The 70689-nt window shown below is 49.3% G+C and overlaps 1 protein-coding gene and 1 long non-coding RNA gene across 6 annotated transcripts; both read right to left on the bottom strand.

Moving 5' to 3' along the window:
- Positions 1–18450: 18450 nt before the first annotated feature.
- Positions 18451–46898, bottom strand: CXCL12 (C-X-C motif chemokine ligand 12). 5 transcript variants are annotated; one of them, XM_004283373.3, is made up of 4 exons: positions 46739–46898; positions 42356–42473; positions 40098–40184; positions 18451–18775 (listed from the first exon to the last, which is right to left on the bottom strand). In XM_004283373.3, the coding sequence occupies exons 1-4, from the start codon at positions 46797–46799 to the stop codon at positions 18691–18693; spliced, it is 351 nt and encodes a 116-aa protein (XP_004283421.1). In that variant the 5' UTR covers positions 46800–46898; the 3' UTR covers positions 18451–18690. The 5 variants fall into 5 exon arrangements, with proteins under 5 accessions (XP_004283421.1, XP_004283420.1, XP_033268077.1 ...); XM_004283372.3 differs by lacking the exon at positions 18451–18775 and adding an exon at positions 31650–37518; XM_033412186.2 differs by lacking the exon at positions 18451–18775 and adding an exon at positions 31650–34874.
- LOC125961126 (uncharacterized) lies at positions 41185–42349 on the bottom strand. Its single transcript, XR_007471464.1, has 2 exons — positions 41655–42349; positions 41185–41619 (listed from the first exon to the last, which is right to left on the bottom strand). It is a non-coding gene; the product is annotated as an uncharacterized LOC125961126 (long non-coding RNA).
- Positions 46899–70689: the final 23791 nt, after the last annotated feature.

Here is a 70689-nt window from a genome sequence, read left to right as displayed (position 1 = left end):
AAGCAAAGTGACTCAGTTACACATATATCGGTTATAGATATATCTCTCTATATATAGATATATCTATATATACATTCTTTTTCATATTTTTTCTGTTATGGTTTATCACAGGATACTGAATATAGTTCCCTGTGCTATACAGTAGGACCTTGTTGTTTATCCATTCTATATATAATAGTTTGCATCTATTAACCCCAAACTCTTTGTCTGCGAGTCTGCTTCTGTTTTGTAGATGTGTTCATTTGTGTCATATTTTAGATTCCATATATAAGTGATATCATATGGTATTCGTCTTTCTCTTTCTGACTTACTTTGCTTAGTATAATAATCTCTAGGTTCATCCATGTTGCTGCAAATGGCATTATTTCATTCTTTTTTATGGCTGAGTAGTATTCCATTGTATATATATATATATATATATATATATATATATATATATATATATACCACATTTTCTTTATCCATTCATCTGTCGATGGACATTTAGGTTGTTTCCATGTCTTGGCTATTGTAAATAGTACTGCTATGAACATAGGGGTGCATGTATCTTTTCAAATTATAGTTTTATCTGAGTATATGCCCAGGAGTGGGATTGCTGTGATCCATTGATTCTTGACACAGCAGGGACCTCAAACGAGACTCTTAAAACCAGACTCTTGAGTAAATCCCAGGTTTTGAGAAATCAGGACCTCTACAAGAAGTGAGAGGAACTATGAGAGGAAGGGGTCTTCTAGGGGCAGAGATTTGGTCCAGCAACAGTCAGGAAGTAGAAATGTGATGGCATGGTGTGGGGGGGCAGACATGATTGGATCACAGAGAGATTTCTCTCTTAGCTGGAGTCTGAAATTTATGCAAGTGAATAAGTAGAAAATAAGGTCTGAAATATAAGCCAGGGTCCTTTTTTGGAGGTCTGAGAAATTGGTACTTCTATCTAGTGAGAACGAAAACCATAATCATTTTCAGAGCAAAGTGGAGGAATCACTGGGATTTATTTTAATATCAATACTTATTGAGCTACCGAGGCTACAAGAAATAGGCACCCTTTTACTGCCTTACAGAGTCACTCGATCATAGGAAAGTGACCACGCGCACCTCTATAGGAGCATCGGCTTGTCTACACCTTGGGAAGACCTAGTTGCTGACAGAGAGTTCACCGTCCTTGAGCCAGACTCCTGGTGTGTGCACTTTGCCTCTTTCCTCTCTCACATCCCATGTCTTTGCTCCACCTTCCTTTATTTATTTTATATTTTTAATGACTCACAGGCACAGATTGCTAAGTACCCATGGAGCCTGATGCTCCTGAAGTGTTCTCAAGCTCCAGAGAAGTGAGCAAGTCACAGAGACCCACCCCCACAGCCCTTGGAGCAGTCTGGAGTGCAGTGTGCACGGGGCCCTAAAGCCACTCACTTCCCTTCTAGGAATGACCCTAAAGAACCCGCTCCCCACCCAGGACACACGATGATTTGTGCATGGTGCTCTTCATAGCAGCAGTGTTTATAGGAAGAGAAGCATTAGATAAATTACGGCCCATTGTATGATGAAATGGTGAGCATGCTCTCAGATGCATTTTTTTCTAAGAAACTTGAATAATGTGGGGAAAATGGGGAATTCCCTGGTGGTCCATTGGTTAGGACTCCTCGCTTCCAGTGCAGGGGGCACAGGTCCGATCCCTGGTGGGGGAACTAAGATCCCACACGCCATGGTGCAGCCAGAAAAACAAAATGTGGGGAAAATGTTTCTGTTAAAATAATAAGTGAAAATCAAATCTCTGCATATTTATATATATATATATAACTATATAAATAATAAGTGAAAATCAAATCTCTGCATATTTATATATATATAACTATAAATAATAAGTGAAAATCAAATATATTTTATATTTATCTATCTATCTATCTTTCTATATAAAACTTTATATAAATGATGCCCCCCAGCTTTGTTAACTATGTATGTAAATGTATGCATCTATAAAAGACCAGAAGAAGATATGTTTAGATGTTAACATGTATTTGTCCAAGTGTGGAAATTTAGAGAGCTTTTATTTTCCTCTTTATACTTATCTATATTTTCAAGAGTTCCTACAGTTGAACTCATATTAATTCCATAACTAAACACAAAAGGTGTTACTTAAAAAGAAGAATAAAGTACTATACTTAACAGCTGTTTCTCGAATACTTATTACATGCCTGGTACTGGTCTGTTCTAAGTGAAGAAATAGAGAAGGAGAAAGGGGGAAAAAAGGAAAACAAAGCCCAACTTTCTTCCAAAAGGAAAAAAACACCCCCTCACGTCCTGCACTGTGTGGGTGGATCACAGGCTGGAGAGAAAGACATGCTTCCTGCTGCAGAAGCTGAGCTCAGGTGCTTGAGACCAGGTCGGCCCACACCCCGGGAGCATTTCAAAGTGAGGGGCTGGGACTTCCCTGGTGGCGCAGTGGTTAAAAATCCGCCTGCCAATGCAGGGGACACGGGTTCGAGCCCTGGTCTGGGAAGATCCCACGTGCTGGGGAGAAACTAAGCCTGTTCGCCACAACCACTGAGCCTGCACTCTAGAGACTGCAAGCCACAACTACTGAGCCCACGTGCCACAACTACAGAAGCCCATGGGCCTAGAGCCTATGCTCTGCAATAAGAGAAACCACCGCAATGAGAAGCCCACGCACCGCAACAAAGTATAGGCCCCGCTCACTGCAACTAGAGAAAGCCCGCGTGCAGCAACGAAGACCCAACGCAGCCAAAAATAAATAAATGAATCAATGAATCAATAAACTGAGAGGCCGTTCTGGTCTGCAGGGTCCTGGCAGGCACCCAGCTGGGAGGCAGACCTCTGATTCCAGGCCCAGCCCTGCCCCTGCATCTGGGTGTCAGGGAGCCTTTCCCTAATCCTCCAAGTCCCCTCTGTCCCTTCAAGTTGCCACAAATGAAGACCCCAAGACACTCTGTCTTGCAGCTGTGAGATTCTCCTAGATAACACAGGCTTGCATCCTTCCTTGACGCATGCATGCCTTTCTCCCAGATCCAGCTGTCCAATACAGATGTCCTCACAGCCCAGTTTACAGTCCAGGTCTAGACGTCATGGAGGCAAGAAGGCCAAAGTTCAGGAAAGGTGGATTTGCTTTCTTCTTGCTCAGCTATAAACGGTGCTGTTCTGAATAATAAACTGGGGATAATTACTTTCAAACCCCCTTAGATCCCCAGGATCACCACCTGCTTGATTTCCCAGGGGTGTAAGGCGATCCCCTAAGGCTCCAATCACTTCCACATGCCTGCTGAGCAGGGCCTTCTCCTTTCTGGCTTTGTTTTGTCTTCTTCCTCTCTGTCTCTTTACAGATGCTTTTGTAGAGACTACATTCTGTGCCTTTTGCAATGATGCATATTGGGAGCAAAGCGTCTGTCCCATCTGTGTGGTCTCTGAAAGTGCACATAGAACCAGCCACAGTGTCCACATTCCACAGGCTCCACCCCACACCGAAGCCCAGCATCACGTTTCAGGCACAGGGCAAAGGAGCCACTCTCCTCTGTCCCTTTGCCCGGCCCTTGGATTACCTAGAAGACGAAAATCAGCACTGCCACCTGCTTCCCTAATGAGGCCACGAGAAGGATCAATTGCACTTTCCCAGGTAAAAGAGCTCTGAGATTTTCGAGGTCTTGTGCAGGGGTAGCCATAGTTATTATTAGCTGGGAGATGGTCGTGACTCATAGGATACAACTAGAGACTGATTCCCTGCGAAATCCCGTGGCCCGGACCACAGCTGTGGTGAAATCGGGCTGCAGTGAGGCCAGCGTGACCACGGAGTAGAGGGACGGAGCTGGGAGGAGAGGAGGATGGACGTGGAGGGAACACTGAGGGGAGGGACGCAGGTGGCTGCGTGCAGGTACACCAGCCCGAGCTCCCAGCCTGGGACACACAGAGCCTGCCAGCACTGGACAAGCTCAGGGGGCCCCATCCTGTAGGAGTGTGTGTTTGTAAACTCTCAGTTTGGAGGTTTCCCATTTAAATTCCAGTTGAGAGTGGAACACAAACTTTAAGAACGTAACTGTGGTTGTGAGAGGGCTGGTGGGTGTGAATTTCAGTGGGTCACGCCTGGTCTGTGTCCTTGAAAAGATCATGTAATCTCCCAGTGCCTCAGTTTCCTCATTTGCAGTGTAACAAGAGAAGCAGCCTCACTGGGTTCTAGTCTGCTCACACACATTAATACATGGGAGCCCCCTCACCGAGGGGTCTGGCACAGAATAAATGTTAGCTATTATTACAGGGATGCCTATAATTTAAATTTAGATCAGTCCACGGTCTACAGCTACAGTCTGAGAGCCTTCAACTCTCACGTTCCTAAAATGAGTGCCTCTGCCTGCACATCACAGGTGGGCACAGAGCAGGTGATCAAAAATCAACCAGGAAGTGCTAGAGACATCTCGTTGGCACTGTGCCCGACCACTATACATGCAGGGAGGAGTCAGAGACCCGCACACTCAGCAAGCCCCAGGCCAGCAGGGGCTTCGAACAACGCCTGTGGGGAAGCAAGACAAAAGGCGGGCAGAGGAGGTAGGCCCAGAAGTCACCGGCTCGGTGTTCAGGGGACTCCAGCCACCCGCCACAGATTTGCAACTGGAAGTGCAACCTCCCAGCTCCGCCCCTGCCCCTGTGTGACTGCCCAGGCTGTTGACTTTCTCTGGACCCCACTTCTCAGGCTCTGAGAGAACAAAACAACCTGAGACGAGGACCAGCTTTCTGAGCACTGTTGGTCTAACCGACCAAGCACTGTCACCTTAGGAGGGGGGCCTGGGCTCGCTTCCTGCGCTCAAGCCTTTGGAAAGGACGAGACACATTCACAGTCAAGCCTCCTGCCACATAACCAAGCCCAAAGCAGAGGACAGCAGATGCGGAGGGCCAGGCACAAATGATGGAGAAACCTTCCCAGTCAGCTCTGGTGGACAAATCTGGAATGGTTTTCTGCATTCAAGCTGAGCCTTTATCATGGATCTGATATAAAAACTGCAAGTTAAAAGGGGGAGGGTGAGAGGCACTCCAGCAACGAGGGAAGGAAGAGTCTGGAACATAATCAGGGAATATTTATTAGTTCCTCTGCATGTATGAACACCGAATTATGCTAGGTATATGCAAAGATGAGTAAGAAAGGAGTTCCTACTAGGCGGGCGGAGACACTTGGGAGAACAATGGGATGAAGGATGCGATAGATGTGCGGGGAGCCCCACCCGTGGAGATTTAGGGCTGGGGAACCAACGGCTCTGGTCTGCTCAGAACTGTCCCAGTTTTAGCATCCACAGTCTCACGTTGTAGAAAACCCCTCAATCCCCTTCGAACCAGGGCAATTACTTCCCTACTTGGGGCTTGGTGATTTGGGCTGAACTGTGTCCCCCAAAATTCATATGTTGAAGTCCTAACCCCCTATACCTCAGAATGTGCTGAATTTAGAAATAAGGCCTTTAAAGAGGTAAAAGAAGGTTACTAGGGTGGGCCCTAATTCAACATGACCAGTGTCCTTATAAGGAACAGAGGCTGGGACAGAGACATGTACGTACAGAGGAAAGACCTTGTGAAGACCCAGGGAGAAGGTGGTCATCTGCAAGCCAGGGAGAGGGACCTGGAACAAACCTTTCCCTCATGGCCCTCAGAAGGAATCAACCCTGCCCACACCTTGACCTCGGTCTTTCCAGCCTCCAGAACTGTGAGAGAATAAATATCTGTTGTAGCAGCCACCCAGACCGTGGTATTTTATTATGGCAGCCCCGGCAGACAAATACACTGGGTAAGAGGTAGCCTTGAAACAAGATGGGGGTCATTCATTCAAGGGGTCCAGCATGTGAGAAGACACACAAGTGGCAGTGACATTGTGGTTTAGTAAAACACTAAAATAGGTGGTCAGTCCAGAGACACAGCCAGGACTCCAATAGTTAAAGCCACATGTGCCAAACTGAGGAGCTTGGGAATTGTCCTCAAGGACGAGGGGATGCTGGGAGGTGAAGTGGGGCCTGAGACATCTGATCAGGTTGGAGTTTTAGCCAGTTTCTCTTCTGGGTAGAGTAGGAAGCAAGTGGGCTCGGAGAGACCCAGCGGAGACACCCAGCACAGCTGATGGAGCAGCTCAGAATCCCGCTGTTCACTTTCACCTTCGTCTCTTACTGACACGTGTCTTCAGCACGTTCCTCCTGGCCTACAGCCCTCAGTTTCCCCAGAAGTAAACAATACCCAAAACGCAGGCCCCCAGGAGAGCTAATGCAATCATTTTCAGGCCAGAACTCTTCCAGGTGGTACCAAATCTCACTCGGGTGTGGAGTCCTGGAGAGCAGGTCCCCCCGCTTTTGCTTCTGTGGCTTCTGCTGAAACATTAGTCAGTGAGCAGGTCTGCGGGCTCAAGTCAGAGCCAGGCGACTGCCAGAGACAAGGCTAATCGCAGTGCACTGAAGACCAGGCTCGGCCACATGTGCTGAAAGTCCACTCGGAAATGTCTGTCTGGGCCTCAACAAGTCCCTAAAAACCAGTCGACCACACACGGGTGGGTGACTGGACCACTGGGCACTGGAGGGCTAATTTAATGTTTTAAATGTAAAGCTTTTAATGTTTTAATGTTTCAGTATTTCAAATCTGCAAACTTGGCAGATTTACGAAAATATTTATTAAAGTCTCTAGCGATTTACATTTGATGAATTGGCAGGGCCTAAGAGAGCTGTAGGAGTCTGGGCTGTGAGGCCTCCATATTCTGCTGATACTGCCAGCCCCTCCCTCTCTGAGTCAGGCAGTCCAGGGGGATCCATGTGCTGATTGCCTTTGCCTGTCCTCCATCAGAGAATTCCTTTACGTCCCGGTGCCCTCCAGGATCCCTACAGCAGCACAAGTGAAACATCCCTTAAAACATCAATAAGCTGATAAAATCATCACATCCAGTAAGATTGCCAAAGTCTCAGTAAAGAATCAAAAGAAACAAGTTGTTGATAAATCTGTTTATTTATATGGTCACTGAATTAGTCATTTTGCCAATTGATTTGTGACTTAATTGGCTTTCATTGAATTGGAAGCGCAGCTGGGGACAGCCCAGAAAAAGAGACAATGAAATCTGCAACACTCCAGTGGGGAACCGGGCCTTGAGCAAGGAGAGAGAGGGAGGCAGCGGGAATGGATGTGGCCTATGGCCGCTGAGCCTGCGCGTCCGGAGCCTGCGCTCCGCAACGGGAGAGGCCACAACAGTGAGAGGCCCGCGAATCGCAAAAAAAAAAAAAAAAAAAGTGAAGAACGGTTTTCCCTTTTTTTTCTCATTTGATCCTCACACAGTCTTGTGAAGCAAGGCAAGTCTTTAATTCCATTTGCAGAAGACTAAACAAGCCTAGAGATGTGGCTTACCAAGGTTAAAATTAAGACTTTACAAAACTTAAAGCTCAAACCCAATGTTTTAGAGCCTAAGATCCATGTTCTTGTCTGTTTCACAGGTGAGCTCTCAGTAAAGGATAGACAGACCCAGAGGATGGACCGCTATGTTCTCAGTGCTTTGCACGCGGTAGAAATGTATCTTTAATAAATGAATACTGATGATGACAACGAGGATGATAATAATTAAAATAGCTAATATATATTGAGTTTGCAGGAATTATTTAATTTTCAACCATATGTGATAGTTCGTATTATTAAACCCATTCTGCAACAGCATGATGGAACCAACAGACCTTGTAATGAAGCATGAAGAAGAAAACGCTGGACCAAGCAATGCTTTCCCCCAGGAAAACTGCAGAGAGTAGCTTGATTGTGTAACAGGAAACCGCGTCTGTAATCCAACCCCCGGGTCCTCAGTTTATACTCAGGTTCCTGGGCCACGTGCTTCAAATATTTGGAGAAATTCTAAATAGTCCAACTGTGCCTGTTAACTATTCGTCCTTAGAGGGGATGCTGTGGGGAAGGGACCACTATCCTCACCAGTTTCCAAGTCCCAGGGCTTTGCCTGTCCCGGTGCCTCGCCCATCACTTCTGCCCCATCCTCCACTCCTCCTGCACTTGTACGATTGTGCAGGACCTCTTTCCTGGAGACAAGTATCTGCTTTCTCATTTCAGCCTGCCCAACACACCACAACCAGGGCAATCTGCTTTAAGAGGATCTCAGATCACAGTACTCTCTTGCTCAAAACTGCTGCGGGAGCCCCCAGTACCTGGGAGCAGAGGGCCTCAAACAAGAGCCTGCCTCAGAGCTCGCTGGGCCCCCTCCCCAGAGTTTCTCATTGAGTAGGTCTGGGGTGGGACTGAGAATTTGTATTTCTTGTAAGTTCCCAGGTGGTGCTCGTGCTGCCCGTGCTGCTGGTCCAGGGATCACATTTTGAGAAGCACAGCTTTAAATAAAAGCCAAAGCCTCAACCTGGCATCCCAGCCCGTTTTCATCATCAGGTGGCAGTCCTCGTGTCCTGCATCTACTTCCATGAAATGTCTTAGGCACATTCAGCTGTTAACAGGGCTGCCATGTGTGTTCCTGCCTCCGCATATCCACTCATCCTGTGTCCCTGACAGACATGCCTGTGCCTCTCCACCTTCCCCACCATTCCCCCAGCTTCTCTGCACATCTGTATCTTACGCAGATCCTTCCCCCCTCTGCTCCCAGCCACCTGCTTCAGGAAGCCTTTCCTTACTTCCCTGAGCAGGACAGGTTCATCCCTTCTTTGCTCTTAGAATAATTTATCAGCTCCTTTCTTCTAGTACTTATCAATTTCAACCTCAATTTCTGGTCCTATACATCTGTGTTTTATGTGCCCTGCTAGAATGTGGGCTCACACAGAGGCAGGGTATAGCTGAGCTCGTTCAGGTCTCCTCTCTGCTGCTTACTAGCTGTGTGAACCACCACTCACCTCAGCCTCTCCAGATCTTAGTTTCCTCATCTGTAAGAGGAGAGGAACAATAACACGTGATGGTTTTTAGCATGTCTGAAAGTGCTTTCATACTCCTTCCCTTAAATATGGCCTGACCTCAGTGATGCTCGCAGCTGATAGAATGCAGTGGAAGTGATGCTACGTGATTCCAAAGTGAGGTCACAAGAAGCTGGCCAGCTTCTGCCTGGTTCTCTTGGGCTGTTCCCTCTCAGCACCCAGTCACTCTCCATGAAGGACCAATGCAGACGTTCCAGCTGACGGTCCCAGTGGAGGTTCCGTGACAGCCTCAGCAGCCAGACCTGTGAGCGAGGGAGCCTCAGGTGACTTCGGCCCTCACTGCCACCTGAGACACGTCCATGGAGCGCTTCCAGCTGAGCTGAGTCCACCCAGAACCACAAGGATGGATAACGAAATGATTGTTCCTGCCGCATGCCACTAGATCTGAGGGTGATTGGTTCAGCAACAACGATAACTACTCTACACGCTTATTTGAAAAGTTAAATGAGACAATGAAAGAGTTTGAGTACAACCTTATACAGTAAGCACACTGAGAGGAGGCGTCTTGTGTTGCATGCCCTCGGCCATCCCCTCAACCTGACCCACATTAAAATTTTAGGTTCTGCCTATATGCCCTCTTCCAAGTTGTCTACTCTGTCACACGGATTAGACCCATGGTACGCAAGCCACGGGCTTCTCCCAAAGTTCAGAGCAAGGCAGCAGTTCTCTCGACGGTTGGTCCTACCCAAGACCTAGGACAAATGTGACCTTGACCATCCCCTCTTGTCTCCAGTAAGGAAATGCGTTCAGAGGCTGTGTGATGATGCCAGGGCTCTTGGCACAGACACGATCTTCAATCTGTACTTCGTCTGGCTCCTTAGATAATTATTGGGAACCTTTACCCTGTGTCTTATCCTAGTTCTCAAAGGGCCATTGTGGATTTTATAGTGGGCAGGCTGTAAGACATGGACCCACATTCCTCGACACGCTTCCTGTTGAGAGGTGGTCTACACGCCCTCCCCCTGAATCTGGGCTTAACTGACAGAGCATGGAGCAGTGACACTCTGTGCTGGGGCTCGGCTAGGAAGGGCCCAGATGCTTCAGCCTTCTGATTAGGTGTCTCGGGATTGTCCCTCTTGAGCCCCTAGGTGGTAGGGTTCTCTAGAGAAACAGAACTAATAGAAACAGAACAAATAAACAGAACTAATAACATGTTTTAAGGAATTATCTCACCTGATTGTGGAGCCTGGCAAATCCAAAATTGGCAGGTGGGTGGATAGGCAGGCTGAAGACCCAGGGAAGAGTTGATGTTACAGTCTTGAGTTCCAGGGAAGTCTGGAGGCGGAATTCCCTCTTTGGGAGAGGTTAGTCTTTTTCTCTTAAGGCCTTCACCTGATTGGATGAGGCCCACCCACATTACGGAGGATCATCTGCTGTATTCAAAGTCTACTGATTTAAATGTTAATCTCACCTAAGAAAAAACAAAACCAAAACCACAATAAAACAAAACAAAAAAAATGCTTCACAGTGACATACAGACAGTGTTTAACCAAATATCTAGGTACTATGGCCGTGTCAAGTTGACACATAAAATTAACCATTACAGGCCCTTTCACTTGGAATCCAAGAAAGGCTACATGGAAAGGCAAGGCCTTCGTGCTGTGGTTGGCAAGTCACAGTGGAGCCTAACCTGCCGGCTGTCTAGCCCAGGTGCCAGACATTGAGAGAAGGCACCTCCGGATGACTTCAGTTCAGCCCTCAGCTGTGAGCATCACTCCTGGCCATTCAGTTCTTTCCAGCTGAGGCCCCCAAGTGCATGGAGGGGAGACCAGTCACCCCCTTCTTCCCTGTTCAAACTCATGAGCCACAGACTCCATGAGCACAGTGAAGTGGTGGGGAAGTGTCTTTATGTCACTGTGTTTGGGATGGTTTGGTAGACAGTAATACACAACTGAACTACTCACATCTTTAGGAGAAATATTCCTACATAGTCCTCAAATATTGCTGAGGGAGGATTTTGTTGGCATGGCTGAAAGCCTATAGCTCCCCAAACAGTACTCATTACACCAAATACTAAGACTTCTCACCTCTTCCTGTCTCATCTTTCTTTGTTTTCCTTCCCCAGAAACATAGCCTTCTCTGAACCAGCTCAAGAAATCTCAATTTTAAAGGGTTAACTCCCGAGTTCCCCTCATTCCATCTTCTCGTGTTCCACTGAACCCTCAACAAAAGAAGTCTATAAGATGGACCCGTTAAAAGCTTTAAAAGGAATCCAGTTATATATAGGCTCTGGAATTTATATTTGATAAATTACTTAGCTGAGGCTACATCGGGGGTTACTCTATTAATAAAAAGAAAAAAAACATCATAATTACTGGAGTTAGTGAGTGATTCTTTCCATCTACAGGGGCTCTCTTGTGAATTTCATATTTTCCCTTGAGCTGGCTGCAAGCCACTTGTGATGAAGGACACTGAGAACATACACAAATAATAAGATTGCTTTGGAGGGAAATGCATTTCTTTAGGGAGGGAAGAGAAAGGAACAGACTATTTGTTTCCCAGACTCCACCGCCCAGCCCAGACCGGTGTAAAGAGCCATGCTCACTTTTGTTGAGGGGAGGGAACAAGGGGATGGAAAATCTGGCTCTCCACATCCCGCCTGCAGAAGGACTCTAGGCTCATCCTTTCTCTTTAAACTTTTCTGAGCAAGAATGTTTGGAAAAATGTCATTAGAACCTTGGTGTATCTCTAAGATATGAAAATGGGATTGCAGTGGGCAGCGTGGGGCATCCTTTCCACATGGGGTGTAAATGGGTCACAATCCAGCTGAGAGAGGCAAGGATGACTGTCAAACGGATTAGACGAAGGGAAATCCTTGATTCCACCTTTTCCCCTGAGGGAGCGGGGAGTCTCAGAGCCCTGCTTTCTAGTCCAAACTCAGCTCCTGGTGCCATTTCTTAAAAGGCACCTAAAAAACTTGAACAGTACGGAAGAGATCCATGGCAATAGTGAAGGAATTAAAAGACACGTCCCAAAGGAAAGAAGGGGACATAATGCAAGTTAGTCCTCAACAAGACCTGTCGCCCAGGTCTCTCTCATCACCTGCAGACTAGGGGAAGAAGGGTTGAGGTGCCGAAAGGGCATTTGAGACGTTGATCCACTATAGAAGTTCTGATCAAGACTTCGACCGCGTGTAGATGGGAGGAATTTCAACTGCCTTGGATGAAAGAACCAAGATCCAAAGTTAACCTACCAACCCAGAAATATGTACACAATTTAGCAAGCCCTACTGCAGAGAAAAAGACAGGTGAGAACTTGAAAGCCTTGGACATGCAGCAGTCGTGCATCTTAGGGCTGCCTTGAAGGTTACTGAGATCTTGGGGCGTGTAGATCAGCGGCAGCCTTCCGAATGCACGCACACTTCTCCTCTGCACTGCTCAGGGACCAGCCCTTTCACCCCACATTTTGGAGACTGTCGCTCTGAAAAGGCAGAGCCCCAGGGCAGAGGACAGGGCAGCCGTGGGTGCATGGGCAGTTAAGAGTGCCTCCACGGGGTGCCAGCTACATGTGAACCTGGACGTGGCAGCTGCCCAGATCTAGCTTCCCAACCTGACCTGCCACATCTCATTTCTTAGTTAAACTAGCGTAGCTTCAGGGCATAACTTTTCTTGCATTTAACTTTCTGTACTTTCTTCCAAGGTGGGGCTTGGAAGCATCAAGCTAACATAGATTCCTCTGAATTTCCTGTACATTGTTAAGTTGTCCCTGGGGCTCTTTGGGGGAAGAATCCCATGACTTTTTTTAGGGGGTGGGGGGGACTCTGAAAGGATAAAAAATTACATGTCCTATACTTTTAAAAATTAATCAATCTGTTCTTACATTCAGATTCATACCAACCACTCATCCCGCCCAAAAAGTGGCTTCTTAATACAGGGTCACCTGGAACTTGACAGAACACAGGACGTGCTTTCGAATTTCAATAAACTGGGGAAAGAGAGAACTTGGATTTCAGGGACTTGAAGGAAATGACAGGAATCTGCCACAAACTCTTAATTAGTGTACTGCATGTTGAAGCTCACGATTATTTTTAATGACCTCGAGTAATGAATCCAAAGTTTAAAAACACCAAAATTACTTAACTGGCAATAAAGTCAGAGTGCGTATTGGAAGAGCAATTATTTATTTCTGCTCTGGAATGCTTTGGAAAGGGTTTGGACATACTGACCTCCCTGGGTGCAAGCTGGTCAGATGGAGTTCCCTGGTGACGATGTCTCTTTAAGGGGTGTTCATAGTGAGCTCTGAGGAATAGCTCCCCTTTTAGTCTGGTTGCTAGGAGGAGGCAGCAGGAACAGCTGGGAGGTCTCCTGCAGTTTGACCACTAGAGGGTGGATATTCCTTTCTGCCCCAAGGTCCGGGAGGGAGAGACACCATGGTGCTGCCAGGACATACTTCCCCAAGAGGCTACATCAGCACAAGAGGGCTAGGTACTGACTACACAGGAAAGTCACATGGAAGTACCTCCAAAAGGAGATGTCATGTGTTATATGATCTTGGCCCTCCACAATGGGTGGGGTTTGAATATGTTGAGAAATGACCCTTTAGGCAGGGGAAAGAACAAAGGTGAGCATGTGGAGAAGGAGCTCAGAGGAGCCAAACTGGAAGACCTCCAGGGGCATCCTCCTGGAAAGGGGGCGGGGCGCAGACTGGGAAGGTCTGGAACGTCAGAGGGAAGGACTTACTATTATGTTCTCCAGCGTTGGGGAGCGCTAAGTGAGAACCCAAGAAAGCAACGTAGTGATCAGCTGTGGAGTCACCGCAGGCTCCCTACTTCAACCTGGTGAGCTGTGCCACCTCTAAGCTCAGTTTTCCTCTTATTTATTTATTTATGTATTTATTTATTTTTTTTAATTGAAATACAGTTGACCTACAAGAATATGTTAGTTTCAGGTGTACTACATGATGATTTGACATTTGCATACATTATGAAATGATCACCAACATAAGGCTAGTTACCATCTATCCCCATACAAAGTTACAATATTATTAACCATATTTCTTATGCTGTGTATTACATCCCTGTGACTTATTTATTATATAACTGGGTGTTTGTACCTCTTAATCCCCTTCACCTATTTTATCCGCTGCCCCATTCCCCTCCCCTCTGGCAAGGACCCCTTTGTTCTCTGTATCTATGAGTCTGTTTTTGTTTTGATTTGTTTGTTTGTTTTGTTTTTTAGAATATAAGTGAAATTCCATGGTATTTGTCTTTCTCTGTCTGATTTATTTCACTTAGCATAATATCCTCTAGGTCCGTCCATATTGCCACAAATTGCAATATTTTATTTCTATGGATGAATAATATTCCAAGGTGTATATACACATACGTATATATATATATGTGTGTGTGTGTGTGTATGTGTATATACACACCACATCTTCTCTATCCATTTTTCTATTGATGGACAATTAGGTTGCTTCCACATCTTGGCAATTGTAAAGCTACCATGAACACTGGAGATCGTTTCTCTTTTCAGATTAGTGTTTTTGTTTTCTTTGGGTAAATACACAGAAGTGAAATTGTTGGATCATATGGCAGTTCTATTTTCAGGTTTTTGAGGAACCTCCATACTGTTTTCCATAGTGTCTGTACCAATTGACAATCCCACTAATATTGCACGAGGGTTTCAGTTTTCCTCTTGTACAGGGATGGGGGGAGAAATAGGGGTACCTGCATAACGTGGTGACTTTGATGAGCGGGTTGATACCATGTATGTGAGATGCTTAGCACAGGGCCAGGCACACAGTAGGACATATGTGTATGTGTCAAATATTAAACCTTGGCTTGAGAAAGATTTAGCTCATCAAATGCATTGGAATGGAGGAAAACTGAAGAGGGGGACAAATGAAGATGCTACCGCATAGTGCTGTTTGAAGAAGACGAGTTGGGGCAGCAGAGAGGGGACAGGGAGGGTGGCAGGGGTGGGGCTCACTGGGCTTCACAAGGGAGTGATTTCCATTTAGGTGGATGGTGGTGTCTGTTATCAATTTATTCACTCAGTGAACAGCCATTGATCACCTGCTTCATGCAAAGGACCTAGTAATGTGTGGGGAGGTGGAGGAATACTGCAGAAATACAATTGCTTTCCAAGCAATCCTTCTACTTCTCATTTTTGATGCATTCCTTCTATTTCTGTATATTACTTGATGATCAGAGGCCAGATTTTAGTAAGTTTGAGGGGTCGATGGGGCATCAGGCTGGAGGTGGTAATAGAAAATGTGAGACTGAATTTTGGAAGTGAAATGAGGACAGAGTGGAGATTTGGGAACGATTTACATGGAACAATTGGGCTAGATAAGCTCTGGGTGGGAGACTGCGTAGGAAGCAGGGAGAAGAGGGCTGGACAGACCCGGCAGGGATGGTGCTAAGCTGCCTTATCTCTCTTCTCCACAAAGAGCACACGCTAGAAAACGGAATTTCTGGAGAGACCCGTTCCTGGAAAGAGAGTGCTTCTGACTCGGGTGTTTGCAAGCAGGGGCTCCACAGAAATTCTAACCTATGAAACTTCATATGTTGATCCCTTCAAAGTACCTCTAGCTTTTCAAAGTTCCATTTTGTTTAGTTGGTTTTACTCCAGAGAAATTACGTAATCACTCAGCTCTTCCTTTGCTTCTTCCTCGGTGTCTCACCCTCTCCTTCATTTTCCTCGTCTTATTTTCTTCCGCTTTTCACCCTTTTTCTCATGTATCCCTAGTCCCTCCCTCCCTCCCCTCTCCTCTTCTCCCCTCGCTTCCCTCCCCCATGGAGATTGAGTCAGGAAGGAGGAAAGTGTCCACACTTCCCAGTTTGTTTTCCTGCACTGGAGCTGTGGCTTCAAACCAACAGAGAAACTCTTTGGGAGAAAGAGACCCCCGAGGATTCCGCCCTTATCAAAGGCACATCAGCGTCCGGGCAGTGGACTTCCTGTTTACACAGCTCTCCCCCTCTGGGAAGGCTCAGCTGAGCCTGGCCAGCTGTGGCCTGGGCAAGCCGCCTAGCTCCAAAGCCCAGCATCCCACTAGTCGGTGTTGGGCTCAGGCTTGCTGGAAACCCACAGCATCCACACCTGTCCTCCACCACACCTGAGTGTGCTCCCCACACCTGAGTGTCTTCGGTTTCTGAATACCCACTTCTCCTGCATCCCCAGTCTCTCTCCATCAGGTGCACTGGGGGCCTGCACTCTTCAGAAGCCAGGCTGGGACACTTCCTACCTCTATTTCCCTGTTGTGTAACTGGTCCACAGGGGGCATGGCTGCTTCGGCTTCTCTGGGCTCTCTGGCCTGGAGCCAAGACCCCCCTGTCTCTAAACTGTAAGGCACTTGGGGAATCATCACCCATCCTCACCTATTTATTAACCCCCTACTATGTTCTCTTCACTGTCCTAGGGGCCTGCTGACACAGGTGGAAATGAACAGGCTCTCTGCCCTTACACGCTTACGTTCACAGACAGACAATGAGGGAGAAAATGTCAAATGATAAATGGGTTGGGGGAAGTTAGGGTGCAGGCAGGACTGAAGAGGAGAGGCTGTCTGCCTGAGGACCAGAAGAGGGCTCCCTGGGGGGGCTTCTTTAAGGTGGGGGTGAAGAGGGGGCAGTGTGGGAAGATGTAGGGGACAGTGCTCTAGGCAAGGGAACCCTAAGTACAAACGTCCTGGTCCTGAGGAGGGAGCAAGAGGGGCTTGGTCAAGGGACAGAGAAATGGTGGGGAGATTGGATCTCAGGAAACAGGTGATGGGGTGTTTTTTGATGAGCACTGGAAGGTAACCAGAGGCAGAGCTTCCTGAGCCTGTGGGTGGGCTCTAGAGAGATGCTTGAATTTTATTATAAAGGCGCAGAAAAAAAGCATTGAAGAATTTTACTCAGGGAGAAGGGTATGAACAAATTTATATTTTAAAGATCAGTCTGGCAGCTGGGAGCTGTTGGATGCCCAGTAGAGGGTCTGGTGACAGAGAGAACCCCACTGGTGGACACATGTCCTGCAGCTGGGCCTGGGGTTGCATAGTGGACACCAGGAGCTGAGCCCCGAGCCACGCGGACCCTACACCCATGATCTCCGTGATCCTCCCACAGACCTGGGCCATAGATGTGCAGAGGGAGAGTGGCCAGGGAAGGACAGAAACAAGAGTGTGACACAGTCCATGGAGACCAGCTGTCCTTCGAGTGCCATCCCGAGAGGCTCCCGTGCGAGCCTTTGCTCCCAGCCCATAGGGGTGGGACAAGGAAGTGGCTTCGGTCTTTCAGGCCTGGAGACGTAGAACTTCAAGGTGACCATTCCTACCTTCAGCTCCGATGAACCCCTGATGGACAGGTCAAACACATAATGCTTTTTCCACTGAGCCCCTCTGACCACGGAGGAGTGGTTGGATGGACAGAGACGACAGGGTGCCTTTATAGGGGAACTGTCCCATGTCCTGTGGGAGCACTGAGCTTGAATCTCATTCAGGAAAAGACTGTTCCCGAACAGCAAACGTTTAAGATGACAGCCCCCAAACTACACTGAGCCAGACACAGAGCCCTCGCGTGACCGACAGCAAGATGCTTGTCCCAACTGACCACCAGGCTGGCGGCTGGAGTCCTGGGAAGCTTACTGGAGGGAAGCTTTCTTCCTCAGACGTCAGGTGGTAACACTCTGTGCATGAAGTGACCTTTGAATGACTATAGATCCTCAGACTGCGGATCTTCTGCCAACTGTGGCAAAGCCCTTGAGAGGAGGGCTTGCCACCCCAAGGCAGAGCAAATTGGGCCTCAGGTATTTAGGGACCCTCAGCTGAGGATGGACAGAATAGGGGCTGAAGACCTTGGAGCAGCCCAGGCCAGACTGGGACCAAAAATGCCTCTTGCCACACATGCCATGTGAAAAACTAGAAGTGTGTGTATCATCACCCATCTTACTGTACTCACGATTGCTCAAGGTATGGAATAGCATTTATAATAATTATAGGAGAATTATCTCCGTGTTTTGAGGACTTGCTGGGTGCTCATTTTGCTAAAGATTGAAAATATATTATCTCATTTAATTCTCTCCACAGCTGATATTCTGCCAATGACAAGGTTGGGGTTCAGAGAAGTTAGGTTACTTCTCTGAGGTCACACAGGCTGGAGCCCAGGTCTGCCTAACTCCAAAGCCTGGCCTTGTAGCCTCTGAGCTTGATGTAGACCTTGAAATGAATGCAGAGTAAAGTTATAACCTTCTCACTCCAGAGGGTGAATTGAGTCGTTCTTGGCAACCGTTTGCATCATCATAATTCGCTGAGTTAAAATCTTCCCCTGGGTATTTTATGCACAGATGCAGGGATCTGGGTCAGTTCTGTGTCCCCTTGGGGGTTGAAACCTAGGCCCAGAGTGGGCCAGGTCAGGGAGCAGCTCTCCGCCCATGCAGCATACTGACTGCTGCCTTTCCTCGCTTCTCCTCTTTGCTGTTTACTTCTTCTACTGTAAAAGTAACATGGGCTTGTTATAAGAAATGCAAACATCATGGAAAAACATAATCTGAAAATGTGAAAGTAAATGTAGCAATCAGGGTCCCAGCAGAGATGAGATGGCACACTCCCGTTAACATCATTTCAGGAGAGTTTAATAAAGGAATTCCTTACAAAAGTGCAGGCAGGACACAGAGTCACCTCCCCTGGAGAGGAAGGAGGGGAGGGAGAAGTCACCAGATACAAAGTCAGGGAGCAGGCCTGGACAGAGGGACAGAGTTCCCACCTTCCATCAGCAGAAGCGGGCCGGGGGGGGGTGGGGGAGGTGGGATGACTTGGCTCAAGGTTCCAGGGAATAAACATCCCGTCGTCCTCAGCTCCTGCTGGTGATGCCGGCAGTGGTGTTGGCCAGGTTGGTTCCCAGGGCAGAGGTCAGGCCCAAGAGTGTGGGACTGGGTCTGGAAGGTGACAGAAGATATTCCACACAGTGCCCCAGAATCCCATCCTATAAAGTAACCTCTATTGGCAGCTATGTCTCTAAATACCATCTTAGGAACTGAGTGCTTGACACACTCACTAAACCTGGACCGTTCCTCCCAACCAAAGCCCCCGCAGCCCACTGCCCTCAAGTTCTGCAGGGCACTGAGTGAGTAGCATGAGGTCTGCCATATACACTCAGAGAATCCCACTAATCAAACGAGAGGGAAAGAAATTAATGCAGAGGAAGAGGGAGCAGCAACACAGAGGCTGAGTCCTCAGTGACAAGCTGAGAAGAGGAAGAGGAGGGTACACATGGCTGAAGGCAGCAGATGGGCAGGACACCTGCCCCAACACGGCTGCAGGGCTGGCCCTGCCTCTGCCTCCGGACACCCCTCCCACTTCCACGTGCCACTCTCTTCCCGAAAGCCCTGAAAGCTTCCTGTGCAGCCCGGTGAGGTATAGGCAAAAGCAGGTATAATGAGGCATGAGGGCCCAGAGGCTGTGTGAAGCTATTAGAGTGTTTGATTTCGTTCTCAAACAATCCCTGGGGCTTTGTCTTTTCCCCAAGGCAAAGCATCCCAGGTCCAGAGCACAGGCTCGCTGTCATCCTGTGGTCCTGGACCTGCAGCGTCACGTCCCCTGGGATCCGTTAGAAATGCACCTGCTTAGGGGCCACCCAGGCCTGCCGAGTCAGAAGCTCTGGGGGTACTGCCAAGAAATGTGTCCTAAGAAGCCCTCTGATCACCTCTCAAACTTGAGCACCTGTGGTCTACAGCAGTGATTTCCCACCATGAGTTTCCCTAAGAGCAAAGAAAGTACTGCCACCTGGTTCCCAACCCCAGACTCTGATTTTGTTGCTCACAGTCTGGGAATTGTGGTCCTAACGTGCAGCTCGGGCTGAGCGCCTGGACTGGGCCTTCCTCCAGGAGGACTCTGTTGCCTCTGGACTTTCTCTTCCTATCTCTTTGCTTTCCCGTATTTCTTTTTACTAAATCTTCTTCTTGGATTTGCCTTCTCTTTTTTTCATCTACTCACTGAAAACAAGTTGGGGTGATAATCGTCTTTCCAAACATGCACTGCCAAAAAAAAAGTGCCTGAACAAGATAGATCCTTGTGAGCAAATCCTCTGGGGGTTTTGCACAGTATGTTAAAAATAATGTATTCGATTTTTGCTAATGCTTCAGCCTGTAGTCTCGGGGACTTACAGTGTTCCATATGAAACTTGCCAAATGATTTTTTTTAAATAAAATGAATACGACAGTTTATATTAATGTATTAACATACATTACAAATGTAACCACATGAAAGTTTTTAGAGAAATATTAACTTACCCCATTATTCAAATTATGTCAATTTGACCAATGCAAAACCCTCAGGGCATGTAAGCAACAGCAACAAAAAAGGTACTGCTTTGTAAATAGTTAACAGGAGACAGTTTTGCTGCCTTTCTTCTTGGGATAGTAGATCAGGCTTTGGCTAAAGACAAGGTAAACAAACTTGGACTTGGCTGTGTGACAGGAGAAAACTTCCAGAGAGACAAGACCGAGGAATGCCAGCTGCCCGCAGAGGCTGTCCTACCAGGGACAGCTGGGGTGCGGTGTGGAAGAGAGTGCCTGGTGGGGCTGGCAACCAGGGGGAGGACAGACCACAGACACAGACATGTGAACAAGGGAGTGAAGATGATGTGGAGATCTGTGCGTTGTGAGGGAAACAGGGTGGAGCAGAAATGCTTATCGCGGAGGCATCTTGGTGGAGGGGAGGGTCCAGATGAAGGATCAATAGAGCCATGGGGTGGAAGGTCTGGGAAGAGGCTTGGGCAAAGGAAAGATGCATTTGAGGACCCTGGTGAGATGGTGTGATTGAGGATGGGGAAGGGAAGTGGGGCTGCAGAGGGGAGCTGTGGGAATTTCTTGGAGGGTTTCAAATGAAGGATGTTAAGATCCACGCAGAGCATTTTCATTTAGTGCCTACAATGAAGTCACACTTTCTTGAGCCCACAGGGAACCCCAAAGCAAGGTGAGGCTGATCTTTCTTCTCCAGAACCTAACACGTTGCTACCTTTGAGATACTTTTCATTCTTCTGTGAGGAAAGACACTGAATCCAAAATCCTAAAAGGCTCAAGACCATTCCAAAGGCTCTCCTCACATTGTTTAAAATTAAATGTTTAATATTATTTTGTAAATTATGTTTTCCTTCCATCCATTTCCATTTTTGCTTGGTTTTTCCCTCCAGGCTCTTCTTAAATCACTGCATCTCTTTCCTCCCCATGGATGACGCCCACCGGCCATGTCCAGCGAATCAGGTAACCTCTTTTGTTTCTCTTTCTGGATGCTGGGAAGCGCAAAGGTCCGAAAACATGTCTTCCCTTGTCCTAAGCATTGGGGGCACACCCAAAGAGTCACATATCAGGCTGGAGTTACTCCCAAAGGTTGGCAGCAGCTCCCTGACTCATTCATTTCAGGTTTGGCTGGGTCCCTGAGACGGGATTTCTCATGTGTCTTTAATTCCAGTCACAATTCCAGGCCCTAACCCGCCAAAGATGCCTTCTTCTGTCTTTTGTTTCACTGTGATAGTGAATCGTGCGAGCATGTGAGCAAAAACAATGGGGAAGTTGCATTTGGTTGCTGGAAACTTCACAAGTTTGTTCCACTTTGATCTGATTCCTGTAAAACAGCCCACGGTGTGTGTTGGGAGAAGAGATGCAAGTCATTTCCAAGCTGCCTTGGACGTTCTGTACGTGTTTCTAAGCAACCTCTGGGTGGAGACCAGTTTGAGCGGTGAGTGGCTTAGGTTGAGGGGACGAGGTGGAAGACTCTGTCTGCCTGTCTTATTTTACTTGGAAACCATTTTTAATTTAAAAAAATTTTTGCATAAGAGGCCATCTGGCTGCTCTGAGAAAGGATCTGTAACACTGGCATGAGGTGGTGCTGGGGTCCCCTGGCAGGACAGCTGGTGAAATGAAATTGCTGAAGCTGGAACAGTTGGGAGTGAAGGATGAAAGCTGGGAATTTGAACTCCCAAGAATACATATGTTCAACGCTGTAAAGATCTGTGGTTTGTGAACCCTCAGCAAAATTAAGCAATGGTAAAATCCAGATAGAAGAATTTCAGTTCAAGATAAAGGAGCAAAAATGATTTTCAAACCACATCCTCATTAGCAGCCTTATAATCAGATGCGCCACGTGTGTTGAAGTGTCACAGGGATGGGCAACTCTTTCTGGGTCCAGCCCAGAGCACAGTTGTCCCAATGCTTCCAGAGCTGCAGGTCAGGGAGCTGCAGCCGGTGGCAATTACATAACCTCAGTTGTTTGTTTAAATATTTTCTTCAGCGAGTAATTAAAATTTCTTGCAATGAGCGAGTGGTGGACCCAAGATGGAGACTTAGGAGCTGGAAATTTCCATGAAATTGGGCAGAGCTGGTGACTCTTGATGATGGACCCAGGGGAACAGGGCCCAAAGCCCTGGGTGAGTGGGAAATCTTGGGGAAGGGCTGAGCTAGGAGCTGGGGTCCCTGTGGATGGGGTGAGACTACAGACAGAGAGCAGCGTGGGGATGAGGAAGGGAAAGGAAGCAACAGGCTGAGCCCAGGGTGGGTGGACTGTGGGCCTGTGTACCCTAAGGCCGAGGACAGAGCCTAACCACATGAATCTGAAAAAATTCCTGAATCCTGGCTTCATGAGAACATCCTGCCCTGGGTACTTCAAACAGCCCAGGCCACCCCAGGAGGAGCCCACTGGGAGACAGCCCTAGGGAAAAAGCTGAAGGGGGGGGTGGGGTGGGCTTTAACCCTTTATCCCAGTCTGGTATCCAGCAAAGGAGCACCCTCAACACAGACAGCTGAGGGGATGAACGTCACCAAGAGCCCCTGGTGCTTCATAAAGATATGGGTTTGATTACAAATGGAGGACGTGGGAGGCAGCCCTGAAAAATGAAAGAGTCTCATGCTGGCAGCTTTGAGGGGCAAAGACAGGGAGGGGAACCCCAGCCCAGCACCGCACTCCCTGGAACCCAACATATCAAGCTGCAGAACCCCCATCGCTAGCCTTCAAGCCCACACCATGCAGAGGTGGGGTGGCTCTGGGCCGTGTCTGCCACTGATCCTGCGTGGCCCTGAGCAACTCACTCCCTTTGTCCCAGCTTGAATGAGGTCGCAGACCTAGAGCAGCCAGCCCTGTGTGGCACACAATCAGCATGTGGGGAACGTTAGCGGGCATCATTTTGTCCTTGTTATTCCTGTTATTCTTTATCAGCCTCTACCTTGGCTCCCTCCATGCCGCCTGCTCAGGGCAAGGTCTAACCCCCACCCCTTTTCCAACCCAAGAATGCATTCCTTCCACCCACACTCCTGAGTCCATGGCTGCGCGTGGCTGGGGGTATGTCAGTCAACAGGGTCACGTCCAGGAGACACTTCTGCATATGTTGCATGTGCAGACCCCATGAGAGTCGCGATCACGTCACCCCTCTATCCCTGGGCAGCCCCCAGCTAAGTGGATGGTGAAAGAGTGCCCACTGCCTTTTAGGCTCAAAGTGACTCCCTCCTGTCATCATAACCCCTCCCCACCCCAGCACCTCCCTTTCATCCCTTCACGGCTGATGGTTACTTCTGAGACACACAGGAAGGAGGACTAACTGGTGATACAGATGGTGCAATAAAACATGTGGAGACTCAAAGTTCTGTTACTTTTATACACATGGCTTGGGAAAGTGCTTAACTTGACTTTTCTGATGTGCAAAGTAGGAACACCATCTCCCTTGCAGTGAGCACCCATTAGTGTGTGTTGTGTGCCGGGCACAAGGAAGATGCAATGAATGCAACGTTGGTACCTTCCCTGCACTCAGGCGCCTGCCCTGCCCACCTCCAGGGCAATCCAGGGTTGTCCCTTCTCCCCTCTCTGTGAGCTTCAGATGAGGAACCACAGACAAGGAGACCAGGGCTCAGGGAGGTACAGAGGCTTCCCTGGGTCCCCAGTGTGGTCTGGGACAGGTGGGCATTGACTGTGGGTCCAGTGACTCTTCAAAAGCTCTGGGGATTGTGATGTCTCCTCTTCCTGGGCCAGCCGCCCTATCTTGTACCTGGCCTCTGGGGAGAATGAGGGGCCCAAGGCTGGGCCAGGGATTCAGATAGCCCAGAAAGCAGCTCTGGTTTGGGTGAGCAGAGGAGATGAGGGCCAGGGGAGGAAGTGGGACAGGGACCTGAGGCTTGTTCAGGCTTTCCTGAAGAGAAGGGAGGAGAAAGAGGGGAACGAGGGCTGGGAGGAGCAGGCATGAGCTTAGCAGAGTCCACAAACTCATTCATCCTTTGATAAGGCGGCCATATAATTTGTCATTCAAACTAGGACATTCTGAGAGAGAAAGGGCACTATTAGTGATTTTGTTGGGACAATAGGCAGACACTGGGACTGTTTGGGCACATCGGGGGCCAGGATCACTCCAGTTTTAAGGACCCTGAAAGGGCATTTTAACAGCATCACCGATACTCTTTATTGCCCGGGGGACTACTCCCTCTGGCTTCGCTCTTTGGGAACCTTGAGGTTCAGGCCCTACCCTCTCTGGAACCCAGGCTCCAGGCCCTTGCTCCTTGGGCTTCCTGAGTACAGACCAGGTTTGGGGAGGTCAGTTGGGGTCCCCTTTGGAACTGGACTCCCTGGAAAGGCATAATGGTGGGGATCTGGCTCCTGCTCCCCTGCCACTTGAGAACATGGGCCAGAAAAGTACACGGTGGGTTAGGTCTGATTTTGCTATTCTAGAGAAGCCTACAGATCTTTAGGAAAGAAAAAAAAGTAAGTAGCCATTTGATGCATACTGTTATTATTACTGCATCCTCATTTTAGAAACATAAGAATTTTTTTAACTCATTGAATCAAGGAAATCTAGTGCTATCCTCTAACTTCTTTCCTTCTACTCAGGGAGGGTGAGACACATTCATCACTGGGTTGTATGTACACAAGACCAGTACACTTTTGACCACTGTCTACAATAAAAATTGCATTTGACGTTATGAAACATACACACACACATACCCACACAAGTGTGAATTGTTCTTGCCTTTAGTAAGTGTGACATATTCCCATATTTTCCAATTTATTCTCTTCTTTTCTGTTCAATGCTATTTCATTTTTAAAAACTGCTGCTTCTGACAGGCTATACTGACATCACAGCCAGAGTCTGCCTAGCATTTCTTCTACATGGATTCTCATTTGGGGTCTGGAAATACGCTTGGGCCATATAGGGCAGAAGGGATCTGAAACCCGGCAGCCCTTGCGCCCCGCCTCTGCCTGGGGCCCCGCTTTGCAAACAGCAAGGACGGGTTGTCTGGTGCACTGGAGCCAAAATGCCCTCTCCACGTCCCAGCTCTGAGGCATGAAGGCTCCATGGCCGCCCCAGACCTGTGTCCATCACACGGCAGAGGGCTGGTCTCTCGTGGGATTGTTGGGAGGACAAGAAGACCATGCCTAGAAAGTACTGCTATGGGCCTGGCAGGTACAGGCGGCACCAGAAATGTCAGCAGATGGAAAGCACCTGACCAAGGGGTTTGTTTTCCCCGCTGGGAACTCTGTCCTGCCCACATAGGAAACGCGCGGTGAATGCATTAGCCTCTGGTTCCCATTGGCCTCCTGAGCAGGGGGCAGGCCTTGGCTGGGCAGGTGATCTATCAGGGGAGGAACTGGAAAGAGCTGGTCCCTCACAGGCCTCGTGCCTAGGTGCCAAGGACCTGGCTTGGTGCTGGGGGCTCCCACAGTGGCCGGAAGGACAGTCCCCTCCCCCACAGCTCAGGAATGCTCAGAATGGTTGTTTCCTCACGGCCTACAAGCCTGTGTGACCTGGGCTGATGTTCCCGTGTTCAGGAAAATGCCCGGGAAGAGGCCAGGACAAGGTGAGAGCCAGTGGCTGCAGCTGGGGCCTTCTAGGCTGACAGGTCACCCCTTCCCCTGAGCAACTTCTCCAGCTGCAGTTCAGTGCTTTGTTGCTGCTTAGGAAAGCTGAGCACAGCCCCTGCTGCCGCCCACCTTCCTGAGCTCTCAGCCCCTGGCCTTACCTCCTCCTGGGTCTGGCTGCCAGCATCCGCCTTCAGGCCAAGCCAGCAGCATCCAGGTACCTGGAGCCCTCCACTTGGGAAGGGCAGTGGGAAAGACACGGGCACCCCTAGAAGTGATGCAGGGAATCCTGATGGTTATGGAGGTTGGAACCCCTCCAGCCTGTCACTTCCCACTCGTGTCCATTTGTGGTCACACAGCCTCAGTTTCCTGTATCTGACCCCTGTAGATTGTTCTTTTCTGCTCAGTATTTCGGGAATCGTGCTCCTCTAGGGTTCTTGCTGGGTCCTAAGGTCTGGCCAGCCATCCACTGCCTGTGATGAAACGCCAGCAGCAGAGATCTCGTCCCTGGGGACCTGTACTGGCTGTGGCCGTCCTCCCCCTGAGCCCCCGGCCAACTGGACCCTAGCCCAGCACTCACCGCCCCTGTGGTCTGCACAGGGAGTGTGTGCAGATCCTCACAGGGGGGAGGAACGCTCAGAAGGAGGGGCCTCTGGGGAAAGGGATGATTCTTTAATCTGGACTCACAGGAAATGAACCACTATAGTTCTTCATGTGATGGGGACTTCAGGGGGAAGGGTCAGGCACAGGGGATTCTAGAGAAGGGTCATGTGTGTGACCACTGACATACGGACAGTAGAGGAAGATGAATTGGATGCAAGTAATGACTTACCAGTGTGACCTTGGGTGCATGAATGAACGCACAACCTTGCGAGCATTGCTATCTTTATTTTACAGATAAGCAAAGAAAACATCCAATATGTTAGCATCCTGTTGATTTATCAGGCAGTCATTCAAAAAATATTTCTTTAGTACCTTCTATGTACCAGCCGCAAAGAAGAAAAATTAGTGAGTGAAACAGACCAAGCCCCTCTCTTCCTGCGTGGTATTAAACCTCTCCTGTGGGGAAGCAGTCCACAAGCAAGTAAACAGGGCAGGTGGTGCTGTGGACAGGAAAAAGCAGGATAAGGTGCCAGGGTACATGCAGGTGAGGAGCTGCTGTACAGGATCGGGGGTCTGCAAAGGCTTTTCTGACAAGGTGATGGCGATCAGAGACGGAAGGAAGGGAGGGGGTAAACCATGCGGTTTCTAGGCAGGGACCACCAAGTGCAAAGGTCCTCTGCCAGGGGCAGTCCTGGCCTGTTCCAGGGAGAGGAGGCCAGCGTGGCCAGAGTAGAGAGAGGTGACATCAGAGAGGTGACAGGGGCCCACAGGTGTAAGCCTCTGTTGGCCACTGGAGGGTCTGAGTAGGGGTGACATCACCATGCCCGGCCACCCTTCCTGCTGTTGAGAGGACACTGCAGGACATGACGGTGGGCCAGCTTAGGGGCTAGTGTAAGGATTCAAAGAGGAGATGACTGTGGCTTGGATCAGATGGTAGCATGGTGATTGGGCTCTGGATATATTTTGAAGGCAACTAATTGGGTTTGGTAATAGTTTAGCTGAGGACTGTAAGATAATACAGTAAATCAAAGATAACTAAAAGGTTTTGGCCTGAGCAACTGGAAGAAATAGAGCTGTTATTTGCAGAAATCGGGATGAGGAGGTTGGGGGAAAATTGGGAATTAGCAGTTTCATTGTGCATATGGTAAATTTCAGAGGAGGTGCTGAGTTTACAAGGTGATAGTCCAGGACAGAGATCACTGGTTTCCTTAACCTTCACATGGAGTTCAAGGCCAAGAGAGTGAGTGAGTTCACCTGGTGCTTAAGAAGAGCATCTGAGGACTGAGTCCCGGAGTGTTCCTGTCTGGATGACGTCTGGAGGATGAGAAGGAAGCAGCAAAGAGAGACGAGAAGGCGTGAAGCCAAAGAAACAGTCAGAAGTGGTCTCCTGTGAGCCAACCAGAAAACGTGTTTCTAGGAGGGTGTTCCACGATGTCCAATGATGCCAAGAGACTGAAGAAGCTGAGGACTGATAACTGACCATTCGATTTCCCAACGGGGCTCAATGACGCCCTCGACAAAGAGCAGCCCTAGTGGAGTGAGTGGTAGCATGGGTTCAGGAAGGATAAGAGAGAGGGGGGGAGAGGAGGTGGACATAGGAAATACAGGCAACTTTTCTGAGGACTTTTGTGTGATAAGAAACAGAAATACTGTAGAAGTTGTAGGGGGACCTAGGGGTAGAAGATACAGTATAGAGGCTGTTTTTATTTTTGCTTTGTTTTGCTTTCCAAGGGCGCTATCATAGCATGTCGGCATGACGGAGACAGTGAAAGATTGATGGTGTAGGAGACGGGGGAAGTTAGGAGAAATGTTCTTTTGCAGGTGAGAAGCACTTGGCACCACTCCCAGGTGACAGCAGTGACAGTGGGTACAGGATGGACAGACAGTGGACGAGAGGGGAAGCTCACGGAAATTCCCTTCTTACCTCTTCCTTTCATTCTGACATAGAAGCCAGACCATCAGCTGGGAGTGTGGAGGGAGAGGGCGATGAAGACTTAAAGAGAGAGGAAAGTGTGGAATCAGCACCCAGGAGAAGTAGGAGAAATGGAACAGGGAAGTGTGGTAGCATCCGGGCGGCACTAAGGACCCACTTGTGGTGAGTGTCAGGAATTTAAACAGACCGGATGGCGGGGATGTACTTTTTTCTCTGAGCTCCAGTCAGCTACAGAGGTGCAGGCAGGCGGCCTGCGGACTGAGTTAGATTGAACTGGGGATGGGTCATACAGCAATCCGCAGCTACTCGCTTTCACTACGAATCCAAGGCTCCTCCCACCCACAAGCACCCCTTGCCACTCTGCTCTCCCCCCTCCATCTAGGGCTTCACTCTGCTATGTTTCTGTTTGGTTTCACGGGCCGAGAGGTAGCTGTAATTCATTTGCTCTAAAATGAGTGTTAACTTCTGGAAACTTAGCAGAACAACCTCCTTGGAATTTGAGATTAGCTCCAGTGCCAGGTAGGAACAGCAGGGCTTGGTTGTGGCTTGCCCGGGAAGCTGCTGCTAGGGTCTGTTGATGCCTCACAACTCGAGGACATCAGCTCACATATCAAATGTTTGTTAAACACCCACTATGACAAGCGCTCTTCACCGCAGAGCTCCCCCATCCCCAACAGGACGTTACAGAGCCTGCAGCCCGGCAGGGGATGCCCTGGGGATGGATGCACTTGAGAATCCATTGTCCCAGTTTGTTCTCATTGGACACATAGGCTGTGGGTGGACTGCAGCCTCCCCTCCACACATCTGGGGTTAGGCTAGCGCTCTCCACAGGCTGACGGCTCAGCCATCTCACCACAATTTATGCTGGGCAGGTTGGGTTGGTGCTTTTCAGGGAAGGAAGAGCATCTTGGTCCTAAACAGAATCTGTGTACTTTTTTATGTGGGTAGGGGCTTAGGGGATGCTTCTGGGTCATTTATCGGTCTTAACAAGGTAGCAAGCACAGGCCTGAGGGGTCTTTCCTTGGAGTTCAAGTTGAAGCCAGGGACAAACCCCAGAAAAGACCCCTGGGGAGGCTGGGGAGGAGGGAGGGAGGTCTCCAAAATGATTCCTTGTGCAAGTGCGAGGCCATGTCCAGAGCTCATTGCTCCCCACCTGCCTTGCCCCCATGCCTGTCTAATTGCCTCCAATGATGGTTATTTGGGTGTAATTAGCAGAAATCCTCATCCTAGCTCTTGAGAAGGATTCATCTGGAACACACAGAAGCCGAGGACAGGGAGTGTGGCTGGACCTCCCTGTCTACTTCTCACCTGCCTCTAGGGCCTCCTGCTCTCTCACCCCCCTTCTCTCCCTGAGTCTGTTTCATCCAGTTGTAGCTCCCTCTACGTCTCTCTCTCTCCAGCTACCCACACTACAGAGAACGAGGCTCTCAGTTGTAGGCCCAGAGAAACCCGGAGAACCCGATGAAGTGTGAATCACAACTCTGCACTCCTGGGGCAGAAAACTGGACCGGGCAGCCAGGGTCAGGTGTCTAAACCATGCAGTCAGCTGTACCGAGGGCACCCCTTTATCACGTTTCCCAGCTGTCAGGACCCCATCCGCGTGGGGGGCCCAGCCCTTCTCAGCCGCCGTGTGCAGTTTGTGCCTTACGCAAGGGTGAAGCAGGGGAGTGAGGGGCTGAAATCCAGCTCTCTCTGCCGTCATGCTGGGCTTCCCGTGGGAGCCGCGCCCCTGGCAGAATAAGCTCCCATTTCTAACTCACAGCAGGACACCATGTGGGCTCACAAGGGCAGGCCTCATGGGTGAGTGGATACTCCCCTCCCTGGAAATAATCTACTTCTCTCAGGTCTCAGCTTCAGCAGCACTTCTTTTAAGGAGCCCTCGATGGTGCTCTAAGCTTCCCTGACCCCTGGATGCACCCTGACCTACATTACCAAGCTTTACGAAAATGCTCACTTAATTGCAAGACAGTCCCCCAGACTACAGGCTCCCTGAAATCGGGGGGCACGCCAGCTTGCTCACCACGGTATCCACACTGCCCACCTAGTACCGGGCCTGGCGTGGCGGGTATTGTCGGCTGGCTAAAGGGGGACCGTCCGCTGTGTAAAGCATGGTAGGACATGGGTCCAGTTATTCGTTATTATTATTTTTTAATGCAACATCATTCTGAAGAGTCAACATCATTCCGTGAAATTAATCCAGAGGTTAGGTTGTGAGTTCCCGCTGCCAGGATAGTGGTGGGACATGCTGGGACCAGCACCGCACAGGCACCGGGACACCTACAAGACCCAACCAACAGACTTCCCCCATCTGTTGGCTAAGCGGGTGAAGCTCAACTCCTAAGATCACTTTGAGCTCCAGGTGGTATCAGAGCTTTGCTGAAGGTCTAAGCAGAGGCAGGCAGGATCTTATCCCAACACTGTAGACCCCGGGGAGCAGTGGGGTGAGAGAGAAGGATCCCAGTCTAATCCTCACAGCTCTTGGTGATTCTAAGCTCCAGCGTTACATGGGGAGACTGAGAGTCAGGCAAGGCCCTCAAGTCACACAGTGAGCAGAGAGAAGACCAGGGTTCAAGCACTGGCCTGCTAATCCTCACTCCCACGCCTGTCCCAGGATGCCACGCTGCCTCTTGACGTGGTCTCTCTAATCCTTCCTTCTTCCTCCAGTTCATCTGCAATTTGGTAACCACATTGCAGTCACCCTAGAAACACCCGGGATGTACTGAGCACAGGGGTGATGTGGTCACATCTGGGCATGTGGGCAAGAGGGTCTGGAGGACAGAACAATCTGGATTTGGGGGCTTTGTGCTGGCCTCTTCTTTCCAGCATGGTTGACTGGATCAGAGAGGATGTGGTGGAAAGTGGGAAAGGCTGACTGACCTCTGTGAGGACAGAACCCTGTCTGTTGGGCTCAGCCCCTGTCCCCAGTATTCAGGACACTGCTGGCTGAATCAGCAACTGGCTTCCAGCAGAGGCCCCGGTGCAGGACAGAAAATACAAAAGGTGCTGGGTGTCTGGCCATGCCTTCGGGGACGGGGCCTCTGTTGCCTTCTACTAAGCCTGAGAAGTACAGAGTGGAAGTTTCCTTCCCCACGGCTGACAGGAAAACACCCAGGCCCTTGCACAAAACTATCCCTTCTGGAGGGAGTAGCGGGCTGGAGTAGCGGGCTGGAGTAGCGGGCTGGCTCGCTTTTAAGAAGGGATTCCCGCAAAACCAGGGACATTCAGAGCAAAGGGAGAGCCTTCCCCCCTGCTAAGTACACAGACTAGGAGACGCAAGTCTGCCCCCAGAATTCTTGCCTATGATGAGTATGATTACAATGGCCTGTTTTTCACTGACTATTGCAGCTAGAACTACATAACCCCTCCGTGTTGGGTTTGAGGAAGAAAAACCAAGTCTGGAGAGTTCCAAATGGTAACACTAATTTCAAACCGTTGGCTGCTACATTTGAGTACATGTCTTTATTAGGAAAATTATAAGTGCATATACATCTTTTCATTGATATGACTTCAAAGTAGAAATTGTTGTTTCTCAAAAGGAGTTGTTACTTGTTAAAAAAAAAAAAGCACACTGCATATAGAAAGCTGCCTTCTCCTGGACCATTTTCACATTATGTGGGAGATGCAGTTTAAACAATACAAAATACAGTATTTATCGCATTTAACACTGAACCCATCACCGCTCAGAGACTGAGAGTCCAGCGAGGTTGCAGAGTAACAGTCTATGGGATTTTTCAACTTGACAATGTCAGTGGTCTCCTTAGGGGACTTGAAGGTTTCCAGGGAACATTTCCCAGGGATGGGAAATTTCCCAGGGAATATGTGTAGAGAGATCAGGACCCCACAATTCTCATCCAGCTACAAAAGGATGCACCACCTGGGAAAGGTGATGAACTCCCAGTGAGAGATCCCATAGTGATAACACCAGGGGGCAGTCAGAAAAGGAAGGTCAAATCAGATCAAGTGAAAAGGCTTAGAAGTTCTCTGGACTTCACACAGTGGGGACTGCAACCTTTTGCTACTCAGGCCCTCTGCTCGAAGCTGGCCCTCCTTTCTCTGGAGGACAGGCAGATAAGCAGAGGGTCCTTCGTGTGTCTCGCTGGGGTCTCAGCACCTGGCCGGAGTGGGACAAAGAACGGTGCAAAACAACACAAGGCACAAATTCGGATTCCAACACACAGCACGTCTGTGAGTTCAGTCCCCCCACGTCTTCTCTGCCTGGGTCCTGATGCAAAGGCTGGCAGTGGAGGACCACCCTGGAGGTTACACGGAGCCCAAGGGAAGGTCAGGTAGAGGCAGCACTGGACCAGGAAGAACAGCTAGGTGACCCCTAATCAAAGTGATCCACGGAACTTGTATTTTGAAAGCAAAAGGGGATCAGGAGAGCCTTTTCCTTTGCAAATGGAGTATTTAAATGCATATTTGCTTTAGCTGGGCAGTCTCCACTTAGGAGCAGATTGCAAGTAGAGGGATTGTCACACAAATCATTTTTCCTGCAGTTTCTCCTCTTATCTATTTTTCCCCCTATAGGGGAGAAACAAAAATTATTCTTAACTGTAGTCAAGATTTATTTAGGGCCATGTTAATTTTCTTGGAGAAAGAGATTTAATGGTTCTGGTTCATGGGTTCCAGGGGAGGATAATTCCAAAATTTCCATGAGATTTTAAAATGTCTTGAATTACTTGGAAAATGACTCTCCCACTGAAAATTAGATCATTTCATGTATAATTCAGAAGGCCTGTAGTGACAGGTTAACTTCAGAAGAGGGTTTTGAAACCAGCTCTGTATCCCTTATAACTAATACAGGCCCCTCCATACTCTATTGTTTTCAATATAACAAAGCTGGTTTGAGGATGTGAATTTTTGTTTGGTTGATGGATTTGCGTCTATTTGCATGAAGATCTAATTTAAAGGCATATTTATGGAAATGCCTGACACATGTTACTGATAACCCAAAGATGATTAAATCTGAGAACACCTACAATTCAAGGTTATTTTACAAGAATATCCTTTCTGCATGTTGTTTACATCATCCTGTCAATTGATACATTTCTTTGTTTTGTGCTTCTTTTTTTCTGCTTTCTTAATTAAAAAAAAAACTTAACCAGAGTGGAAAAGTATTAGTGAGACCAAATGAAAAACAAAACAAGCCAAAAGCCCTCAAGTGCCTCCTTTTCAGAAAGTGAGATTTTTAAACTGTTTAATGCAGCTCTACAAACTGCTCTCAATAAAGGGAAACACCCTAAACGTCAGGATTGTTAAGCTACTTTCCCAACCAGCCCATTCTTTTCTAAGAGGAATGCCCTGCTGGACAGCCTGTAAGCACAAGATGACAGCGGCAGCAGAGAAGGTCCAGGGGCCACTGTGCCAAGTTAAGAGATGATGGGATCATCAAATGGTGAAAAAAATGAGGTTAGATTTTAATTGGGAAGGAATCTTCATGTCCAGGATTGATTATTTTAGGGATTGGGCTTTCAAAACCAAGAAAAAGTTGAAAATTCTTTTCTTGTTATTCCCCAAACAGTGCTGACACCGCAAAGACAAAACTCTCTGTAGTTCTGAGGTACCAACAGTTACAGACGCCTTGAGGGTCTGCATCCTCGAAGGTCATACTGCTGCAAACCGAATTCCCTTGGGCTCTGTTGATCCAACATGGGTTTGTGATCATGGGGAAAACAAGGTTCCATCCAAAAGGATCACAGCCCTAATCAGAAACCTGGTCAAAGGCCCCAAGGGGCATCTCCTCACTCTCAGGCTTTGCATTTAAGGAACTGACAGTGCATGCACCGAGGACATTGGCTTTGAACAAAAACACAGGATTGGACAATGGACAATATTCCAAACAAGCCACAGACGTGCACAGTGCTTTCAGGACCGGGTAACACGAGACATTTTGATTTACTTCTTGGTGCCCAGTTTAGAGTAAAGCTTTGCTCTTGAGAGAGTCCTTTTCCTGGGTCATGGAGACAGTCTTGGATACACATGATGATGGATGAGAGAGAGAATGATGAGAAGGACGTGATGGGATGTAGAGGAGAGCTTGGGATGAGGGGTGAATCTCACCCTGCCCTGGCCTCACACTCTTGCCTGCCTCAGCTCAGGGAAGCCCTGCGGTACTCGCCAAAGAGGCAGAACCCTGCTCTCACCCTGAGGAAGGGTGAGGCTCCTGCCTGGCTCCCCAGAACCTCTCCCCCACCCGCCTCCGCCCCTGCACAGGGCAGCCTTCACTAAGGTCTGCCCACGCTCACTGGTGCTGACACCTCCTGGTGGCTCTCCACCCTGGACACGGTGATGTGGACAAGGCTCCCTCCATCTGGGGTTCCGGCCTGCACAGCTCAGAAACCTCTGGCTAGATAAGGGGTTCCGGGAAGGATATTATAACAAAGCAGGTAAAAGAATGGCCTTAATCTAAGTTCCTATCTGTCGCCAGTGACACTGGATAATCAGACTAAATGAGAAATAAACGCCATATATTTTGCTACATAATCAAATGGTGAAGTAAGGCAAACTGTGCAAGACAAGGCTCCTGGAAATGCATTCAGGCCTGCCTGGGTGCAGGGGGGTGGCTAGCTACAGACCCTTCCTAACTCTGATTTCAGACCTGGGCTCCTACTGTAAGGTTTCCTCAGGCGTCTGACCCAACCTGCGCCTCTCACATCTTGAACCTCCTGTTAACAAGAACAGAGGGAGACACCATTAAGGCGGGTTCCTGCAGTGGTCGGGCCGCACACCTGAGACGCTGAGCCCCGCTCCAGCCGGGGACACACCCCTGATTTCCAAATCTCTGTGGTGCTTCTGCCTTCCGAGACCCTGAGCAGGGGGACTGAAATGAGAGAGACAGCATGGCGGAAGCGAAGGACGGATGGAAGGCGGGAAGCAGAGAGGGCAGGTGGGCACAGCAAGCACAGGGCGGATGGACGAACAAGGGCACGGAGATGGCATGGCACAGTGGTCACAAGGCAGGACGAAGTGCGATGCCTTAGCCCAGCGTAGACATTAAGCCCCAGGACCTCTGGGCTGGCGCGGCGGAGCAGCCCCGGAGCTAGGCGCCCAGGCAGCCGGCACTGGGACCGCGCATGCGCGCCTGGTGGCAGACGCGCGAGCGCTGCCTAGTCAGTTTCAACCCACAACGGAATGGAGGTCCAGCTCTTCGGCTCTTCCACGGCGACCCTGCCTTCAGCGGGGCTGAGGCCCGCTGGTCAGATACAGTGAGGCCCCAGGGCCAATGGAGTCATATAAGGACAGACAGGGGCTTGCCTATGTTTTCTAATGTGGGTCCAACCCTCTGAGTCCCCGCAGCCCTGGCTCCCCCCGGAGAGGTGGCACGTGCTGTCTCCCTGGGCACTGCAGAAAGCAGTCTGTAAGCTATTGCTTACCTCAGGGAAGCAATAGCTTGACCCACAGCTGCTACAGGGCGAACAGCTCTCCCAGAACAGACCTGTCACCCTCTCTGGCACAGAAATGTACTGCTCCTGCGGTGTGAAAAAGGGAGCGTGGAGTCACAGGTCTGACCCTCTGCAGGTGCTTTTGTAAGAGTAGCGCTACCCTGGCCAAGGTCCTGCAGACAAGAACTGCTGCTGGCTTCCACGGAAAGGACTGCAGCCCTGGGTAGCCCAGCAGCCATGCAGAGGCCTTCGGAGGCACCACAGGCAGGATGAGGTAAGTGGGCAACCCACACGCCCGGGAGCAGGCCTGCCATCCCTGTTGCTGGCAAGAGGGCCACAGGCTGGGGGAGTTAGCCAGGTACAAGGGATGGCAGTGGGAAGTAAAAGTCTTTGGCTACAGTGCCCTAGGGGGACACTTCTCCAGTGAGGAAAAGTAATGGCTGTAATTCCTTATGCTGTAATTAAAAGGAGCGCACTAAAGCGTGAGGGGGACACAGCGCTCTGTGACCCAGGTGACAGGCAAGGACCTTGGGTTTCTTCTCCTGAAATCCATGTGCCCCATCCTTCAACCATGTCGTCTTTCTGGATCCATGTACTGAAATTATGACCAGGGGTCTGGGGTACAGGGTGAGTGTGTGTCCATGTGTGACAGGGGGATGGGGAGAAGAGTAGATATTCAAGGTTTCCCTTTTCAAAGCACTACTGAAATCAGGGCCTTGCTCTCCCCTGTGATCCCCCTCCTTCCAGTCCAAATTAGAGAGACTTGGCAAGAAAGCTCAGCCCTGAATCTGCATGTGTATGTGTGTTGAGGTCGGGATGGTGAGTGAGGACCGAGGCAGCTGCGTCCCAGAACCTAATCACTTGGGGTTACGCAGAAGGGGGAAGGGGATAGACTAGGGGTCCCCAGAGCTACAGGCCCTTCACACAACTCCTCTGCATCAGGGACCCGTTTAAAGAATCTACAGAGTGAATTGCCCTCCAAAGAGGCTCCCTGAGAAGCATTTCCACAACTGCTCTCTGGAAATGCAGAGCTGTCAGCCATTCTCCCCACACGGTCTGAAGAAACCCGCCCAAGCATGGAGGTAAAGCCGCTCCTACAGCCCCAGGCCCAGGGAGGGAGAGGCCAGAAAAGTCCTACCCCAGGTGGCAGAGTGGTGGAGAGCCAGGCAGCAGGCATTTGGGGAAAGGAGTCAGTTACCGCCTGCAAATGGCATGGCCACAGCCAGCTCTGCCCCGCAAAGGCAGTGATGCCACCGGCAGTGGCAGGTGAGACGGTATCAGGCACATGGCCCTTGCTGGGTGAGATGCCGGCTGCTGGGCCAGCGGGCCGCTCTGTGCACAGGCCAGGTGGCCACACGCTGGCCCCAGACGGGAACGCAGATTGTAAGGGTGTGGAGCTGTGTGAGCTCTGAGCGCTCGTGATCATGGGCCTTGCGAGAGAGGGAGCGGAGGGCAGGGTGGAGGCTCCTCAGCCCAGGGTGATGCTGGAGAGAGACCCTGGGCCATTCTAGATGGAGCGCTGGGCCATTCCGGAGTCCCAGGCTGTTCTAGATAGAGTCCTGAGCACACGGGCTCTGTGTCATAGACTCCAACCCCGGTCTTTGTACAACTACTTTCTTCTTAACTTAGCAGACCAGGAAAGGCCCTAAAAAGCACATAAATACAGGACCCGGGGTGGCCACAGTGGCGGCAAAATGCTGCTCCCCCATGGAAGTCTGAGCGCCCACCCGGGAAGCAGGGGCTCTGCCCTGGAGGAGGGTTGGGGCAGATTTACAAAGCGCCGGGAGACACAAGAGCAGAGTGCACTGTGGTCCTTCTCGAGGTGGCAGATAACTAGTTTTTCCTTTTCTGAGCAGCCTTTCTCTTCTTCTGTCGCTTCTTTTTTCCTATCTTTTCTCTTTTCCCCACTTTTTCTTCTCTGCGCCCCCTTAGATAAAATTAGTAGAACCATTAATAACGTTGAAATAAACAGGAATCTTTCTCAGTCTGCACAATATTTAAAAGTGGCCCGTGTATTTGTTTAACCCTGTCTTTAGTCTCAGGTCTGGAGGCCCCCGGGCAAAGCACTGTCTGTCAGTACTTCATTAAAATAAATTAGACATTTTCCCCAATTCAAAAAAATGTTAGACGGGCTTCCAGAACACAGATACCCGTGAACTGATCCGAAAGGGTGGGAAGGCACGCCCAGGGCCAGGCTGGACTGGTCTTCCGTCTCACCCCAACCTGCTCTCCTAGGGCTTCTTTACATCTCAATGCAGAGCTGAACTCTCTGCTTTATCTTTAAAATCTCTGCATTTCAAATCGAATAAGCTTTGGAGGTTGGAGGCCCAAGGTTCAGATGGCCTTCCAGCAGGAGAGAAAGAAAGCAGCCTGATCCCACCTTCTCCTTTCTGGACGCCTGTGCACACACCCCCTGGGAATGACTGGGATTGTTCTGGAGGGCAAGGGAGAGAGCTGGTTAGCAGAATTTTATTAGAGCAACTTTATTAGAGCAATTGGCTCTTGACTGTCACATTAAAATGATTCAAGCTGAATGGTATTTAATGATTTATGGGGTAAGGCCACCTGTTCCTGAGAAAGCTTGATATTAGCCATGGGCTGGAATGATGGGATTTTTACATGGGAAAATGTGAAAGCTGGATATGATGAGGATCGAGTCTCTGGAGATTACGTTGGGATGTTAGGAGGACCAAGGAGCAGTAAGAAGGGGAGGAGGAATTAGTGAGTCAAATATGATTCTTCAGAAAACTAGCCCCACTGCTTCTACTGGGTTTAAAAAAAAAAAAAAAAATACATAAAAACTTGAGCTGCAGATCTAATCTGCTCCTGAGCAAGGCCCATGTGCTGTCACTTGCATGTGAACTCGGCAGGAGGGATGCAAGGCACCTGACCAGCAGGCCAGCTTATCCGAATAAATTCCAGAAATGTGTGTGAGCCCCATGTCTGACAACTAACGGACTTCACCTCAGGTAAATAAATTCCCACATACAGTAGGAGGTTTATACCATGAAACAATGCGCATTTTATTGCTAGTGCATATAAGGTCACATTTGATACAATTTTAGTACAAGTGGAAAAATACACTGTGGGTAACATTAAAAAGCTGCAGTCACACTTATATATCATATATATTTCTTTACAAATCGCCAGTAGTTTACGGTAATAGAGAAATGTAACCCACTGACATTCATATGGTTCCACTTCAAATATAGGAATTGTTCGACTATAAATATATTCTGAAATACATTTGTTTACTAAAGTAACGTTTAAAAAATTGTGCACGAAAATATATATAAAAAAATGCCTTGCAAAAAAGTTACAAATACCACCAGGCCCATCTGTGGATCACATTTATGCAGGGGATTCCATCTTGCCAACAGTTCTGATTGGAACCCGAAACCATCTTGTGGCTTCAGGAGGAGGGGTTAGTGGCAAGAGGCTCGTTGATTCATCTATTTTTTCACTCCTGATTTCAGAAACCTCAGAGTTTGTAGAGCCTCCGTGGCATACGTAGGTTTCAGAGGCAATTACAGAAACCAAATTCCTCAAAGCAAGCTCTCAGATTGAAAACTGCATTTGATTCTGCAAAGACCGTCTTTCACGGGAAGGAGGAGACATGATCTCATACCCCCAGCAGAGGGCCAGCCCCGTTCTGGAGGAGGCCAGAGAAGGATCTCACAGAGGGCCTGCAGAGGAGGGGCGGGCAAAGGGAGGAGGGGGCCACAGGGTGGGAGCCCTGCGGTCACCCTCCTCCAGCTGGGTGCGTAGAGAAATGAGAAGCAGAAGCGAGATGAAAGCATATTCTGGGAGGCAGGAAGAGGCCGGGAGTGACCCGGAGAGGGTCTCTGAGCACAGTCCCCAGTGATGGCGGTTCTGCATGGAGCCCACCCGTCCAATCACTGAGCTTGAAAGAGGAGGCGAAGGTAGTGGCCGCTGCCTAGCACTGGTCAGCACATGGGTTGTCATTTCAGGAGAGGCACCCCCTGCTGGAGTCGCCCACAGTCTTCCTCCGAGCCTCAGCATCTGGAGGAAGGATGCTTATCTGAGCTCCCTGCTTGGCCATCACCTGACTGTGCTCAGACTCCCCGGGGGAGAAAAGGAGAATCTCCAAAACAAACCAAATACAAAGCTTGAAGTAATCATCGATTTAAAAAAGGGTAATGAGAATGATGATGACTGTGATGATTATGAGGGAACGGACTGGTGGGAAATGCTATTGGGATGATACAATGTCTTAGAAAAACCCCAGTTATAAAACAGCCAATGTGAAAGGTACGGGGCACAGATGAACACACGCTGCGATATTGTACCGTAGGCTATAAATGCAGTTGTCTACATGCTGGGCAAACCTCTCGCCCGTGCCCAGGTCAGTGCGCTGCGCCCCAGGCACACCTGGTCCTCACCATTCAGGCCTTCCTCCCCCACACCTTTGCCCTTTCATATCACATGGGTTTAGCTTTCCTCAAGTGGATCTAGTGGAAAGTCCTTTTTGGTGGTTGTGCTTACTTGTTTAAAGCTTTCTCCAGGTATTCCTGAATCCACTTCAATTTCGGGTCGATGCACACTTGTCTATTGTTGTTCTTCAGCCTTGCCCTGGCAAAACAGAAGAGGCGACAGTGTGCAGCTGCTCGGAGGGGAATGTGGCTGTGACCTGGACATCTGCTCATCCGACACCCAGGTTAGGACCCAACTGGAGCGGGGTGCCCCGCCTGGCAGGCTCAGGCTCGGGAGGAACCCCAGGTGTGCTGGGGAGACAGTGCGAGCCGTGCTGCAAGTTTTACCCCAGAGACACTGGGGAGTGAAGAAAAGTCTTTAAGGAGTCCAGGGAGAATTCACACAGGGAACATTTGAGTTGCCTTTTGAAGGATAAGTAGGAGCTGGGCAAGTGAAGTAAAGGGGGGAGGAAAAGCAAGAGCAAATAGCCCAAAGGGGTAACAGTGCAGGGACGATGTGAGGAATTTGGGAGACAGGACATTCAAGAAGCCCGCGGCCAGACGTAAGGGGCAAAGCAGTGGGGCTTCATCTGCAATTTTATGACGGGAACTCGTGGGGTGGCAGAAGCAGAGTTTTCTTTTGATGGACCATCTTGATAGTACATGGAAGCCAGACTTGAGAGTAAGCCTAGAGGCAGGAGACCTACAAAGGGGTACCGCATAGTCTGGGGGATGGGGAGAGGTGAGAGCACAGTGCGGGGAGGGGCAGTGGGGGGGAGGGGGGGGGAGGGAAGAGGTAGTCTAGGTAGTTTGCCAGAAAATGGTTTCCGGAGAGATTTTACAAGTTCACTGAATGTTCATGGTCTCATTTGTTCTCTGAAAGTTCGTACTGCACCTTCCTCCCAATTCTCACCTTTACTCAGAGCCTCCCTCTCTGAAGACTCCTGGAAGAGGACCTGGACTTGTCTCTGGATCCCTCTCCATAAAGCCCCTGGGTACCAGGTAATCTCAAGCAGCCCGAGGACACCACCGCCCAGCCACTCGGGGTCTAGGAGGACCCGTGCGGCCAGCACAGAGGCTCGTGGACACCAGGAGTCTTCACACAGCCTGCCTGTTGAGTCAACGAGCTGTGCAGAGGGCCTGGCTCAGAGCAAGGCGGATCCAGGTCCAATTCTGGGCATTGCTGTTTATTAATGTGTTTGCCCGGAAAGACATGAGGATTCTATCTGGCTCCTTCAACCTCGAGGCAAGGGAACCCACAGAGTCTGCACTGCAAAGTGGGCCCATCCTCGCTGAATTCATTATCTGATTAAATACTTCTCAAAAGAGAGTATTTTATTACAAGCAAAGAAAATGAAAACAAAAATTTCATCTTCTAGTGCCCTAAAGCATATTGTAAATGACAAACACATTCAAGGCAGCAAAGGCTAGAGAAAAAGAAAAGTCAAACCTAAAACCAGTTGGTGTTGGGTGGAGTGTCGTCAGATGGGTGTAGCTTTTGCTCCAACGGCTGTGTTCCCGTCTTGCTTTTAGTGCTGGGACTTTTCAGGAGGTGAGCTCTGCCCAGGAGACCCCGAGCCTCCACTCCCCGACATCTAGACACATGGTCAAGCTCGCTGTGAGCGAGCACGGGGACACATGGGCACCTGAGGGCCGAGCAATGGACGGCCACGTGTGGCTTTCTTTCTGGACTTGGTTCAGCCTCCTGCTCTCCAGGAGAGATCTTAGTGTCTCATGTATGTGTGATTTTGGTATGTCTCGTTTCCCACATGAATAAAATCAAATGTTAGCAGCTGCCATCAACACCAGCAAAACTGAAACCTTGTGTGTTGGCTTTTCAGAAAATGCAGTTAAGTGCGCTGGTAATTTTGAGTTTCACCAAACAGTTTAACGATGACTTCAACTGGATTTGAGTCTTGTGAGTTTGTGCTATGTGATAAAGGATTAAATTAGGGCACCAAAGCCCTGAAATTGGCAGAACTGTTACTAGCAAGGGGCTGGCTAATTTACTGTACTTCAGCAGAAAGAAACTTTGGTGAATCCCATGTTTCTCCAGTCTAAGGGTGCATCTGAATGTGCTCCCATCTCTTGCACTAAAGGGAGGAAGCTTGGAAAGAAGAGGCAAGGACCCTCTGTGAGTGAGTACGGCACCAAGGGTAAGAGAAGCTTTTAAAACTCCTGCCTGGTGGTACAATCAGCTGCCTCTAATTATGCCAGGTTCGAGCCTGGACACTCGGCATGTGTCATTTCTCTAGCTTTAACAAGTCTGTGAATTAGGTGTTACTATGGCCATCAAATGGAACATCCCTGGAGGAGGATGTTCAGACTTACACGATTTGAAGGGCACAATTCGGAGTGTTGAGGATTTTGAGATGCTTGACATTGGCTCTGGCGACGTGGCTCTCAAAGAATCGGCAAGGGCATCTGTAGCTCAGGCTGACCGGTTTCCCTAGAGAGGTAACGAGAACAAAGCAGCGTGTTATTATCCTGCCAGGCCTTGGGGATACAAGTGTGTCTGAGTCTGCAGCCGAGTGATCAGACGGTGGAATGAGGGTAGGATGGGGAACGATGGGAGGAGTCATGGGTGCATCCTGGCAGAGACCTTTTCCTTGGGCAGCGCAGGGAGCTCTGAGTGGGCTGAGGCTCAGCTTCTACAGGGCAAGAGGCCAGAAGGACCTGAGGAGAGCTGGACCTTAGGAGGGTAGGGAAGCTAAAATCGGAAGGCCCCTGCTTGGGTGTCTCAAGATGAAGGACATTAATCACAGGAGAGAACTGTTTCAGTCCAAGGTACTGAGGTTCCTAGTTATTCTTTGCAAAATAAACTCCTCCATGGCCAACTGAGAAAGACTTCCCGATTCAGGGACCAGGGAGGGGGAAGAAGGAGGCTCCAGGCTCGCTCTCTCCCAGGAGCCACTGCAGCTCCCCTGGGAATGCTCCCCTCCCCCACCTGCAGTCTTCTCTGTCCTCACATTTACCTTAAGCCCAGGCAACCACAAAAGAATCCCACCGGCTTCCTACCTGGGCGTCCCCAGAGGGCAGGCAAGGGCCCATCTTTTCCCTGCACTTCCAGGGCTGGAGGCAAACGTGGCTTTCATTGCCTGTGCAGGGATGCTCCAGCCTCCTGGGTTGTATTACATCTTTGTTTGCCAATTCACCAATTTGCAAAATACCATAATTGACACTCATTAGTGTAAATTAGCAAAGGGCTCCTGCAGAACCCACAGCTCACCCTGGAAGTCTAGAATTGCAAGCCCCGGGGGGTGGGTGGTGGGTACTGACTTTTGTGTGTGTGTGTGTGTGCGCCCGCGCGCGTGTATGTGTGCGCGCGTGTATGTGTGTGCGCGCGTGTGTGTGCGCGCGTGTATGTGTGTGTGCGCCCGCGCGCGTGTATGTGTGCGCGCGTGTATGTGTGTGCGCGTGTGTGCGCGCGTGTATGTGTGCGCGCGCGTGTATGTATGTGCGCGTGTGTGTGCGCGCGTGTGTGTGCGCGCGTGTATGTGCGTGCGCGCGTGTGTGTGTGCGCGCGTGGATGTGTGTGCGCGCGTGGATGTGTGCGCGTGGATGTGTGCATGTTTTCTGCAGATTTTATCCAAGCCCTACTTAATACCCCAAATTATTTGAATTTGTGGATCCTTTCATCAGGGATTAAATGTACGTCTGAGAATATTTAGTCCAGAGATTAAAAAAAAAAAAAAAGTTTGCCTGTTTACAGAGCTCCCAGAGGGCTTCTGGTGGTTCTGAAGTTCCCTATTTGGGGCAAGAGAGCTGGGGAGGCCTGTGAGTGAGGGACCTAATTTTCTTTCCTCAAGGCTGAACTCCGTCAAGAGATGGCATGGCCAACAAGTCAGGGGGAAAGCAGACCACCTGGCCCCCCAAGACCAAACTCGACTCCCTGAAAACCAGGAAGAAGAAAGCCTGGCTTCAAGGCTCTCAGTGACTCGTGGCACTGGAGAGCCTGGAGCAGGCTTCAGGTTTACACCTGGGCTAAGTCCAGAAACTCGCTGCTGGGGCCTGGCTTTTAGCAAGTGTACCGGGTCCCTGCAGAAGTCTGTATGGCCCTGTAACCAGATCACCTGGGAAAGTGGCCTGCAGCTGGGGGCTGGGTGGCCAGGGTAAAAGGAAGAGCCAAAGTCTCCCCTCCGAGTGTCCTGCCTCCAGGTTCCCCTGAAATTCTCAGGGGTCCTTCAGAGCTGAGCAGAACCGGCATGTGGGGCCCACTGGTGAGGCAGGACTGGTCCCAACCCCAGAGCAGCAAACTGCAAGGTGCACAGTAGGACAGCTGCTGGGGGCAGCGTTGTGCAAGATGGGGGCTGCTCCTCCCCCGTGTCCCTGAGATGCTGTTCTGAGTCCATTAGCGAAGCAGTGGCGATCAGGCCAGAAATCAGAGCCCATTCTGAGCTCAGAACACAAGCTTTCTCTTTCTCTCTTCTCCCCTCTCCACCTCCTGGGATTATCCATTTCCTTCAAAGGCAATTTTTATTCCTGCTCCCAGGACCCAGTTGCCTGCCTGTCAAGTGGAGAATTTCAACAGGTTCTTTAAAGTGACAGAGCCCCAAGTGTTCTTACCAAGAGAGCTAGGTGCTGTGTCCAGCTGGTGACCTTCCTGCCAGCTTTTTGTCGATATTACTAACTTTTCCAACTGTTTTGCATGTGGTCCGTGTACAGGCAAGAGGCCTGACTGGTCCAGATGTTACCCAGGGCTCGGGGGAACTTGGCTTCTGGTGAACTTGGCTCCGCTCCGGAGCAGTCCTTCCACTCTAATGCAGAGACAAGAGCGCCCAAGCCAGCCCCTCCAGCCAGGCCTAGGAATGGGGCCCACCCTGACTTTAACCCCTAGAAGCCCAGGGCATCCGGGGACCCAGCTGCTTGGCTGAGGTTAGCCAATGGAGGGAGGACAGGAGCCCGAGTCAGAGCCTGAACAAGGGGACCCAGCACGGGTACACAGGCTCCAGGTGGTCAAAAAGTTCATTCTGGCCTATGCGTGCAAGGAGAGCCCAACTAAGCGGGAGCCCAGGACCCTGACTTGGCCACTTGGCTGCCAAGAGGGCAACTCAGATGGGCAAGCAGCCAACCCTTCCCAGAGTCAGGAGGAGTCTGTGGATGAGGCCCCCACTCCTTCTGTGCTCCCCCCAGGTCAGCTGTGCCCAGGCCTCAAGGACCTGGGTCCTTGCATTCTAGTCACTTCTGCAGTTCCCCAGGGGAGGGGGCAGCTAGAAGAAGCACCATTTCCTCCCACAGCTGGATGATGACACGTCTACTCTCACCAAACCACTCAATTGTTAATACCCAAACCAGAGTGTGCCCCATGACCTGGGTTGGGGGTGTCAGTGTCAGTGTAAAGACACAGGCTAGGTTACTTTTTCAGCTTACAGAAAAATTCTGAATTCCCTTTGGTGCCAGTCTCTCTGCAGCTCTGACCAGCAACTTGCTACACTTTTAAAGAACACTTCCCAGGTGGTCAGCCACCAGCCAGTGAGAATGCAGCAGAGGTCTTCAGCTGGCACCTAGCAGACTGCTCCAGGGCCTGGGGCCCTGCACAGACCTCAGCTGCACCAAGCACAGTGTCCTTCAACCCTTTGCAGGATTCGTTGGAAACTTCGCAGCCAAGAAAGCTCAGCATGGCCTGACCGTGCTGACATGGTTTTGTTTTGTGCGTTCAGAGGCAACGGTTTATTTTGGTTTGCAGCAGTGGTGTCCTGTAACAGGACAGTGAGATTTCGCTTAAGCCTCAAAAGGAAAAAAGCTCTCTCCCTCTCACAGTGAAACGGTACACCACCTTTCCCCATGGCCCAAAGCCTTGGCGACTGAACTTTGCTGCAGCGCTCACTCCGAGATAGAGCAGTGCTCGCCTGTCCGGCGACAAAGGCGCCAGCCTGCAGGTGTGTTTTGGGGGCTGGGCAGGCGCATGCATGACTCAGATCGCCCCTGGGCCTCTCCTGGGTAACCCCAGAAAGAGGCAGGGAAGGCACTGTCTGGACGCGCTTCCAGCTTCGCCGCGTCGCTGCGGACCGCGTTGCGGTACAGAAGCGCAGCCAGGCGTTCGCTGCAAACCCGACAGCTGCTCGGAACGATAAGACTGCGAGGGACGCCTCGCAGCTGCACCCGATCGCATTGCCACCACAAGCAAGTCGCGATGCCAGACAGGCTTTGCAAAGCGCTCTCTCCAACAGGAACCGCAGAACGCATCTCCAGCGCGGTGCTCAGCGGGGCCTTGGCGCGGGCCGGGGCAGAGGAGCCGTGGCCCCGCACGGAGCCAGGAGCCCATTCTACTCTGGAAACCGAGCTGGGCCGCGGGAAGGCACTAGCTGGGAGGTGGATGGTCAAGGGCCAGGGACCCGCGGCTCCCGACTCGGCTCCACACCTCCGCGCCCTCCCGCTCCGGCTCCGAAAGCGCCCTGGGCGCGCTCGCATCCAGTTATCCTGCCCGACCTCGCTCTGCAGCCCGCCCGAGGTCTGGCGGCCGCTCCCGCGCCCCGGAACCCGAGCTCAGCAGCGGAGTGCGAGCCTCAGCACGGGGGGCGCTACGCTGGGGACCTCAAACGCCGCACGCCGAGGGAGCGCGCCCCGCGAGGTGGGCTGCCTCGACTTCCCGGGTGCAAAGCGGCTCGGATTAGGTTCGCTCGGGACGGCGCGGGCCGGGGCAGAGGAGCCGTGGCCCCGCACGGAGTCAAGAGCCTGGCGCCTGCCCACGCCTCCGTCGCCGGGCGCACTCACCGTCGCTGAGGCACAGCGCAGCCAGCACAAGGGCCAGCACAGCGACGATCTTGGCATCCATGGCAAGAGCGGGCGGCGGGTGGACGGAGGCAGGACGTGGAGGGGATGCGACTGCGGAGAGTGAAAGTGCGGCAGCAGGAGGCGCGCGCCCAGCACTTTAGAGGCGAAAGCGGGGCGGGGTGGGGCGGGGCGGGCGCGCGGCAAGGGGCGGGCCTGGAGCCGAATTCTGCCTGCGGCCCGGGGCTCTGACCAGAGTCCCCTCCCACGCGGCCGCTCCCCCTGTCCCCTCCCTCCCACCCCTGCTCTGCGCCCGGGATGCTCCTGGGCCTGCGGTGCGCCGCAGCCTTTGACCTCTCGGTTACGCTGGGCCCTGCTTTGTAGGCCTAACCTGCACCGAGGAAGTCAGCCGCTCAGTGAGGGTCGGGGATGGGACTGGTTACTGTTCCCATTATGCAGATGGAAAGATTGAGTCCCAGAGGCGGGAACAGAATGAGAACCAAAGAAAAACAAACAGGTCGGTCCTAGAGGTGAGGGCCAGCTAGGCCAGCTGCGTCCCGGGTAGCTAAGAGGGTCCTTTTGGGGGAGTGTAGGACCTGGAGGTGACCACCGGCTTCAGCTCGCTGCTCCGCGGCCGGGAAAGCTGGGACTAAGGGAAACAGACTAGTCTTTGCAGTCAGAGCGACTCCGATTCGATTCCAAGCCAGAGCTATAACTTATTAGCCGAGCCTCAGTTTCCTCAACTGTGAAATTGAAGCTCTAAAATAGAGTGCTCTGCCACCAAAAGGAAATAACGGCAGTTCGCCCCGGAGGCTCTTAGTAAACGTGAATTTACTTAGCCCTTTGCACCCCTGCTCTTTCCACTGTGAAATGGAATAAACCCAGTTCCCACCCCGCGGAGGGGAGCTGTGGGATTTGACTTGAGACTCCCCTCCCGACCACCACGAAGTGCTCAGCACTGCGTCTGGCACATAGTCTGTACTCAAGAAATGGAAGCTAGAAATAATTGTTTACACTTCGGTTATTTTCTCCCTCTCCCCAAAGGATGCCCGAAGTGATGAAAGAACTCCCCTCTCGCCCCACATCCAGGAGGGTGCTCCACGTCTTTCTGGTGCAGAGAACTACACCCACGGGGTCGTTTCTCGGCGGTGTCCAGCCCTCCTGGTAGGTTGCCGCACCCTAACCTGGACACCCGAGACGGCCCCAGCAGAGCACAGGGTTGCAAGCAGGCGGCGGTCTGGGAGGCGCAGGAGTGAGAAGAGTGCCCTTCTGAGCCTCGCCAGTGGTCACAAGCCTTTCCGGCCACCTCCCTCTGCTCTTTCCCTCATAACCTGACAATGGAGTGGATTCTGTCCCCGCGTCCATTCAAGGGGTGTTTGGTGGGAACAAGTCTCTGGAGTCCCGGATCTCTGGCTTTGGGGGAGTGGGCGGGGCCCGTCCGGCCTGGGCTCAGCTGCTCCAACTGGGGGCCAAGGGAAGGGACAATCAGCAGGAAGCTGCGAGAGCCCCGGGTTTCCAGCCGTGGGGATGGGTGTCTTTTGCATTTTTCGTTTTTTTTCCCAAACTACTTTCGCGCCCAATTAGGTGCTCTGTGAACCTGTATTTATTCATTCATTCATTCACTCCGGGCCGAGCCCGCTTCTGGGTGCTGGGTGTAGAGCCAGGAATCCCACTGACTTGGTCCCTGCCCTTAAAGAACTAACAATCCAATGGATAAGACGGTCCTCCGGCATTCCCCGGTCTCCGCATCCTCTAGGGAGACCTGGGGCGGGTAATCTCCCAGTTGGAGCCCTAGCCCGCTGCTGACAAGCTGGCGCGCGGCGGCTGAGCTCGGACGCCCTCTGGTGGCGAAGTCTCTCATTTCCCCCCTTTCCCCCCCCTACCCCGCGCTCCTGCGGTCCGAGTGGACCAAGACTCAGGCCTGCCCCAGATCACTGCACAGACGGGTGAAGCTGCAAGGTTCAGGCATATATCGGGTGGCCGGGACTTAGGGGCACACCACAGAGGCCAGAGCCCGGCGACAGCCGCGCTTGTGGAGCCTTACCTGCAAGTCCGGCCAAAGCCAATGTCAAAGCATCTCGCTTGTTTGCTTTTGGTCACAAATCGGTTGTTGCTCCCACAGCCTGAGGGAGCCACTGGGAGGGACCCGCGTGGGCTGAAGGGAAACCAGGGCTTTCTGTCTGGCCGCGCCCCGCAGCCCCAGGACAGACATTAGTGTGGGACCCATCAGTGCCATCACTTCCTCCATTCATTCATTAAAATTCTTATTGAGCACCTGTTATGTTCCAGACATGGGATAAGTGTTTGAAATACTCCAGTAAAGGAAGCACAAACAGACAAAACAACCCAAACCCCCTTCCTCCTGGAGTGTACATTCTGGAGGATGGGGGAAAAGAAAATGGCACTATACATAAGTAATTAAGCACGTAAATTATGGAAGGTCATTAAGTGCTTCGAGAAAATGGACCAGTTGGCAAGCTACTTAAATTTAAAACTCTGCACAAGTCAACACTCTGGGGACCAGACTGTGCCTTTTTAACCTGAGCTCTGTGCTCTGTCACAGGGGTGCCGCCCAAATTCAGGGTAGCAGGGCCCACTACCCTTTCTCCTCTGTCTCTTGCTTATGGCACTATCTCTGCTTAAAAGGCTCCACCTTTCTTTCTCTGCCAGGAAACTCAGTTCCCTGTCAAGGCCCAAAGCAATGCCACCTTCCCTATGAGATCTTGCAGATTTCTCCCACACTCGGCACTCAGAGCTGCAGCTCCTCAGAGACACCTCAGTCATGAGGAGTTCAAGGTGAGAGGGAGGCAGGGGTCTGGCTGTTGGGTTAACAGACAGGTGCATCTCCAAGGCTCGATTTTGTACTATGGTCTCTAGACCCCTAGTGACAGTCCAGGTGCCTGCCCACAGCCCTCTGCCCAGCAATAGGCTGTTCACACCTTCAGAGTTCAGTGACTGGATTTTGGAGAAGGACCTTAATACAGGGTTGAAAGTTTGCACCCAATCATTGTTTCCCAGTGTGAAACCAACAAGATGACTTCAGGTGGTACTCTGAAAACATTACTTTAAACAACATAGATTTATAAACTTATTTTTTAAAGTAATAAAAAAATAACTAGCACATTAAAGCAGACATTTCAGATATTGCTCAAGACTGATTTCATGATTTAAGCTTTAAAAACTAAGTAGATTTAAACTAACAAAGCCCGCAATAGTATAGGTGGTTGGGGAAATAGCAAAAAATCAGACAGGGGTACAACAAGATCTGAAGTTTGAAAATAAATAAAGAACATGTTAAAATTGCTTGACATTCCCCCTTTTATAAACAAACCATTTGGTCTCAAAGTGGTAAAGCAAAATAATACAAGGGAGATATGGCATCTTCACTCTCGCCATCCAGATAAGGCCAGAGAATGCTCACCCAGGAGTGTTCAGGTCCCAGGAAGGGTGCGGGGATCCATGAGATCCCAACCCCCTGCCCTGGATACCCATGACCCTCCCACCCAATCATGAGTCTTCTTTCATACAGCCTTGAGTGCGGGCCTGCAGGGGCTGCACTCCACCCACCCCTGCTCTCCCCCTTTGACATCTCGCATCGGGGTTCACTGGTATATGTCCTACCCTGGGAACCAGGAGGCCCGTGAGAAAGACAAAACCTCAAAGCCTCGATGCTATAATCTGTGGAATGGGTATATTATCTCTCAGGGTTGGCCTTTGGATTTACTAAGTGTGAAAGCACTTGGCACAGAGAAGGCCTTCAGGAAGATATTTACACAGGACTTCAGTTTGCTTTCTCTGAATTCGTCACATTTGGTTCTGACAAAGATCACACCAGCAGGATAAGCCCTAACATCTCAGCTTTGAAGACAGGAGCCTGAAGTTCAGAGCGGTTCGAGGCCTTGGCCAACATGGCAGAGCTGGCCAAGGACAAAGGCGCAACTCTCTGGACCAGCGTCTCTGGATTCTGGAACACCAGTGTGTGCGGGGATGGAGGTCACTTCCGTGGCAGGTGTCTAGGGAACCTCTTGGAGTCCTGTTCCCAGGGCCTGGGCTTAGCATCTGTCAGGCTGACTATGTTTTCATTGACTGGATCCAAAATTGACCTCAGGAGCCAGTTCCAAGAGCCTCAGTTCATCCTGGAGGGAAGGACCCAGGGAAGCTGAGGCAGGGCTCCTGCATGGGGCTCGCTCTGTGCTGGGTCCTGGCTGGCTTTGGGACACAGCTGCAGGCAGGGCTCACCCTAGGTGAAGGTGCATGTCCAACAAGCCAGATCTTCTGTGTAAGGTGGCTGTACCCAAACACTCTCCCTTGATGGACACTTGTAAAGCAGGGGTGGTATTTTCTGGGACATCCTCGTGCCCTCAGCCTGCACACCAGCTCCCACAGACCAACGCAACTCTGCCTGCACCCCATCGCCAAAATCAGTGGAGGCAGGTCCAAATTTGCTCTGTCAATCCTAATCCTACCCCTCTCTCTTAGTACCCTTGCCTCTGGGCAGCCTGGCCTCAGCATCTGGAGCTCCATCAAAGTTTCTGGAGCTGGAGTATGCACCAGCCCCTACCATAAACCCCTGGGTGATAGGAAGTGTGTGCCCTGGGGGATAAATAACATTTACACAGGAGTTACTCCGTGTTGTACACCTTTTGCCTCCTTTATCCCCACATCTACCTGCGAGGCGGGTTCAGTGTTAACCCCATTGCCCGGATTTGGGAACTAAGATCACACGGCTACTCTTTGGCAGAGCGGGGATTTCAACCCGCTTAGCCTGCCTCTGCAGTAGAGCTGTTCCTGGTGAAGGACAGAAGAGTAGATTTGCCACGTAAACTAGAGGACACCCAGTTAAATTTGAATTTCAGATAAACGTGTCTTTTTTTTTTTAGCATAAATATGTTCCACATATTGCATGGGACATAGTTACACTAGAAGGAATTATACGTTGTTCATCTGAACTTCAAGTTTAACTAGGTGTGCAGGATTTTTATTTGTTGGGTCTGGTAACCCGACCCCAGGGTCTTACACTCTTCGCGACACAATGGAGCCCCTCTCTGTGGGCTCCCTGCCTGCAACTTCAGGACCTGTGGGCAGAGGGTGGGAAGGGCATTGGGAAGGTAAGTTGTGAAATCACCCACTTTCTCAGTGAGAGAATTTCTTGAATTTTACTGCAACAGAGTCTTATTATGCTGGCAAGTGGCACATTAAAGCAGTATGGGAGTGACCGTTTTTTATTCCCCTTTTTGCTATGAACAGTTTAATGACACACTAGCCCCAATCCTGACCTTCCAGAAATAGTCCTGGTCATGCCTGAGGCAAGGAGATCCAGGCTTCTTCTCTCCAGCATCACCAGCCCTCCTCTTCCTCTGGTCTGGGCAGGTGAATGTGAAGTCCAGCTACTGACACCCTTTCTGTCTGTTTAGGAGGCCTGGGCTGTGTACGGGGGAGGAGGAGAAGCCGTCATGCCAGGAATGAGCATCACATGAGCAGTATCCTATCTGGAGGGATTCTCAGATGTAGAAAGAGGTCAAGCACTGTTGTGGGTCATGGAGGAGGGGCTGGGCCTACTGCCTGCACAGCTGGGCCCCTAGTCGGAGAAGTAAGGATTCCAGCCCCACTGGCCCTCCTTGTTCAGAGGAGGGACTTGTACATTTCCTCCACCTTACATCCCTGTGGCCAGAGTCTGAAGTCTTTCTTCACAGATGTGCTGGACAAGACTGCACACGGAGGCTGCCCGGAGAGGCTTTCAAAGCCAAGTGCAAAGGCGGGTCCCCCTGGCAGCCTGGCCCAGGGGATGTAAGTGGGAGATGGACTCGGGTGAGGATTGCCAGCACCTCTAAGGTACTCATCCTCCCACCCCACTGCTCAGAAGCAGACTGAAGAGGTTAAACAAGTTGATCATTAAAATATATTTTTGTTTGGGAATAAGTTATCGATAAAACTTTGTAAATTAGCGGTCGTGTTGTTGTTTTTAAGCAACGCAAATCCAGGATGCTGACTGGGAGTTTGAGTCTCACCCATGAAATCTCACTGGCTTCCAGCTTCCAGCAAGCTTTCTTAGGTTCTTAGGTTCCCAGAATGTTTTTACGTTTGTAATCAGACTGATGGATCACTGATGCTCCCTTTGTCTCTGTAAAGTACCCAAGTTTTGCCTCACAGCCCTAGGCTTGCCACCAAGAGATGCTATACTTCTTTCATAAGTCTGCAATCCAACTTTCCATCCATTCATCCACACATCCATTCACCCTTCCACCACCCATCCATACATCTATCCATTCCTCTATATACCCACTCATCCATTCATCCAACCATCCCCCATCTGTTCATTATCCACCCAACAATACATCCATCCATTTGTCCACTTATCCATCCATCCATCCACCCCCCCATCTGTTTACTCACCCATCCATACATCCATCCATCCAACCACCCATCTACCTGGCTCTCCCTTTCAACCACTCCACACCAATTCTCTCCAGGTACTGCTCTAGCCCTGAGAAGCCTTTTCCACCAGGAACAGAAAGATGTACCTCCTGATTTCTGGGCCACAGGGGAAGAAGAATCAAGCATAAAGGGCCCAAAACTCAGAGATCACCCGCAAGCCCTCACCTTGAAACAGATCAAAACCTTCGCTCTCTCCTTGCTGAAGGAATGGGCTCCCAGAAAGGCAGGGAAGGTTTCCTGGCTTCCCACCCAGACAAGGCGCTAAGGAGGGATGACATCTGAGTACCCTTTACCTCTTATTGCCCATCCCATGATTTTCTTCCATAAATAACAAAAAAAAAAAAAAAAAGAAAGAAAGAAAAAAACAGCAAAGAAACAAACCTTTATTTCACTGTTTACTCCTTTGCATTTAATGAGCAGTTGTTAACATGACTAAAGCCATCTGATGATTTTTGCCAAATGGAAAAATCTCCCTACAGGGGCAATAAAACAAATATTCAGGGTAGAGAGAGGCAGTCATAAAAGGCATTACCCGGTTGTAAACAGAGACGGGTGGTGGTGATGTATTACCCCTGCCTTGGCAGGTTTCAACAAAGTTCTGAGATTCCAGGAGGGGCTCTGACCCGAGGCAATATTTACTTCTGCGGCTTCTTCCGCAGGTCAGTGTGGGTATAATTCTGTCTACCAGTTGACTGGAGCTGAGATTTTGAGCAGGAAGCTCCAGCCCTGAGCACTCATAACTCAGGAGGGGTCAGGAACCCCTGCCCAAAGTGGGCCAAGAAAAGCACATTGTCCTGTCCTGGCTGGGCGGGGTGAGAGTCGCTGCACACCAGGCCATTATCAACAGAGATGGGTGACTTCAGTTTGTACCTGGTCCAACAGCACCACTGGTTTGCGAAGTTGTAGGCTGTATTTCGTCCCAGTGCCCTCAGGAGGCCCATGCTTTTCTGATATTCCACCATGCAGAGATAGCAGTCTTAGCTGTATAAGAATCTCATGCCTCAGTAGAAAGAGCCCATTAGACCTCACACAGATCTTGAAGTCTGAAGGAAAAGCAAAGCTTAAACTTATGCGGACAGGCGTCCTTCCTTAGGGACCAAGCGCGAAGCCGCCTTTCGAGGCTGCATTTAGCCTGAGGTCCTGTGTGTGAAGAGAACCACGGCCGAATGTCAGACCCTGACGATTCCAGAGCTGGGTCACACTGCCAGCTCAGCGGAGCTTCCCAGCAGCACTGTAGGGTGAGCGTGCTCGACCCACTCTTCAGATGCTGACACCCAGGCCCAGACAGTGAATGGACTTCCCATCACCTGCTGAGCTGGCAGTGCAGACCAGACTCTGACCAGAACTCATGCTATGGCCCATGTGTTCCCGGCTCGCTCCAGTTTGGGTGTGGAGGTGCCTGTCTTTTGGTTGCTTTGGACGTGGAAGGGAAGACTCCCCCCTGACCCAAGGCCCACTTTGCAGAGCACTGGCTGGTATGTAGTAGGGATCTGAAACTTCAGTTAGGTTCTACCCTAGAGCTGAGAGGAGGCAGTTTAATAACCCTACAGATAGCTGACCGCAAAGACCAGAATGAGGCCCCCAGTCCTTCGGTCTGTGTCTGAGGCCTGCTGTGGGATCTGCAGAGCCTCGGAGGCCCAGGCCGACTGGGAGCCCCAGCGTGGGCCATGGGCCTCCTGTCTCATACCCATTGGCACCTTCCTGGAGGATTCCAGGCATGGCTCTCTGGGCTCCTGACGAGGGCTCCCCTCATCCCTGCTCTAGCAGATCTGGACTCCTCACAGCTAAGATCATGCCCAGGCACCAGCTTCTTAGAATGGAACATTGTTTACAGGAGCTAGAAGAGGTGGTGGGATCTGCTCTTCCCTTTTGGTGGAGCCAGAAGCTTGGAGGACGGCACGCTTCCATTCTGTGTAAGTGCAGGAAATGCCAGCACTTATTATTATTTACGTCTTCCCAATTTACAACTCTTCTTGGTTTATGAAGCAGTTCTTGCATGCATTTCTCTCTCCCACTGAACCAGGGGCTCTCATCCCCATTTTGATGACAAGGAATGAATCCAGGACTCAAAGACTTGAGGGAGGTCGCTCAGGTGGCGGGTGGAGAGGCAGGGTCCTGGGGGGTTTCACGCCCTCAGCTGCAGGACCTCTAAAGGCTGGTGTACACATTGAGAGGGTTGGGAGTGCCGTCAGGAAGAAGCAGCTCGTGCAGGGGTGAAGGTGCAGCTGCTTTAGCAGATTTGACCTTAGCAAGACGCCAGGAAAACAACTCATTGCCTGTAGTCACTGTCGGCCACCTCGATCTCAACACAGAGGCTTCTCAGGCAGGTGTCTGCACGCAACTGGTCCCTGCGTCAGACCTGACAGCAAGAAAAACAGGTTTTGAGCACCCACTGCTCACCGCACCCCCTTGCTGCTTTCAGCCTGGCACCTTAACAGGCTCTTAAATGGGAGCTTATTTTCTGTAAGCACCTGCCCCTGGAATTCGGGCAATCATGGTTTCAGTGAGAACCAGCCTCTCTGCAGGCCTAGGAACTGATAGGAGATGGGAGTGAAGATAAATTGATCTCTTTACCCAGGGCAGCTCCCCATCAGCACTGGGGAAGGGGAAAGGGGAGGTGGAAGGAGACAGGAGGGCAGGACAGGAGAGCTGTACTGAGGTCCGGGGAGGGAGGGCATTTCCCAGGAGCTGCATCTTGGTAGGAGGAAGAGGGTGCTTGTTGGTAAAAGTCAGTCACCCTCCCTGGAGCAAGCCTCCAGTTCCAGGACCCCAGGGAGAGCAGTGAGGGCAGGGCCAGGCTGGGGTTGGCTGCCACCTGTCTGCCCTCCACCCCAAACAAGGGCAGGCCTCTCCTGCCCCGGCCACAGTGGTGAGACCTGCCTTTCCCCTCCTCTCACTTAGCCAGCCCAGGGGTGTCCTTACCCCAGAGTACTTCTGGGGCCAGGAGGTGGCCCAGGCTGTGAACAGCTGGATCGATTCTGAGAACGACCAGGAACCAAGAGGGGGAAAAAAAAAAAAAAAAACCAACGAACAAAAAACTCGTTTATTCAGGCAGAAATTCTTCATGTGTGCAAAATTTGACCTCCATCTCCCCAGGTTGCCAGATGGTAGATGTGTTTAGTTTGCAGATAAGATAAAGGAAGAAACTGGACTGGATGGAGAGCTACCCGTCAGACCTCACAATGGCCCGCTGCCCACTTCAGGCCCCCTTAGGGTCTGTGCCCAGTGAGGAGGGGCACCAGTAGGTGGTAGCACCCAGCGTGCCCCTAAAAAGAGCCTTAAGCTCCCTAGCCTGGCCCCCTCCACCTTCCCAGCCCCTCCTGCCATGTCCACGCTAGGACCCTGGGCACTGCTCAGCCAGCGCTAAGTTCAGCTCAGATCACAGCCGTGCAGGGAAGAGGGGCATTCAGCACTGCAGCCAGCGGGAGTCTCCGCCCACCAGCCAGGCACCTTGGACAGAACCCACTTGGCTTACGTAGCTGCAAATTTGGGACGCTTTGGAGCCCAGCATGCGTGTGAGCCCCACACATTCCGCCTCTGGCAGGTCAGCTCAGGGAGGGTGAGTTAATGGTGAGACAGGCCAGCCAGCAGCCACGAAGGCTCTGTGTTCCTGCCCAGTCAGCCCCCCACCCCCCGGGATCTATTTGGGGCAAGAATCTGGAAAGGCACCTCTACTCCTGTCCTCGGGCACTCAACGGCCTCCCTGGCCCATCGCCCCACACCCTGTGTATTTGCTTTCCCCGAGGGACCAACAAACCGAGTCATCTCAGCGATGTCACATCTCCAGCCCCAGCAGTCACACCTGAGCACCAGGACTGGCCCTCCTGGGCACCCAGCGCCACCCTCGGGTGCTCCTTGCTTCCAGTCTGCCCTGCAGTGGCAAGGGCTCACTCCTCCCTTGTGATCCCCTGGGCTCTTCCTCCCTCCCTTTCAGGGGGTAACTGGAGGTCCTGGCAGAGGCTGACCCACAAGAGTATGGCTTTCAGGCAGAAGCCAGAGTGGACAACCCGAACTGCCCAGAAGCTCTTCTGCTCCCTGGAAGGAGAGTCCTCGGAGCTCACCTGGTGCCTACACGTGGTTACCCACCCCTCTGTCGCAGATGAGGACACTGAGGCTCGGGGCGTTTGTCACCCATAAATGGAACAGATGGGATCTGAACTCACACTCAACCACAAATCCCAGCTTCTCCCCTCCTTCATGCGGCACACACCCTCTCAGGGCAGGAGGAAGGGGGTGTCCAATCAGGATGGGCCTGAGGTCTTGAGCTACAAAAAGGAGGGGGGGAGGGCAGAGGAGAGGCACATCGTGGGGGAGATTTGAAAGGTTGGATCAAGGAGGGGGTTTCCTAAATGCTTAAGACGGAAAAGATCTAAAAAGTAAAGACGAGGCAGGTGGAGGGAGAGGGTTAGGGGAGCACAAGAGAGGACGAGGACGCTGTCCGCGGGGCATGTTGGGGGCACCTAGGAGCACGATTTGGTGGAGTATCAGATGCTAAACAGTGAGGGCAGGTTGTGACCAGGTCACAGAGACCTCGAGTGTCTGACCAAGGAGTAGGGTGGTATTACTCACTGTCCCCACCTTTCCCAGCCCATGGGCACAAATAGGCTTCATCTGCAGGAGATGGTCACTCTGCCCCCTTTCACTGGAGCCCCCCCTTCACAAAGACATCTGGCTGCGGCAGGCTATTTCATGTCCGGCCCGCACAGCTATTTGAGGACACGCCGACGTCGGCCCTCCTACTGGGACTCACCCTAAAGCCACGGTGCGTGCCATGGGCCGAGTGGGACCACGCTGCTCCAACTGCAAAGGCAGAGGCCGTGCTCCTCTCAGCGCTGGCTGGAGCAGCCCCTGTTTGTTCCCTGCACCAGGCTCCAGGCCTCAGAGCTTCCATCTTGGAAGCTGTCCACCTTTGGCCGTCTCAGACCCACTCAGGGGGCTTGGCCAGGGGCCAGAATGCCCCCCGCAGCCCTCCTGTCCCGCCACCTACAGCTTCATGTCTCTGCTTTTCTCTCTAGACACTGTCTTGGCCATCTGAGTCCAGCCAGTCCATCCCTGGCAGGACATGCCCAGGATGACCTGAACCCCCATGCTTGGCCTCATTGGACCATGGTGGGGAGTGCAGCAGAGTTCTGGGGGATAAAGGGGGCCCCCTGAAAATGTTTGAGCCTAGGACTACTGGGATTGCAGATGATGTCTTCATTTACCTGTGTACTTTGTTAATATGCAGCAACTTTATTCTGGAGTACTCCCGAGGCTGATACCTGTGGAAGGGGAGGGAAGGAAGCAGGACCGAGCAGAGGGGGATGCCTTAAAAAGGTGCCAGTTAAGAGCCCAGACTCTGAGGGAAAGGGGCCCTCATGCTCCCACCCTGCTGGGCTGGTGGTGATGCCGCCCTGGGAAGAGCACGACCATGGGTGAGGCTGCTGTCTCCAGCAGAGGGCAGCTTCAGATGGGGCAGCCGCAGGGTGGCCTTCAGCCGGTGACACTCCCAGCACTTGGAAGAACCAAGTCCTTCGGGCCGGAAAGGGGACCTGGTGACCCATCACAGCGTCTACTACAGGCCGCCCCTTGCCTGGCCAAGCTCCGTCTCTCAGGAAGTGTTTCCTGTTAGAAGGGGACCTGGCCTGTTAAGGCTCTGGCCTCGGACTGTGATAAGGACCCACGCACATGCACGCAGGAGGCTCCTGGGTGTGGGTGGTCTGTTTGGACAAGCCGGCTGGACAAGTCCTCTGAAATCTCAGGGTGCCCAGTGGAGTTTCATGGCACACCTTTCAGAGTAGCGGTTTGGCTTGGTTTAAGATGAAATGTAATTCTAAGAAGCTTTTATAATGGAAACAGCAGGGTTATAAAAATTCCACCGGCTTGTTAGAAGAGAACATCTACAAACCTTCTGCAAGGGTTTTTTGCAGTCACAGGTGACTAAAACCCAACAGAACAAACCCAGGCCAAGGTTGGGGGGGCACGGCGTTGGGATTGACTGTTTCTCCTAAATAGACGGAGGAAGGGAAGGGCTGGCGGACTTGCCTCAGGGAAGATTAGATCTCTGGTTCCCTCCCCCTTTGCATATTTAAAGTATAGAAGGAGCCGTTGCTCCAGAGAAGAGGATGTGGACCCCTCCTGTATTTCACGCCTGGGCTTGGTCCTAAGGCAGGTCGGGGGGCCTCAGTGGGGCCCCCGACCAGGGAGAGGGGAGGAGCAGAGCGAAGGACGCCTGGGAGTGCCCGCTGGAGAGTGGAGCAGACTGGCCCCAGCGGTTCAGCCAGGGGTGCATAGATCTGGGTCTTGTGGCTGCAGTCCCGATCCTGGTGGAGGGTCCTTGCATTCTAATGCCCTTCCACTCCCTTTCTTCCCCAGCTACTGGGATATAGATGAGCTACTGGATATTCCCCAGAGTGGGGAGCTGGCAAGAGCAGAAGCGGGGGGCTGGCAGGGTTCAGAATCCAATGTAGGCTCTCACAGCTGGCTTTTTTCTGCCTTATTTCTTAGTGCTGGATTTTTTTCAGAACGTAGTAGGATACTCAGAATGTCTGGTCAGAGACAATAGTACCCTCCCTCTGGGTCATATGGCCTGGCGAGGCCCCTTGAGGGTGAAGAGTGGCATTGCGGGGGGCTCACATGGGTGCTTTGAGGGATTTGGTCCTCATGGGCCCCTTAATCCTGAGGTCACAGTAGACAGTGCCAGACAAGGAGGGCGTGGAGGATACCAGCTGCCAGGTGACCCGAGAGCCAGGTCTGGGCATCACCAGCCTTCAAACAGATGTGCCAGCAAGTGCACAAATTGAACATATTCTCTTCTGGTTGCTACTGTCCGTTAATATCTGTGCAATACCTACAGTGCAGGAAACACAGTGAAAGAAGTGGGGAGGTGAACTTAGCTCTACTGAGCATATACTGCGTTGACGTGCTCCTGGGAAATAGACATACGTTAGATTTTTAGTTGACACAGGAACTCTACAAAGCAGGCAATCTTATTGCCATTTGTTAACTTAAGAAAGAAACAGGCATAGGAGACATAAATAACTTGCCCAACCGTAGAGCTGATGAGTGGCCAGGACTAAAATGTGGGCTGTCTGATTGAATCCTGGGAGGACCACACTGCCTGTCTCTATCAGGCAGCACTCCTGCTGTGTTCCAGGGAAAGTCATTTAACAGTGCTGAGCCCCCATGCTCGCAAACAAGGCTGACCAAAGCCTTTGGTTACAAAGAATAAGTAGGTGAAAGTGCTTTGGAAACTGTGAAGGGCACATTGCGCCTCAAGGTGCCACAATTCTTACCATCTCAGCTGGTCACAACACGGCTCCATCAGGTTACAAGGGCACCGCTGTTTGCTTGCGTTCTGTTGATTTACAAAAGCCTCAGAGGATCATGGGAACACTGACATCTCATTCCATTAACGCAGCACCTGGCCTGTTGTCATCTGCTGGCAGGTGGTTTTGCAGAGGAGGCTCTGAATGCGAAGCTTGGAAGGTGCACTAGACTCACTGTCACTGGAATGATCAGCTTCTGCTTCCCTGACCTTGGTACCCTGATGCCCAGTGGATGCAAAGCACAGAGGACCCCTCCTTCCTGGAGGCCACTCCAGGAAGTGCTCTGAGGGATTGATGTGGAGAGAGGTTAGGTGACCTGTCCGAAGTCGGTAAGCCTGGGGATCTGACCCCAAGTCTCCTGATGTCCAGTGTGGGCAGATTTGACCAGGAGAGCTGCTAAACTAGAGGGAGCTGCACCCCAAACCACGTGTCTTTTTTAAAATTAACCCTGGTGGGCCCAGCGGTGGAAGGACCTGTGTTCCTTGTTACAAAGACCTCAGGAAGCCCACTTCTCCCCACTGATCTGCAAACACCAAGAGCTCAGAGACCGTGCAGGTGCCAGACTCTTCTCCACCCCAGCTGGGCCTGGGAAGCACAAATTGATTTACTTCTCTTTCGAGGAAGGCAGAGCACAGACGGTTCAAGGTAGAGATTTCTGTTTGTTTCTTCCCCCAAGAAAAGCACAACTAAAGGCACCAACCCATTCCACACCCTCTTTTCAAAGCCTATTAATAAGGAGCCTGGGGCCAAATCATAAACATGGCGAACTCTGTAACCACCGAGGCCAGCAGAGCGAGGGCTGCATTAAGGGGGAATTTCAGCAAAATGCCACACGGTTCCTAAATTCATACCAGATGAGCTCCAGAAGATTAAAGTTATTACAATAAAGCCCCAGGGAATCAATCATGCTCTGCCATATAACCTTCTCGCTTTACCTCATCATTTACACAAATCACTTTCTCCAGGGCCTCGCGGAGGATGTGGAATCAATGGAGTTAAATGTGGCAAAGGGCAGAGGGACAGCTTCATGGGTTCAGAAGACGCTGGGGCGTTCCAAGCTGGGTTGGACTTCAAGCTGGAAAGCCCCAACAGTGGGGAGAACGAGGCCTGGATGGGTGGCTGGACCTGGCATGTGACTTATTTTGTGACTCATCATAGTTGGAGGGGGAGCACAGCAGGGGAGGGGTGTGCTCCCTAACTTCCCAGCCTCCCTGGGCGTGGTCATTGTCCAAACCTTGACAAGAAACAGGCTAAAAGCTGTAAAGAAGCTTGGTAAGTTGTAAAGCATGGCACATTTCTCTTTGTCTTTTGTTGCTACTTTGATGTTTTCACTCTTTACACTTTTATTTTTCTCAAAGTTCCTCCCCGCCATCTAAGATAAATCTCCTCTGTGCTCAGGAACTGTGAAGCCCCTGAGTCTGGGCTTCAGGCTCCTGTCTTGCAGACCACTCTGTTCCTGCTTAGAGGAGAGTTCTCTCTCCCAGAGGCCACTGTGGTCACCCCACTCCCCTGCACCTCTGTCCTGGAGGGAGAGCCCAGCCCTCATTGCTCACCTCACCTCTGAGGCCAGGCGTCAATGCTCACCGCTACTTTCCAGCAGAGTCCCAGAACCATTCACAGAGGCGTTTCAACCTCTCAGACTCAGACCCGCCTAGAGTCTTTGCCTGGTACCGGCATTTTGCTCCAGACCCGTCCTCTACAAACACCCCTAGCTCAGCCGCACTTGGTCAAGCCCCGGAGGCCCTTGGTCCAAGCACTCAATTGCATTCCATTTCCTCCAGCCAGGACCCTGCCTTCAGTCTCAGAAACGTAGTTGGACCCAATGACCAAGAAAGATACTCACAAACTGGCTGCCATTGGCACATTGCCCCATTTCTCATTTATGCATCCTTACTTAAGCTAATGTTTAATTTAGGATTTATGCATCAATATCTGTGAGAGTTTTCTATACTTTTTCTGTGCTATCTCTTTTAGTTTCATGTCAGAGATGTACTACTAGCTTTCCAAAAAATAAGAGGCTTTTTTTCCCCCTAACTTTACAATCTGGATCAGTTTAAATTCAGTGTTTGCAAAAAGCTCAGCTAGAAAAAAGTTTGGATCAGGTGTTTTAAAGGGCGTAGTTCTTTGACAACTGTTTGGATTTGCTCTTTAGGCTTTCCTATCTCTTCTGGAGTCCATTTTGATAATTTGTATTTTCCTAGAAAAGAGGGCATCTTATTCAGGTTTTCAGAGTCACTAACATGTACGTATAATTCTGTTTCTTCTTTTTTAATACCTAAGTTTGTACATTTGTGCTTTCTCTTACTCTATTTTTTCCCATCTTCCTTTCTTCCTTTCTTTTTCTTTTATTAGTTTATTTTTGTTTTTCTTGACTAGGCAAATAAATATTCTATTGTATTCTATTCTATTCTCCTTCCTCCCCCCAAAGAAATACCTTTTGTATCATGATGAATTGTATGCTGCTTTTCTGTGTTAACTTCTTAATTTGCTTATATTCTGTTTAATGTCCTTTTTAGCAAATTTAATTTTTTAAATGTATTGAATGGAATTCTCAATTCACTTGTTTTTGTTTTTTCATATTTATTACTAAAAATATTAATGGCTGTACATTTTTCCATGATTATAAACAGAATCCCACATTTTTTGATAAGGAGTTTTAAGAAAGTTCCATGAGCTATCTTCAGCTTTTCTTGACCAAAGTATTGTTTGGGGAAGAGTTTTTAAAATTCCAAAATTGTTCCTTGTTATTATTGGCAGTGACTAACCTTTATTATGTATTTCTAGTTTGACTCTATTGATTTTGTAGAAAGTAGTTTCTGCTATTTTTCATCTTATTTTCTTTTTTAATTTGAGATCTTCTTCATGAAGTAATATAAGAAAACGGACAGTAGAAAAGAATGTAAACTTTCTGTTTGCAATGCATGGAGACCTATTCATATAAATAAATGTGTTTATATAAATATATGTATGTGTTTTATATATATGATCAGTCTAATTAATTGTATTATTTAGATTCTCTGCATTTTAATCATCCTTAATTTCTTGACTTATTGGTCTGAATGAGAAAGCTACATTAAAATCTTCTAATGATTTTGTGATTTGCCAAATTTATACTTTTACTTACTTTGGCTATTGCTTTGTTTATTAGTGCTATGCTATTTAATAAATAAAACTGACTCTAAATCATTGAACAAAAAATCATACAGTATTTTATATTTTTATATTGAATATTTATGTTGAGCACAATATTTTTATATTGAATACAGTTCAATATTATTATGACACAATCCTCTTTTCTGGCCCTGAATGTAACTGTGTATGATATTAACACCCAGATTTCTATTTAGGTACAATGAACTGGGGTATTTTTGTTATTCTCTTTACTTTCAACCTTCCTAAGTTCCTTTATTTTAATTGCATATTTCTGTAGAATGCCTGAGATTTGTTTTGTTTTGGTCCTGACTGAGATAAGCTTTTCTTCTGTGAGTTGGGTTTATACATTTATATTTACTGCATAAAATAGATGCTGTAAGACATAGCTTTTGTGTTCTATTTTAATGCTTCTTTGGTGTTTTAAAATTTTTTCTATCTTTTGAACTATGGTCTGTTTTCTTCCATCTCAAAAACCATCTTCAGGAATTTGGAAGGGATATAGTTGATTTTTAGTTTTATTGTATAACTTAAAATTTAAAATAAATAGATATACTACCGTGTTATAAGACTTGATATGTTAGTACAAAGTCAGATTAGAAAAATGCCTTGTGGCTCAAAAACTTTTCATGATTCGACTTCAGTGTATTTTTTCCTCTATCGAGTCACTTATGATCTATTGTTATAAAGTCAGATGTCTCCTCACCTCACCCCTCCTGTCTGTGAAACCTGGTCACAGAAAATAGAAACCTTATTTGGTAACACGTTTCTCTAATCCTTTTGCCCATACGGACCAGCACTGGGTGGGAGAAGCGAATTGGGGTTTACCCTCGAGTCTCAGGGGAGTGCCAGCCGCTGGCCCTCACCCTCCTTGCTGGAGGGCAGTGGGGACACGCCCTCAGCCAGACAGCGTTGTCCTGGGGCGGCTAGTTTTGTGATGTGACGACCTCTGTCCCTGAGCTCATTCCCAACTGTGGTGCGTCTGAGGCTAGTCTACAGAGATTCTGGAATGAGGCGGGACTTCCCTGGTTTTGTGTAGAAGAATATTTTTCATTTTTCCTAGATTAAGTTATTTTGGTTCATTTGAGAAATTACTGAGCAGGAGGCTTGGCTACATTTACTTGAAATGCCATTATAAATTAATTCTAAGTCTGTCTGTCTTCTCCAGGATGTGACTCTTTGAGGAGGAGGAGTGTCCTTTTCATGTTTGGGCCTCTAGTGCCCCGTCTAGATGCCAGCAGGCAAGCAGGGCTCAGGGCATGTTTGTGGAGCCCGTACCTTGATGGTGTGCAGGCTGGAAGCCTCTAGTCTCCAGCACAGACAACTGATGGTCAGGTTCAGATTCCCGTCACAGTTGCTACCAGTGAGGCCATATGCCCTTTCTATGTTATAAATACCCAATTTGGACAATGTGATCCTTTGTCTTCCATCTTTAGTGTAGCTAATAGTACTGTTTTGAGATAAGAACCTTATTTTAAGTGAAATTAGTCAGACACAGAAAGACAAATACTGCATGATCTCACTTATACGTGGAATCTTTTTAAAAAGTCGAATTCATAGAAGTAGAGGGCAGAATCGTGGTTGCCGGGAGATGGGGAGGTGGGGGGAATGGGGAGATGTTAGTCAAAGAGTACAAAGTACAAAGTTCATCTCTAGATGAATAAATTCTAGAGATGTAATGCACACCATGGTGACTATAGTTAATAATATGGTAATGGATACTTGAAGTTTACTAAGACCATAGATCTCAGATATTCTTACCACACACAAAAAATGGTAACTATATGAGGAAGCCAACTATGTTAATTAGCTTGACTATAGCATTTCATTATGTATAGGTATATCAAAATATCATGTTGTAAACATTAAATGTGTACAATTTTTATTTTAGAATAACTAAAAATTTACAAATACCTCACCAGAAAAAAGAAAGCTTTATTTTCAAAAAGGAAAGATCTACTCTTTAAAAGAAGCATTAAAAAAAATTTGGAGTGCATTTTCTCATGATCTTGATTTTTATTATGAAAAAATCCAGAAATTCCTTGGGAAAAATTATTAATGGCCAAAGTTCTGAATGGAAAGTTTAACTTTCATTGAAGAAGAACCATTTTCAAGTTCATATAGGCAGTAAATTAGCCTCTGGAGCAATGATGCTGTCCTCAAGAGCCTGAACCATCTGGAGAAGTGGTTTCCATGTGAAAATTTACAGTTGCTTGGTTGTATTTTAGTGCTTTTAGTTTGGTTTCTCATGAGAAATTTGCTTTTGGTGAAGTTATTTAAATTTCGATATGGCTTGTGTGGTGACCACAGTTCCAAATTCTCATTATAGGAGACTCAGTGCCTCGGCTATATGTAGATGGTCCCTCTTTTTGATAGAATTTAATCTGAAAATGGATGTCTATTTTTTCTAAAATAAATTGCTGTTCTAAATTTGAAAGACTACTTCTAGATTCTATGTCAATAACCCTGACAAATGCTGGTATAGAAATCACTTTTTTTTCTTTTTTCTCCTCTCCTCTCCTCTCTTCTCCTCACCTCTCATCTTCTCTTCTCTCTTTTTGTAGTCATGAATGATCAATGATTGGTAAATTTAAAGGATTTAATTTGCATCAGTAAGAAGATAATTGTGTACATACCTATCTCCCAATTTGGTATTTTTCATTGTTTAGAAGCAAAAGATGGATAAAAAGAAAAAAGTCCACAGGCTAACATACAATATTAAGAACAGTGTAGCTCGTTATTGATAAATATGCTGCATTATGTAGGCCTTGTTTTGGTCAACAAAGTTTTTACAAGTATGTCCGGTATTTTTGTTGTAATCCCTTGGTAAACTTGAAGGACTAGATACAGAACGGAAAGGTAAAGGAAATTATTCAGTAAAATCATTTTATGAGTGGACAAGTTGTCTAGTAACAAAAGGAAATACTGATTTTTGCATAAGCTAAGGAAAAAAAGGCAGTTGTGGACACTGGTCCCAAGCAGTACTCTTGATTTTAACCAAGTGATCACAACCCCCACCCCACCCACCCACCCCCAACCCTGCCTCCTCCCAGCTCTGATTCCCTCCGCACCTGTTTAGACTCCATTGAAAGAAATCCTTACCTAGTCTATTTCTATTTTATGTTTTCAATTTAAGTATGTCTATATCTATACACTTAAAAAAAATCTTTTAGTTGTTGTGTTAGGGTTTACAATATACATTTTAAAATAATCTTGGGCTTCCCTGGTGGCGCAGTGTTTGAGAGTCTGCCTGCCGATGCAGGGGACACGGGTTCGTGCCCCGGTCCGGGAGGATCCCACATGCCGCGGAGCGGTTGGGCCTGTGAGCCATGGCCGCTGAGCCTGCGCGTCCAGAGCCTGTGCTCCGCAACGGGAGAGGCCACAACAATGAGAGGCCTGTGTACCGCAAAAAAATAAATAAATAAAAATAATAAAATAATAATAATAATCTGAGTTCACCTTCAAATAATATTATACCACCTCACATGTCATATAAGGATCTTTATTCCCAATTTTCCTCCCATCTTTAGTGCTATAGCTGTCATATATTTTACTTTTACATAAGCTATAAATATACTGTACATTTTTACTAGTATTGCTTTAAAGATATTCCATTATCTTTTAGAGCAATTAAAAATAATGAATTTTATCTAACCTTCATTTATTCTATTTCCAGTGTTCTTCATTTCTTTGTGTAGATTCTGTTTTCTAACCTATGTCATATTCCTTCTTCCTGAAGAAATTCCTTTAACATTTCTTGTGGAGGAGGTCTGCTGGAGTGAATTATCTCAGTTTTTGTTTGTCTGAGAAAGTCCTTTTTTTCCCTTCATTTTTGAAAGATATTTTTACTGGCTATGGAATTTTGTGCTAAAAGTTTTTTTTTCCTTAAGCATTTTAAAAAAATCACTTCATTGTAATAATTTCTAATGAGAAGTCTATTGTAATTTTGTGTTGTTTTGATGTTTATTCTGTTCAGTGTTCTTTGAGCTTCTTGGATCTGTGGTTTGATGTCTGTCATTAATTTGGGAAAATTCTTGTTCTTGTTGCTATTTCCTCAAATATTTCTTCTACTCCATTGTCTTTCTCTTCTCCTGGCATCACAACTATGTGTGTCTTAAAATACTTGATATTGTCCCATAGCTTTCTAATGTACTTTTTTTTTACTCTTTTTTTTCTCTTTGTATTTAAGTTTAGCTGACTTCTATCAACTTATCTTCAAATTCATTGATTAATTACTCAGCTATGTCATACCCATTGGTGTCATACCCATGTTGAAGGCGTTTTTCATCTATGTTACTATGTTTTTCATTTCTAGCATTTCTACTGAATTCTTTCTTAGAATTTCTGTCTCCCTTCTGAAATTACCCTCCTGTTTTTGCATGCTGTAATTTTTCCATTAGAACGTTTAACATGTTAGTCATAGTTATTTTAAATTCTTTGTCTGACAGTTCCAACTTCTGATTCTGGTTCTGATGCTTGCTTTGTCTCATGCAGTATATTATTTTGCCTTTTCATATGCCTCTTATTTTTGTTGTTGTTGTTGAAAGTTGGACATCTTACATAGGATGGTAGATATTGAGGTAAGGATATAATTTTATGCTTGGATATGAACATGCCTTTACTTCTGCTAGGCATTTTGTTTGGGAAATTGTGTTAACATAGTTAGGAGTTGAGTTATGTTTGAAGTTTGTTGTTGCTCTGGTTACCCACAGCACACCAGAGACCAGAGATCTCAGATTCCTCTGGTAATACCTTGTGTTCAGGGTGTAGCCTTATTTTCCAAAGGGTTTTTCTCACTGTCTGCACCCTGCTTGGCTTGAGGTCTAGCTGGTTCATGTTCAGTCCCCACTTTGTATTGCTCCCTAGAGAGAGTCTGTTTGTTGTCACTCTCCCAGCTATGCCCACTGTTATGTTTACTTGATGTTTGTTATTATAGTGCTGGGGAAAGGGGAAAAAAGCAATCTCTGCTCTTCTGGTTAAGCCTCAGTCTCAGGCAGGCACAGTGAAGCTGGGTGTCAGGGATCATGACTTTCATGAGTTCCTCCTTTACCTCCTTCAGATATAACGCTGGGCCTAGCACATTTTTCTGGGCTTCTCCAGGCATAGAGATTTACTTTAGCTGTTCTCCCAAATGCACTGTGTTTCTACCAGTGCCCTAAGGTGGCAATATTTGTTGCTCTTATTCTGAAGATTAAGTCTGTTTTTACCTTTCCCCATCCATCACAGTGAGTTAGACTATTTCAGAATTTTCCAAATCTTCCCTGTAAGTGCCTGGTGGTGGCTTCATGGAGGAAAAGCCTGCCAGAGGCTGCTAATGTCCCTATACCTCCATTCACCACCCCCTCCTCAGGAGTTTGATTTGCTCATGCTAGCCCACAGGTGGCATTTATCAACTTTTCAAAATGTTTTAGTTGAATCTCCTTACCAGTTTATATGACACCCAGTGGTGTCTGCCCCAGGTAAGCAAACACTCAAATCCTATTTCTCCCTGAATGCGTCTGTCTCTCCCCAGATTTTGGGTTGTTGGTTGACCTGTGACCTCAGTTCTCTGATGGGTTCAAGAAATATCATTGATTTGCAATTTGTCTAGTGTCTTTCTTGTTGTAAGGCTGATGCTTTTCTCGGCTCTCTGTGTCTCTTGAGCTGAACCTGGAAGCCCCTTCCTCAGATCTAAGCCCACAGAGAGCAACGCTTTCTCAGATATGTGAGCCAGAACTACTGCTTGCCTCTTTTTCTTGGAGAGAGGGCCCATGTGAACTGGCTGGTGAGGCCCTGCTCTTGATTTGAAAAACACATCTGCATATGTTTGTATTTGCCAGAAACCTCAAGTCGTTCAGCCAGTCTCCAGAGCACTATAGTTTTCCCATTTTGGAAGAAGCTTTGGAAAATGGGAATGAAGATTAAGTTGTGCTTTAACCAGGGTTTATGTATTCTGACATGAGGGGTGCTGGCTAGAAGAATTGTTATGGATGGAATGGGACCAAGGCAGAAACCAAGCTGAGGCATTAGGATTGTCAAGGTAAGCCCTGGAGGACCTTCTCAGTGCCCTGGCACTGGATGGGCTCCCAGTTCCCTGGAGAAGTTTTTGTAATAGTGGTTTGAGAGAGGAAGTGAAAGCTTCCTCTTGTAAGCCATGTCATAAACTCCCTCCACCAAGTTGTTTGTTGGAAATGGTAGAACAAATATTATTTAAGGAACGGTGCGGAGAGATTAGGACTCTGTCCAGCCAAGGAATTTAATTTCACGTGAGGGGGAAGTGAATACGTCCAGTTGCTAAAGAATGTTAAGTAAGCAAACTCAGCCTGAACTTTTGGCCACATATTCTCCCCCAGTGAATGAAGGAAAGTGCCCTTCCCATAAGACCAGGGGAGAGAAGAAACTGGGGAGTCATAGGAGAGAAATTTGGAAATCATCTGATGCAGCCTTTGTATTAGTTTGGTAAAGCTGCTGTAACAAAGTACCACAGACTTGGTGGTTAAAACAACAGAAATTGATTGTCTCACAGTTCTGGAGGCTAGAAGTGTGAAATTGAGGTGTTGGCAGGGTTTGTTCCTTCTGAGGGCTGTGAAGGAAGGATCTATTCCAAGGCTCTCTCTTTGGCTTGAAGATGGCCATCTTCTCCCTATGTCTTCACACTGTATCCCCTCTATGCCTTTCTCTGTGTCCAAATTTCCCCCTTTTTTAAGGACAACAGTCATATTAGATTAGGGCCTACCCTACTTCAGTATGACCTCATGTTGACTTAACAAATTCCATCTGCAAAGACCCAATTTCCAAATAAGGCAACATACTGAAGTACTGGGGATTAGAACTTCAATGTATGAATTTTCAGAAGGCACAATTCAATCCATAACACTCTTCATTTTAGAGATGGGCTTTTGAGACTCAGAAGGGAGAAGAAGTGAGAGCGAGGCATTCAACAACAGGTATTTACTGAGGGCCAGCTCTATGGCACTGTCTGGGGCTAGCACTATGATTAAATCTAACTCGATTCCTGTTCTGTGGACTTCACATTCTAGTGAGAAGATTGTGGAGACAATCCACACACACACACACACAGAC

Source organism: Orcinus orca, chromosome 14 (genome assembly GCF_937001465.1).
Source record: "Orcinus orca chromosome 14, mOrcOrc1.1, whole genome shotgun sequence".
In the NCBI taxonomy this organism is placed as follows: Eukaryota; Metazoa; Chordata; class Mammalia; order Artiodactyla; family Delphinidae; genus Orcinus; species Orcinus orca.
Note: the sequence above shows the minus strand (reverse complement) of the source record. Positions and strands in the feature narration are given on the sequence as shown.

What these genes read in the sequence shown, in the direction of transcription:
- CXCL12 (XM_004283372.3), bottom strand. Translation starts at nt 46,799, where the DNA reads ATGGATGCCAAGATCGTCGCTGTGCTGGCCCTTGTGCTGGCTGCGCTG. An exon ending in TGCGCTGTGCCTCAGCGACG is followed by an intron (nt 42,474 to 46,738) that starts GTGAGTGCGCCC and finishes TTACCTCTCTAG; the next exon opens with GGAAACCGGTCAGCCTGAGC. An exon ending in CTGGAGAAAGCTTTAAACAA is followed by an intron (nt 37,519 to 40,097) that starts GTAAGCACAACC and finishes ATTTTATCTAAG; the next exon opens with GGGGCGCAGAGAAGAAAAAG.